The following is a 72,089-nucleotide window of genomic DNA, read 5'->3' as shown; positions in this document are numbered from 1 at the left end:
TTTGATATTATTGTGAGGGGAGGGGCTCCGTTTACGCAAGGCCTCATTCTCCCGTTTTAAAACATGTGGTGCAAACTTAAAATATTGAAAATGTTCTAAGCAGAGCTTGAACTAGAAGCCCAGTGAGGAAAACGTACTAAGGCCTTGTCTACACAGGCAAGTTTCTCTGCAGTAAAGCAGCTTTCTGCGCTGTAACTCCCGAGGTGTACACACTGCCAAGCCACTCAGTGCGCAGACACTGTGCAGTTGCAGCACTGTAAAAAAAACCACCCCAACGAGAGGGGCTACAGCGCAGCGGTGCCAGTGTAGACACCCTGGTCGATTACAGCGCTGCGACTGACCTCCAGGAGGTTCCCCAAAATGCCTGTTCTCGCCTCTCTGGTCATCTATTTGAACTCTACTGCCCTGCCCTCAGGTGAACAACCATGAGCCTTGAGAATTTTGGAAGTCCCTTTCCTGTTTGCTTGGTGATGTGTGCAGTGGTCTCAGCGCATCTTCCCAGGTGACCATGCCTGCTCCACGCGATCCCCAGTAGGGAGCAATGCCGAGCTGCTGGACCTCATCAGCATTTGGGGAGAGGAGGCTGTGTAGTCCCAGCTGCGCTCTAGCCATAGGAATTATACCTAAGGACAGATTTCACGATGCATGTCAGAAAGGGGCCATCACCGGGACACACTGCAGTGCAGGGTCAAAGTGAAGGAGCTGCAGAACGCCTACCACAAGGCGCTGCACCCACGAGCTGCCGGTTCTACAAAGAGCTGGACGCAATACTCGGTGGTGACCCCACCTCCACTGCGAAGGCCACTGTGGATACTTCGGTGGCTCGCATGCCAGTCAAGAGTGGACCAAGCCAGGAGGAGGAGATCTTGGATGAGGATATGGAGAGGGAGGGGGAACCAGAGGCAAAGGACGACTCAAAGGTCAGCCAGATCTTCTCTACCCCGGAGGAGGCTAGCCAGTCACAGCTGTCGGAGCTTGGCGAAGCACAAACAGGAGAGGAGGACCCTGGTGAGAAGCTTTAATTTTGGGAATTGCTGAAGTGAGTTGTTGGGGGCAGGAGGGTTGCAGAAAGCAGGCTTGTGTCTGTATGATGTGTGTACCACCACATGCCTAGTCCGAGCAGCACAACAGGGTGTTGATTGACTCCCTCACTTACCGGGAATCTGCCTCAGAAATCTCCACGAAACTCTCATGGAGATACTGGGCAATCCTCTGCTACAGGTTCTTTGGCAGAGCTGCTTTGTTTCTTGCCCCATTAAGGGTAACTTTCCCACGCCACTGTGCTGTCACAGGGGAGTGGGGGAACCATTGCTACACACAGGCAAGCTGCATAGGGCCAGGGCAGAAGCCGCAGTCTTCAAGAACACCCTCCTTGATTCCCTGCTCACCCTCAGCAGTGAGATAGCTTCCATAATGAACACAGCTTGTGGAAAATGTGGGGACAGTAATGATTATAAGGCCCCACCCTACAGTGCTGGCTCTCCCCAAGAGCCACATGTCCAGTGTACAATATGGTCCTGGAACACTGTCCCTGTGGTTACTCACTATTTTGGGGCTCATGTGTGCTTGGTGGGGTCATCCAGTTAGTGACAGGTATGTGAATAGTAGCTGTTTTTTAAATCACTGAATCAGTGGTCTGTGTGTTGCAAACAATACTGCTTCTGTAAAATGTTGCATTTTGGCTTCACAGATATGACCTTGGGAGCCCAGCCTCTCTCTTTCTTATCACCAGCTGAATGGCTGTGCAGAATTAGAAAGCAGCCACAAAGAACTAAAGAGGACTTTTTGAGTGATGTCCTGATGCATTCCGCGGCCAAAAAACAGGAATTGAAGGAGTGGCGGGACAGCGAGAAGAGGAACTGAAAGGAGAACACGGTGTGCCAGAATGAAGTGGAGCGGCTCTTAAAGGTTATGGAGCGCCAAGCAGACACGCTCCAGGCACTACTAGCGCTGCAAACCACGCAGCTCCGTGCCCGCCCTCCTCTGTAGCTGCTGTCACAAAGCTCTTTCCCATGCGGCCCCCAGACACCACCAACACACTCTTATCAACCTCCTGGCTCCAGTCTGTACCCACTGCATTCCACTCCTCCCCCGTCACAGTCCAGCACTGCGGACTCCCAGTACCCACCACACTCAACACCCGTCCCTCTGCAGTTTAGCCCTGCTGAAGTACAGTACCCACTGCGTTGTACTCCAAAGGAGAAGGTTGGATATGATACCTGGACATACACAAATCTTTAGTCGTCCTGGGATCCCACCTCCTCTTGGGACCTTCCCTTCTTCCATCCCCCTCAGTGCTAATGTGTTTTTTTTGTTTGTCTCTCTCCTCCAGTTGTTTTTTAATAAAAGAATTGTTTTGGTTTGAAAGCAATCTTTATTCCATTAACTGAAACCAAAAACAGAGCCCTGCAAAGCAACAGGCAATTTTCTTAAATCTTCATAGTGCATCATCTGCACCAATCACAATCACCTCCTAGCATTACAAGCACTGCACTCCTGAGCATAGCAACAAATATTCGTGGTTTTCAGCTTCAAATTGCTGCCTCAAGGCATCCCTGATCCTTATGGCCCCACGCTGCGCCCCTCTAATAGCCCTGGTCTCTGGCTGTTCAAATTCAACCTCCAAGCACTGAGCCTCAGTCCAGCCCTGAGTGAAGCTTTCACCCTTTTCTTCACAAATATTATGGAGCGTACAGCACATGGCTATAAGCATAGGAATATTGTCATCAGCCAGGTCCAGCCTTCCATATAGGCAGTGCCAGCGGGCCTTTAAACGGCCAAAAGCACACTCCACGGTCATTTTGCACTTGCTCAGCCTGTTGCTGAACCGCTCCCTGCTGCTGTCAAGGTGCCCTGTGTATGGCCTCATAAGCCATGGCATTAAGGGGTAGGTAGGGTATGCCAAGATCACAATCAGCATTTCGACTTCCCCCACGGTGATCTTTTAATCCGGGAAGAAAGTCCCTGCTTGCAGCTTCCTGAACAGGCCAGTGTAATGAAAGATGTGTGCGTCATGCATCTTTCCAGACCAGCCTGTGTTAATGTCCATGAAATGCCCACGGTGATCCACAAGCACCTGGAGAACCATTGAGAAATACCTCTGCCGATTAATGTACTCTGTGGCTAGGTGGTCTGGTGCCAAAAGTGGAATATGCCTGCCCTCTATCACCCTTCCAAGTTAGGGAAGCCCATTTGTGCAAAGCCAACCACAATGTCATGCACGTCGCCCAGAGTCACAGTCTTTCGGAGCAGAATGCGATTAATTGCCCTGCACACTCCCGTCAACACGAGCCCAACAGTCGACTTTCCCACTCCAAACTGACTAGCGACCGATCAGTAGCAATCTGGAGTAGCCATCTTCCTCAAAGCAATTGCCACGCACTTTTCCACCGACAGGGCAGCTCTCATTCTTGTGTCCTTGTGCCGCAGGGCTGGGGCGAGCTCATCACACAGTGTAATGAATGTGGCTTTCCTCATCTGAAAGTTCTGCAGCCCCTGCTCGTCATCCCTGACGTGCATGACGATGTGATCCCACCACTCAGTGTTTATCTCCCAAGCCCAAAAGCGGTGTTCCACTGTGGTCAGCACCTCCGTGAAAGCCACAAGCAATCTCATGTCATAGCTACTACGCTTGGCGAGATCAATGTCAAACTGCTCTTGCCTTTGTAGTTTAAGGAATAATTCCACTGCCACTCATGACATGTTAGTGAGAGCAAGCAGCATATTGGTCAACAGTGCAGGATCCATTCCTGCAGTCCGAAGAGGCAGAGCACGCAGTACACAAACCAGTACCTCATGGCATCCCTGTCTCTCCTCCTGATTCTCAATAGTCTAGAGATGTGAGTATGGAATAGAAGGGCAGCATAAAGAGAAAAACAAGGAGAAAGAGTGACAGACATGCACATATGTACTCCAGGGGATGTGAATGCAAGGAAGGGATGGACCAACTTACAAACCAGCATCTTTTTGGTGCTTGCCATCTTGTGTTTTGTTAAAAATATCTCTATCTAGCACTTCTGACTACTCAGAAAACCCACCGTCACTGACCTGGGACAAGTCATTTCACCTCTCTGTGCCTCCATTTACTCTCCCATTCTTGGTCTGTCTCGTCTCAGACTGTCTGTTCTTTGGGGCAGGAACTCTCTCTTACTACGTTTGTACAGTGCCTAGCACAGGGGTGGGCAAATTATGGCCCGGGGACCACATCCAGCCCTTCAGACGTTTTAATTGGCCCTCAAGGTCCTGACGGGGACTGGGGCTTGCCCTGCTCCACGTGTGCCGTGGCTCTGCACAGCTCCCGGAGGCAGAAGCATGTCCCCACTCTGGCTCCTATGCACAGGGGAAGCCAGGGGGCTCCGCACATTGGCCCCGCCACAAGCGCTGCCCCTGCAGGTCCCATTGGCCTGGAACCGCGGCCAATGGGAGCTGCAGGGGTGATGCCTGTGGATGTGGGAGCATGCAGAGCCGCCTGGCCGTGCCTCCATGTAGGTGCTGGAGGGAGAACATGCCGCTGCTTCTAGGAACTGCTTGAGGTAAATGCTGCCTGGAGCCTGCACCTCTGACCCCCTCCCACGCCCCAATACCCAGTCCTGACTCCCCTCCCACCCTTCGAACCCCTCAATCCCAGCCCAGAACACCCTCCTGCACCCCCAACCCCACCCCAGAGCCCGCACCCCCACCTGGAGCCCCCCCCTTCACCCTGAACTCCTTGTTTCTGGCCCCACCCCAGAACCTGATCCCCCCAGCTGGAGACCCCAACCCCCAATTTCGTGAGCATTCATAGCTCACCATACAATTTCCATATCCAGATGTGGCCCTCGGGCCAAAAAGTTTGCCCACCCCTGGCCTAGCACAATGGGGTTCCAATATCAAATACGGTTCTCTATGCACAGCCTCTCTCTTGAGCACTCACCAGACTGCTGAGAGAAATCCAGCTGCTGGATCTGTTGCAACTCCCGAGTCTGAACAGAGTCCATGCATTACCCCTGGCTTGAGGGTCTCTAGGCTCCCTCTCTGTCTAGTATCCCCTCACAAGAGCTGAGACATCACAATGCAACTGCCCAGCCCCTGAAACCAGTAGTGATTCTCCATTCTCCCGCATAGCTTAAACACACCATCCCCCAGAACTCCAGTGTTCTGGGTCCACAGGTTAACTCTTCAAGGACACAAGGTATATATAACATATAAAATACCCCAGACGGACTTTGCACTGGATTCTGAAACACCATTGCTCTTTCTTTAATAGTACGAGAAGTGTAGAGCTAAACAAAAATAATAAACCCCACAGGCATTTTCCTGCCTCATTTTCCCCACCACTCTGGAGTTTTCTTTGAGGTGCATTCCAAGTGCTCTGGAGGTGGCCAGAACCCTTCTGCTGCAGCTTGATTTCTGAACCTTGAAACCTCTCTTTCCTTCTCCGTCAGCTTGCTTTGACAATGGTTGGTCCTTTAACTCCATGGAGTTACACCATGCCTCACATGTTCTTCCCCACTCTTCAAAGCCTCCTCTACGATTGGTCTTCCCAACTCACCCAGCCGTTGTGGTTTTCAAAGGTGAGCATCAATGCCCTTTTCTTTGTCCTGGTGCTGGCACTTTTGCACACTGCAACATCAGCCACTGCAGACAAGTGGGAGAAAACTGGTTCTCCTTGCTTCAGCTAATCCATTGTCCCAAGCTGCTTCCACCTGAAAAGGCAGTGGTTGAGTTCTAAAGAGCCTGTTGTCCCTGGCCAGGACATCTGAAGAAGGGGGGGGGTTTTACCCACGAAACCTTATGCCCAAATAAATCCGTTAGTCTTTACCGGACTCCTCATTGTTTTTGTAGATACAGACTAACACGCCTACCCCTCCGACACTTAAAAACCTATGTCAGGCATATGCAACCATTTAAAAATTTGTCCCTTGTAAGCTCTTTAGACATGAAACTGTCAGTTATTATATGTTTGTACAGCACCTAGCAAAATGGGGCTTCAACCTTGATGGCCTCTAGGCACCACCACAACAAATGTTATAACAATTTGAAATTTTTACTGTATATTTGCTAATAATCTGATGTTTAAAATATGTACTGTACAGCACCAGTGTTCGTTTAGTATACATAACCTTCTTGTTCAGTAAGTAAAAAAAAATTACACTATGAAGCTATCAATCCCACACAACACTTTAAAAAAAATTATTTACAAAAACATTTTTCAGTTAAATATTTGAGCATCAAACTACTGGCATAGCAAGTGGGGGAATCCCAGGATTGCTGGTGTAGCAATTTGCAGGGGGAAATCAAGAGTTAATATTTTTTTTCCTCCACTTCTCTCCCAGCCTCTCTTCATCCCCTCGTTTTATCATTCGGCATGAGCCCAATCCTTGGCTTTTTAAAATCAGCAGATCTCCACTGAAGTAAATGGAGCTGCACCAATTTATGCAGCTGAGGAACTGGCTTTACACTTTATTCTGAAATGAATGAAACACCTAAGGTTTAATTGGAGGACTCTGTGGAGGAAAGTAAGTTTTAAAACTTATTTTCTGATCTGTTCTTTGCAGTTGCTAGTGCCAGAGATCAAGCTAATTAAACAGTGAGCCAAGAAACTCAGATCAAAGTGGGGACATATAAAAATCAACCTTTCAAAACCTTTAGTGCTTAAGAGTGTTCTGTGTAAATCCTACAGTTGTTTCAGTTGTCCCTTAGTTATGCTCCTTGTACTAGAAATAATATAAAAGGGTCAGTAAACTGAAAGAAAACGAAGATGAAGGTGAAATAAAAAAAGAGGAATAAAACCAAGCTTTGCTGAGTTTAGAGTCTGTGCCTTCTAGAATCCAAATGTCATCCGAGACTGGAGCCACACCAGGCATTTTTAGAGGTTGAACATTATATGATTAACATTTTTCACCAACACTATTAATTGTTGCCATGCACTATTGGACTTACTGATTCCAACAAGAAGCAGCAGCGACATGGGAGAGGCTGTCCTTCTAATATTCCTGATGGGAATGTTGATATTAAAATTCTGTGGGAACAATTCCCCAATTTTTACAGGCTCAAGAACTTTAGATACTTTGAATAAACCTCGGATAAACTCCCAGATGTTGATTTTTTTATATCAACCCAGCCCAAACTTTGAGCCTTTTGAGGTTTGCTCATTACTTATTTCAGACTTATTTTTTATTTCAGTGAATTGGGTAAGTAAAAAGTGAGTAAAAGGACTCTCAGTTCTTCAAAGAGATAATGTAGTTGGGTGCTCCATGAGCAATTTCCCCCATACCACAAGAGTATTATGCATATGTCTTGTAACTGTGCCTTCTTGGGCCACAACTGAGAATGCCAAATTCAGTACAAACCGCTGAGAAATAGGGCAGATAAACCCCAAGATTGGTGACTAATCCCCCATAGGATATACCAAACCAGCAACAAAAGTAAACTTCTGTTTCACCACCCTGGCTAACAAGAAGTCATAAAAGCACTTTCCTTAGGCTTTCCAGTCCTTGTATTACCACTGAAAACACTAGACTTAGAGATGGCGTGATTCTTTAAAACCAATCTCTTCAAATAAAAGGTTCTTCTGATCCCAAAGGACCAGCCACCCACCCAGGTCAATATATAACTTAGATCTTACCCAAAAATCACGCTGATGCCAATTCTTTAGTATTTAACATCTAAAGGTTTATTCATAGAAAGAAAGGTGAGAGTTAAAATTGTTTAAAGGAATCAAATACACACAGTACTTGCAAAGTTCTTGGTTCAGACTTGTAGAAGTGATGGAATAAACTGCTGGCTTGATAAATCTCTGGTTGCTTCCAAATCACTGGAAGGACCTCAGTCCCTTGGTTAGAATGCTCCCATTAATATAGTTCATAGTCCAGAAGTTTGGGCAGGACAGAGGCAAAATAGAGGGGTTTCCAGGGCCTTTTATATCTTCTGCCATGTAGAGGGAAACCTATTGTTTCAAACAAAACCCTCAGCACAGCTAGCAGAAAATTACAGATGACAAGGTGGGAGTTTGGAGTCACATGGGCAAGTCACCTCTACATGCCCGATTTCACTTAGTCATTGCAGGAAGCCATTACCTATACTCCAGACAGTACGTTTGCAGGACAGTCCATTCAGTGTAGATGGGCGTCTCCCAGGGTCCCTTGTCAATTAAATGTTTCTTGATGAGCCACTTAATTTGAATAGTCCCTCCAAGGTGTGCAGGCTAAATACCTTGTGGGCGTTACCCCAGGAGCAAACATTTGAAATCCAGGTATAGAGCCAATACGCATAACTTCAAATGCAAAAATGATACATGCATACAGGTAGCATAATCATAACCAGCAAATCATAACTTTTTCATAGACATCTTACATGCCACATTTTTTACAAGATTTGTTGCAAATATATAACAGTGGTTGCAACAATGATCTATATGGTCATATTTTAATTAGATACCGTCACAGTAATTAACAAACTTCATTGACTTGTCCTTTATGTAACACCACCCTGACTGAGTTATTTGCGAGGCCTAATTCTGGGACCGCTGGATACAGATGCATGAGCCTCTACTGAATGAGCTAAGAGACCATGAATGTTAGCTTGAAGGCAGGAGCAGATTCAGCAGACTCTTTATGTGGTCCAGATACTAGAGGGAAACAAAGCCCAGACTAAAGTAATGTAGGTTACATCTATTGCACACAGACTTAGAGGCCTAAGGATTTTTCATGCCCAGTTCTCAGATTGCAAATCTCAATTTTAATAGAAATGCAATAATATAGGCTCAATCCAAGCTTCTCACTCAGGCAAAACTTCCACCAAGCAGAATATGAACAATTATTTGTAAGTATTCTGCTGTCAGCTGTACCTCTGAAAACAAAATTCCATTGATGCAGTTGTTAATTCATCCCAATCGTTCCACCATCTTTGACTCCTTTGCCCTTCTTTCCCATCAACTCAAACCTGGCTCACCCCCAACATCCACTTCCTCTATTGATGTTCCCACGCTTTTGCAAAATTCCCTCCTCTCCCTCAAAATGGCCTAGTCTGTCACTGAACCAGCACAGTACTGATATGTCCACATTAAACAATCATTTCTATAATGTTATCGATCACTCTTAGTGAGCCTCAGAACATTCTGAGTGCACTTTTAAAGGGTTTTTATTTTAAGTGCTGAAGAAACTTGACAGATTGACAGCAATAGAGACTGAAGTTCTATAGTAATCCAAAGGAGACAAACAATATAGGCAATGACTGCGTAAACCTCCAAATACTCCTCTGGCAGCACACCTCAATGCAACTACTCCAGGGGACGAGCAATTAGTGAAGTCCCCATGGAGCCTTTAGGCTCTCTGTTGAGGCTGCTAGCAACAGTGCTATTTGGTGCTCATACAGTGTTGGGATTCAGTTGAGAGCACTTTGCTATGTGGGTGGAGAGAGGAAGGAGAGGCCATTTTATTTGGAATGATTCCCACACTGTACAAATTGTGTCTGTGGTTTTAATGACATTTACACCTGACCTCTGGGAAAGTGACCTCCATCACCTTCCCAGTTCAAGGCCCCATGTTCCCTTCTGCACACACACAACAGTTCTGCCTCTGGACAGTGCTGCCCTCTTCACCCCTACTCCTCATTCTGCACAGTAGATGGGAAGGAGAGTGACGATTCCCCCTAGGAGAGGAGGGAACCTTTGGTTTGGGGGTTAGGAAAAAAAGGGACTCACAGCATAACTCAATGATGAGAAAATGTTTGTTTCCATCAGACAGGGCACTCCATGCCAGAGTCTCACATCACATATAATTAGCATAGTCACTGGTACTCATTAATTACATCAGATACTCTGTCTCCCACACCTCCCTCTCTTAGCAGAGTCATTTTTTTACATTGCATAATGTTGCCAGCGACAGTCACCCGGACATTTAATGGCTCACACGGAGTCAGAAGCTTGAGGCCTGAAGGGTCAATATAGTTTCCTCACTCTCGGCCTCCCTTTCACTTGGTAAGGGACTTGCATAACACACAAATAAAGGGTGGTCATTAATCTAGAACAGAAGCTCTCTGTAGAGCTCTGACAAAGGCAATATTTTCTCTCTTTTCTAGGTTACAGACAACATTTTTAGGAGAAGTAGCATCCATTACTAGTAATTGAAGTGTGGCTAGAGAGTGGAGTCTCACGGATGTGGCCCCCACATTCCAACAGATAAAAGGATAGTCTAGTGGCTAAGCTACAGGCTTGCGAGTCAGTAGATGTGAGTTTTCTGCCTGCCTCTGCCACAGATTTCCTGTATGAGAGCAAGTCACAACCTCTCTCTCTCTGTTCCCTCATCGGTAAAAGCAGGTAAGTACTAACCTCACAAGGGCTTTAGGGAGGCTCAGTGCAAAAATATTTTTGTCAAGCAAAGTGAGACCTTCAGATGGACACACAGAGTTGGCTGCGTCTTTTTAACAGAACTGTCTGAAGAAGGAAAGGGCTAGATGGGCTGTGGAGGAAGAAGGGAGTTTGTTGTAAACGCATCTGCTCCAACATCTGCTCAGATATTATCCTTAGTGCAAAGGGTTGTGGAGCATGCGGGCCTGTGGCCCAGAGCATGAGAAACCCTAGGTGCCAACAAAGAGTGCAGACAGATATTCATTTGCTCGTGCTGCTGATCCACATGGGGAGGAGAGACAGGGAGGAGTGACTGGAGCACTAAAACAAGGGGGTGCTCCTTTTGGTAATGCTATGAATGGGGCTGAGGTTGACAGGTCAAACAGGGGAAACTACAATGCACGCAACCCTATAGGTATGTATGTATTGCAATAAAAGACCCAGGCATGGCCACGATCAGCCTGGGTCAGCTAACTTGGACTTGCAGGGCTCGGGCTGTGAGGCAGTGTAGGCATTTGGACGTGGGCTGGAGCCCGGGCTGTGAGACCCTGCAACGTGGGAGGGGCTCAGAGTCCAGGTCCTCAAATCTACACTGCTATTTTTTAGCCCCGCAATCTGAGCCCCACAAGCCCAAGTCAGATGACCTGGGCTCTGAGACTCAGTGCCATGGGATTTTTTTATTGCAATGTAGACATGCCCTATGGGATTGCTGAGGCAGCAGAGGACTAAACCCTACACTGTTTCTCATTCACATGGTCACTGTAAGGCTCGATGTGCTCTGCAAGTGAAAAGAAGGGGTGGGGGGAATCACATCCACATTTAAAAAACAAAAAACAAAAACTTATCCACACATCCACCTGGATAGTTATGGCTGAGATTTTCAAGTTAATTTAGACAGCCAAATCCTACTGAAATCAATGGGAGCTATGCAGCTAATTCCTTTAGCCTTCTTTAAAACTCTCAGCTGATGTGTTTCACGTCACACAAGCAAACAAGTTAAAAATTTATTCAGTAGTTGAAGAATAGCAAGAATTTTGTTGCAGAAAGACTAATTAGTCCTACTTCCTGATGATTGGTGCTCCATTCTCAATCTCACTCTTTTGTTTCCTGTCTTTGGCAGGGGTTTTTCTGATTGTTTTTCTGTTTTTGTTTTTAATCTGGTTCCTTGTTGTTTGGTGTTTCAAAAGGAGAGATTATTTTTTAAGCAATATTTAGCAAACTTCTTGTGGTTATCAGCTAAAACATTCCCAAGCTTCCCAGCTTTGCTCTGCAGCCGGCCTTACATAATACATCTCTGAAACAGCTGCAACCATAGTTCTGAGATTGATTTTTGAGCAGGGGAATAGCACGTTCAGACACTTGGATTTTGGTATACTTCAGTCAGTACAGTTTTAATTTCTTTCCATGGCTGGAGAGCAACCATTTAAAAATAAAACACCACCAACAAAGGGGAGTTTTGCCTTTTTAAAAATACACAAATATTATAAAAGGGTTTTCCACTGTGATACTAGTACTTCAGATATTGAAATGGCCACCTGGCACGAACAGATAAAAATGCACTGGCAACTTTTAAAAGGTCAGGTATTTTTGATGCTAGCAGATATTTTGAAACCATAGGAGTGAATCTAATTTGTTAGCAGCAAACATATGGGTGGAATGGAATCTACACATTTACACACCACCACCAATGACATGTATTATAGCACTCACACAGTTCAAAATAAATTAATTAAGGCAAAAATCAAACTGAAAGGACAATTTCCAGAAGAGGAAGGAAAAAAAATGGAGAGAAAATGAATTATTTCAAACTAAAAGCAATTATATTGCGAAGATGGAAGCAGACGTTTTGTAGCACAACTGTCAAGATGGTACAAAAAGATTAAAGGGGTTTTTTGTCATTTAAAACTTGTTTCTGGGACTCAGAAAAAATATCTGCTGTTCAGTTTGTGATTTTTAATAAGATTTCTCAATAGACACTTTTCAGTTAGAAAGAGAGAAGCTAAAAAAATTAGAGGTGATAGTGCAAGTAAGTTCACTCACAACTTTGATCTAGTATCATTCACATTCATTGTTATGGCAGAGTCAGGCAGACTGTTTTTGCTAGAGGTTGTGCTCTCTACAATATCTATTGTCGACAGAAAATAAATGCATTTTGTGAAGCTTTCGCAGGTTGCAAGCTGCTGCTAGGATTAAAGTCTCAAAGAGCCAAAGTAATTTGTTCGAAACAAAACTGAAAAGTTTTGATCAAGAAGAAAGATGGTTCTATCCAGTCAAAACTACTGTGTGCACCTCGAGAAAACCTCAAATGGAACTGCATTTTTTAATGCATTTTGGGATACCATACTATCCAACTGTTTACATTCACACTCTTGACTATTAAGCACTTAGGTTGTTGTTTTGCAAACACTTTACTACCACTGGGCATAATGCTTATTGCCAGGAAGACTCAGGCTCTGATTTTCAGTTAGTGTATACATGTACTCAATACAAAGAGAAGCAAAAAAGTGACTTAAAGAAACCTTTGTGCTACCCATATTCTGGGGCCATTCAGTTTGCTCTTAACTTACATACTACTTCCCTCAGTCCCTTACGGGAAAAAGAGAAAAAACAGAGTGCAGCATGCTCCAGGCATGGCCCCCTGCTACAGTAGCAGCTGGTAGCAAGGCCAGCGTAGGGCTGTTCCAGCACCTCTGTGCCGTCAGAGGAGCCTCCTTACTCTGGAGGCATTGCCCCCATGGCCTTTTTGACCCTTTATGTTGCCAGTGTGCAGCAAAATGGATATTCAGTCCCCCAGACCACAGTGGGACTGCTCATGGTACATTCTCCCCAGTGCTTAATTTGTAATGAAAGAGGCACAAGGGGTCAAGCAATTAGGTGCCAGGGCTCAAGCAAGTTTTTTACTTTCATAACTGATGGTGGCGAGCCCAGAGAGATGCCAGGGCTATGAACTGCCAAGCCTACAGGTGCCGGGGCTCAGCCCTGGCACAAATTAAGCACTGACCACACTGGGACTGCTCACGGTAGTAAGCACTGTACAAGGTAGGGTAAACACAACAGTAAATGGCTGGGGTAATGAATCATCTGGGGGTTGAGTTCAAACCCTCGTGTGGGCCAGTGAATTTTAGATGGAAAAGAATTCAAGAACCAGACAGAAGTGCCCAAAGAGGCAGGACCACCAAAATCAAGTGGATATGTGGAAATATCTGACTAATTATTGTAAGCAAGTAAAAAGACTGACAAAAGGTTCCTCTAATACAGGGGAAGTATTTTGTTTTTTGTAAGTATAGCCTCTGATTTGACCTATTGCAGAGGTTTCAAATTTCTCAAAGTCCAACCTATTTCATAAAAACAACAGCAAATGAAATACTGAATATGCATGAGGCATTGTTGGTATTTTAAGGGTTTGTTTTCTTTTCCAGGAGACAGCTCAGCTGAAAGCACTGAAGTGAATTGCTAATTATGTCTCACACCATTTTGTCCATTCAGTTAGCTTGATTAAGTTTGAGTCCTCATGCAGGTGCCACACTTGCAGCATATTTTAATACCCAAACATGGATTAGAGCAATTTTATTTTCAAAAATGTTTTCAATTCCCAAAGCTCTATCAGCAGCCATGTTGATTTTCTGTCTTTTATTACAGGTACTTATCTTTAGAGTCACTTCTAAATTTGAGATCATGGGGGTGACTGGGATGTTTTTATAGCAAAGTGTAGATTCTAATATGCTCCCATACAACAATAGACACACACGACTATAAAGAAATATAACAAAGAACCTTGGAAAAATTAAAAGCTAGTTGGGAGAGCTGAATGGCTCTGGGCACCAGTTAGGACCTCTGCAGACACTGCTGAGTCTATGAACTATGAACCAAGATCCCACCAGCAGTGACTAAATGTTACTATATGCCAGGGATCGGCAACCTTTGGCACACGGCACGGCAGGTAAGCCCCTTGGTGGGCCGGGCTGGTTTGTTTACCTGCCACGTCCACATGTTCGGCCAATCGCAGCTCCCACTGGCTGCGGTTTGCCGCTCCAGGCCAATGGGGGCTGCGGGAAGCGGCAGTCAGCATATCCCTCAGCCCGCACCACTTCCCGCAGCCCCCATTGGCCTCAAGTGGCAAACCACGGTCAGTGGGAGCTGCGATCAGCCAAACCAGCAGACGCGGCAGGTAAACAAACTGGCCCGGCCCACCATGGGGCTTACCTTGGCAGGCCGCAGGCCAAAGGTTGCTGATCCCTGCTATATGCTGAGTGCTTAGTAACCTCTCTTTTTCTTGATCTGTGATTAGGTGCAACCATCAAGGAGATATTAAGGGCTGTATCCCCACTCCTTGCACCCAGGTTTTCATTGTCCCCTGTTGTCCATCTCAGTGTGGCTTCAGAATTAACGCAGCAGCCCTCTGCCCACAACACACAGACAATTTTTCTATTGTTGCACCACTGCTTCTATGGTGGTTACTGAATCTTATGTCTGCAGCAACTACTGCACTGAAATTAGGGACATAAGTGAGTAATTTTGTTTTCCTCCAAAACTCATTTGCCCACTTAGGCATCTGATTTTAGCTGCTTTCGCCTCTTGATTTTATCACTTCCAGAACAGCTGAGCTCAGTGGTACACGGGGTTCCTTTTCCTTACTGGTAGGGAAGCACTTAAATGCTACATGTACATTCTCTCCTTCTGCTTGTTGAGTGTCTAGGAGCATAATAGCCCTCTTGTTCATTCCTTCAATATACTCCAGTGGGAATAGTCTCTACTAGAATCCAACCTCAACAAGCTCAAAGTTCCCCTTCTTCACAGGTGAAGGAGTTGGCTCCTTAGACATAAATGCACCTGGGCTCTTGCTATGTTCACTAGCCTTTTGGAGTTTCTTCTCCACCTGTGATGTGCCATGAGAAGTATCCAAGTGCTCTGGCACAACTCCAGGCACTTTCGTCAGGCCAAAGCCTTTTTGAAAGAAGTAGGTAGGCTTCCCCGCCCCGACCTAGACCTTCCTGGGATGTAGTGGGAAACCTCTGGATTTGCACTGAAGTAAGTGATTTGAGACTCTGGCCCAGAAATTGTTACAGTTTATGCTGGGGGGAAAGGGGAGGAAATGGAGAATAAAACCCACTTGAATCACCTACTTCAACACTTCAGGAGGGACATATGGCCAGGAGCCAGAGGTTATTGCTGTTGGGGTCTTTCTAGCAATGGAACACTGCATTGCTGCTACCTCTACTGCAGCCTTGAGGATTGGGTGAATCTGAGAAAGAGGAGAATAGGCTGCTGAATAGGCTACTTAGCTCAGGCTTCTGTCCCTAGAGCCTCTTGTGTATTGCCGTGAGAAAAGTGGAAAGGGGGAGGGTCACCTGAGCAGCCATCTGTGCAGTCCAATGAATCACTGCTGACCAAATTAGGAAGACCTGTCTTCAGCCAGGATCTCTGAAGATCTCCCATCAGAAAGACTTTCCCCTCAGCACACAGAGGGAGAGAAACACAACACTGGCTATGAAGTGGTTCCTTCCTCCTCTGCTACATCGGGTTCACCATTTTGAGAGTTAACAGGCCTATTTCTCCCAGGAGAGGAAAGAGAAGCACCTCCCATTCTCAGGGAGAGAGAGAAGATGAACACACAGATGGGCAGGGAGGAGCTGAACAAATTAAAAGGAGGAAAAGGGAAAATAGCTGTGGAATATTGTGCTTAAGACAAAGGCACCAGGAGTATGGACTAACACAGGCAAAACACTATAGCAGAAAGTGAAGGGCAGGCTCCTTAATTCTGGTCCACAGTCAATTGTCATCTCAGTACACTGGTCCAGAGGACTCTACTTATCAATTACCAATCAGTGAACATGACTCAGAGCAGTGTTTTACCATCATAAACTTCTTGGGCCAAATTCAGGTCAATGGAGTTGCACTCTCAGTATCCAGGCTGAATTTGGCCTCCTGTATCTCTCCTCCACATATGATTTCATTCTTTAATTTACATAAATAATCAAATGTTACCTTTCAGGTCTGAGTTGTACCCTGAGCTGAATCAAGCTGTTATTCCAATGCCCTTTCCTGGTTCTTCCTTCTTCACATGCCAATGTGCCACTCTGTCAGCATCATCAGTCGAGTAATCCCCCCTGTAAAGCATAAAACAAGGTGAATTGATTCAGCTCCTGAAATTCATTTTATGTTAAGGTTTTCTGATGCTGGAGAAGAAGCTCTTGCTGTGAGCTGAAGTTATCAGCGACACTTCATAATTCACATTTTGCTCCTTTTGCCTTTTGAAGTGTCATGTTACATTTTAATAAGTTCATGATGTGTTTGTACCCATTTTCCATTATTTGATTTTAAATGTCTTCCCTTATGTTAATCATTCCCTTTGCTTCCTTTTTGTCTGAATATTTTACTGCATCGTTACATTTAGAGACATTCATAGCAAATCACTTATCAGAGGAATTTAGGGGGAAATTTCAAAATATCTAAGTAATTTAGGAGCACAAATTCCATTAACTTTCAATGGGACTTGTGCTCCTCAGTAACTTAGCACTTTCAAAAATCCTACCTTTAGCCCCTTTATCATTTAGAAAATATTGCACACACAGACTTTGAGCAGTGTGGCAAGGCACCCCTTCTGCCTCACTGGACTTAGCACTTCCTCCTCTGGCAGGAAAATCAGCCTGGGGAAAATCAGCCCCCCCAGTCTGGAGTGTCTGTCTTCCCTCTTCGGGGTTTGTTTCTCAGAGCCTTCCCAGTAGGCCTCGGGGCTCGCCTGAGGAGTGCTACTCTGCCAAACAAAGGGAAACAAGTCTATAACGCAGGGATTGGCAACCTCTGGCCCGCGGCCCACCAGGGAAAGCCCCCTGGTGGGCCGGACCAGTTCGTTTACCTGCCGTGTCTGCAGGTTCGGCCGATCAGGGCTCCTACTGGCCGCGGTTTGCCGCTCCAGGCCAATGGGAGCCGCGGGAAGCAGTGGCCAGCACATCCCTCAGGGGCTTACCCTGGCAGGCCGCATGCCACAGGTTGCCAATCCCTGCTATAACACACCAAAACAAAAGGGAATATCTTTCCCTGGCTCCCCTCACTGGGGCAGATGTTGTCCTGTTGCTCACCCCGGGGTGTCAGTCCTTCCCCTAAACAGGCACTGGGTTTGGGGTGTCTCCCCTATAGGGAGGACTGCAGTCTCTCACACTGGAGAAGCCTATCTCCCTGCTGCCATCAACCTTGCAACAGTGAGAGATTTAACAGGTTTCAAGCTGCCCTTAATTGGACTCAGGTGTCCCTAATTGACCTGAAGTAACCCCTTCCCAGCTTGTAGGAAAAAGGGCCTTTAGCATTCTAGGGCTAACATACCTGTTTTCCCAGACCCTCCTGCAGCCTGAGTTTGTCACAACCGTCCAGCCTGACTTTGTCACAACAGTTACTGATAAGGATGTAAGAAAATTATGGGTCTCAATTTTATTGTGGAAACCACCACTTTTTATACACACCACAACTTTTTATAGTAGCCACACATTTGAGTAGCATTGCAACCATGCACCAGGTCATAACGCCACTTACTCAAATCTGGCCCAACCACCCCTACATCACGCCAAAGGAGCTGCAGGCCAAATTTGAGTCAGCAGTGTTGTGATCCTGTCAGAAAATGGTGTTGCAACCTAGTGCACAAGGTCGCATTACAATTTGGCCCAGCTGCCGCTCTGTTAAGCTTGCCTTCAAGAGCCAAGTGGGTCTCTTTTGTTACTGCTGCCCTTCTTTGGAAGGCAGGCTGCATGCCTTGCACTAAAACTGCAACTTTAACATAACTTTTGAACCTCCCACACACACACACACAAAAATCACCACTTTCTTACAGCCATACTAACAACAAAAAATGCTCATACATTCAAACGCTTGGTGGGAACACATTTCTGGCTTTGGATTCTTTGAGTTACTTCAACTGTGCCTTTGACTATTTGCTCTTCGTTATGCATGGTATATGACTGGTCCCCAATGTCACATGAAATTGCAACCACTCTTTGAGTGGATGACTGAAATGTCTAACAGTGGAGAGCACTTCTGGCGAAAATGGAGAATGCCTGTACTCAACTGGTCTGTACGATACTCATGAAGAGACCAAAATGGGGAGGTTCATCCCCTTGTTGTCTCACACTTAGGACTTGCCTATACAGAGAGTTATACCAGTTTCACTAAAGGTGTGGATTTAAACCCATGCAGACACGCTTAGTTCAGTTTTAAAGCTTTTGATTAAATTTATTAACCAGTTTCATCTACACCTAAACTAGGGTGGCTAGGTGTCCGGTCGAAAAGGGGACCTGACAGTGTCCAGTCAGCTCTACTGACCGGACACCTAAAGTCCAGTTACTGCAGGCGTGGGAGGCACCAAGCCAACACCCGCAACAGCCCCTAATACCTGCATTGGGCAGCTGCAGCTTCCAGCCCCAGCAAAGCAGGCGAGTCTCTCCCAACCCATGCAGGGAGGGGAGGAAAGGGGAAAAGTGAGTGACAGAGGGAGGGGGAAAGAGGAGCGAATGGAGGTCAGGGCCTCAGGGAGAAGGGGTAGGAGCAGGGTCTTGGGGGGAAGGGGTAGGACGGGGCGGAGAAGGGGAGGTCCCAGGACTCCTGCTGGAGTGTCCAGCTGTTAAATATTACAAAGTGGGCAACCCTAATCTAAACACTCTTAAACCCAAGTGTGTCTACACAGGAGCTACATAAACCCTTTTAAAACTGGTGTCAGCTTGTGTATAAATAAGGCATTAAATTGTCAGATTTTTTAGGCAGGGACCATCTTTTTGTTCCATTTGTGTACAGAGCCTGGCACACACGGTCCCTCATCCTTGATTGGGTCCATTAAGCCCTACCGCAATACAAATAATTAATATTGAGAATGTTCTGAGGAATAGAAAGGGTTACTTTTACTTAGTCTATCCGCTAAAATGTTAGAAGCTGAAGGACTAACAAGAAGAAAGATTTCCAAATGTTTTCCGATCATCCTTAGCTCAAGGGTATTCTTGTGGGTAAAACTGCTTAAGGTTTTCTTGGACAGAACTTTTTTCTGATTAAATCTCTTCTCTGTTCACTCTGTTCCAGCAATGGCATCATTATGATTCTGATAAGCTGATGTTACACCATATCTCACTTTACAATCCCATTTGCACTTGCAGTGATCATGGAAGAATTTTTTCTCCCCTTCACTGATACATGAGATTGAGCTGTTATGCAAAGACATCAAAGCCCAAAGAATTAAAATCCCATAGCGAGTTGCAGAAACTTCTGAGGCATGAGGAGAAATATTTGTAGAAACTTCACAGATCACAGCAGTAAAAGGATGCCGTTAATAATTACTGCTAATTAAAAATAACACCCACTCCACCCCAAGTCTTCAAGAAGAAAGTAAGGGTAAGTCTTCAATACCCGCTGGATCGGCAGGCAGCGATCGATCCAGCGGGGATCGATTTATTGTGTCTAGTCTAGGCGCAATAAATCGACCCCCGAGCGCTCTCCCGTCGACTCCTGTACTCCAGAGCCGCGAGAGGCGCAGGCAGAGTCGAAAAGGGAGCAGCAGCAGTCAACTCACCACGTGAAGACACCACAGTAAGTCGATCTAAGTATGTCGACTTCAGCTACGTTGTTCACGAAGCTGAAGTTGCATAACTTAGTTCGATTACCCCCGCCCCCGGCCTGTGTAGACCAGGGCTAAGTGACCTATTTACTACTGGGATCCCAAAGTCACAGAATCCAGAAAAAATATCCTAATGCATCTCCTCTGTTTCTATCTCCTTGTCAAGTCAGGGTTGTTCCCACCATGACATTTTCAAGTGTTTGACCCAGAATAATTTTAGAAGTCCTAACCAAAGGGTTTTTCATATCCTCCCTTGGGAGACTATCCCACAACCTAGCAACTTCCTAAGAGACAGGAATTTCCTCTTGATAATCAGTCTATTATTATTATTTGTATTTTTGCGGTGTCTGGGAGTCCCAGTCTTGGACCATGACCCCACTGCTAGGCACAGTACAAACACAGAACACACAGATGGTTCTTGCCCCAATTTAAGTAAGTTTCTGCTGCTAGTGTCATCCCATTATTCCTAATTATACCCCCATGTGGCACCTAAACAATTCCTCTTCCATGATGGTACTTACATCCTTTGGGCTAAGACTGAGCCTTTAGGAACAACCCTGAGCAAGGGGCCCTATCCCAGGAGTAGGCAATGGAAGGCACTGTTCCTCAGAGACCCCTCTCTGAGACGGAAGGGTGATAGTAATTTGCTGCTGGCCTATATCAGTAGGAAATTAGGTCACCCTCAAGCCAGTGCAGCTCTTCTGGCTGGCATACTGTGGGGGTGGAGAACCCCAAACCTCTCTGTCCATCTGCTATAGGAGGAGAGGCAGAGAACTAGTGGGCAAGCCAATTACTTAGGCTGTAACCTCTTTATGTTGGGAACTTTTTGTTACGTGTACACAGTGGGGTACTGATCCTGGATTGGGGCTTCTAGGCATTAGCATGATACAAACTTACAACTACAGCCAAACAATCACATCCAGACCAGACCTGATGTCCCGGTACACCACTCAAGTGTGTATGCAGGATTCTTACTCTGCTGCTAAGGCATGTATCATAATCTAGCCCTTCAGATAGCTGCAGCTAGTTCCGTTCTCTTACCCTTACTAATGTTGAGTGGTCCCTTTTGAATGAATGGAACCATTTAAAGAGTAAGATACTACTCAACATCAGTTAACGTTGAAAGAAACTGGCCCTTGATCATTATTTAGCCAAAGCTCATATTTCAATATCTCACGCTTTCCAGGCTCCTGGTCATTGTTATTGCCCCCTTACTAAAAAGTTTTCTATCTATTTTGATGCTCTGCACCATTCCAGAATATGCTGCATGATCAAACTTCTTATGAGTCTCCATTTTATGAATGACCCCAGGAGCAAAGTGATCAAAAGGTAGCCCTAGGATGATCCAGATATTGTGGAACCTTTAAGGGTTTAGACAACAGAATATAATTGCCCAAGTTCAAATTTGGCCGCTTCACCTGCATTAACTTTCTTCCTCTTATGAAACTATGCAATAGAGACCTCCATACTCATAATATCAGCTTTTCACCTCACTGAAAGAACATTCAAAATCCCTAACATTGTGCTGAGGTATTGGCTTAATTCAGATGGAAGAGAAAACTCATCGAGCCATAAACACCATGTTCCTTGGATACTGTTCACACAAGTGCTAAGAAGCAGTGGGATCTACTGGACAGGAATCAGTAGGCCTGGATTCTATTCCTGGATCTACCAATGACCTCCTGTGTGATTGTGGGCAAGTCACCACACCCATTTTCACTCCACCCTTTGTCTGTCTCATCTAGTTAGCTGATGAGCATTTTGGGATAAGCACCAAGTCTTATGTATGATTTCACAGTGCCTAGCACAATGGGGTTCCAATTTTGGTCAGACTAGGTACTACCATATATGATGATAATACTAATTCAGCCTGATCCTGTTTGCCTTGTAACAGCTGATGGGGTCATAACACAAAATGGCCTGGCTGCAGGGTATAATGCTCTGCCTCCTTTTTGTTACCCATGGAACAACCACCACTCTTTGGTAGCACTACCAAAGAGGCTTGCTGCACTACATATTATTCCCACTTGTCTTGCAACACTTGTACATGAAGAGCTGTAGTACATCCAAGATATGATGTTTCTATTATGTTATTTGCTAGCACTGAAATGTCCTTTTTGGAGATACACTCACCCTGAGGCAGCATTATCAGAAATGTCATTTAATAGATAAGAGGTGGGAAAACTTGGGACTAGATCCACAAAGGGATTTAGGTGTCTAAATCCAAAATTTAGATCCTCAAACCCCCCACTCAGCTGCCGCCTAACCCCGCAGGCATCTAAATTCCCTAGGTGCCTAAATTTCCACCAATAAAGTCTCTTAGGCTCCTAAAAATCTGCCACTAGGAATGTGCACAACTGCCTCAGTCCTGCACCTACCTCACGCCTAAGCTCCAGCAAGATCCTCAAATGAGGCATCCCCTCATCTAGCTTGCCTGCGGGACCCAATCCTGTAGGTGTGCTCAGATGCTGCCTAGAAGATTGGACCCCACACAAAATGCCAACCTTTGGGCATTATATTTCAATTACTAGAAATTACACTGAATTAGCAGAACAGAGATATCTTTTTGCCACTTCTACAAAACTAGGGAGGACGGGGTTACCACTTAGTGGTTATTTGCTCAGTGTGAAAGGCTTTGTCACCTTAATCCAGTTCCTAATGGACAGGAGTCTCCATCACAATTGTCGATCTCAGAAGAGTAACCAAAGATTGAATGAAAATGGAGACAAACTACTCCCTCCCACCTCTTCCAAAAGTTGTTTGAAGCACATTGGTAGGTCTGTGTGGTCGTGAGTCTGGATTGCTGCTGACTGTTCTGTGGCTAATTAGCATATCCTTTTCCACTGCTGTCAGTCCAGAACCCCTACACTAGCATTAAATCCATAAAGGGGGGGAGGAGAAAGACTCCCCTTGGTTAAAAAGCACTTTATTAGCTGCATATCTGTGGTCACAAATTACTGTTTACCTGTCAACTGGGCTCCGAACACCAATAAGATATTCTTTGAAGTTAACCTCTCGGATTTAAAGAGAATTTTAAAGAGCTGTTGAAGAACTGTTTGATCTAAAATCTGACTCTTTTGAAGTTGAGTTAATGGAAGATTATTTTTATTCACAATGATCAAGCAGTTAATGAGATAAAGTGATAGGGAGACAGGCTTAATAGCATATGTGGTTGCATTGTATGTTAATCCTTACAAAACAGAAAACCCAGAGGTAGTCAAGGCCACAAGAGTCAAAAGCTCAATGAGAAAAATTAACTCTTCATCAGACAAAGCTCCTTGATTAATTTTTGGCCAGACCCCAAACATTTCAGCACCATTTTCCAAACTCCCTCTCTGATGAGTGGTGAACAGATGACCAGTGGACAGATGACCTTTTATTCACACAAGCACAAAGTACAGTTAATAAGGAGCTCAGCCATGCTGTTTTTGCCATTATCTCAGCACGCTCTCTGACACTTGCCTGATGCACCAAAAGCTAACATCCTCCTGGAAAGGTGAGCGTGGCTATACAAAATGAAGGCCTGGTTAAAAGGATAAGGACTCCATGCATAAAAAAGCTGGAATGCAGAGGGGGTAAATTCAAAAGTTTCAAGCTGCTTTTTAGGAGACAGCACAAATGGGTGTTGGGCACAGGGTCCTGAAGGTTTGTACCCCACTGACAGAGAAGTATCCTGGGATACTGTGTGTGTCAGGTTGCCCAATGAAATCTTCAGCTAGTATATACCAGAAATGTAAGTTAGAGCTGCCTGTAGGTTGCTCTAAGTCACATGGCAGAGAGGACCAGACAGGCACTCAGACAATAGAATAAGGGCGTCACAATTGGCACAGGGAACGATATTCATTCTCCCCCCCTCTCTCTCTCTCTCTCTCTCTCTCTATATATATATATATATATAGGTATAACTAGGTGACAGAAGGATTGTCCCCATATCCAGTGACAGCATAGTTAAAAGTTGAAGCAAAAATGGGATTTGTCTGTATCCTTATAACCGGGTAAAAACCCTAAAAAGACAAAGGATATAGCTTAGTTATTATTGGGTCACAGTTCGGTCCAATCTGCACAATTTTTAATCAGGCTGTAACTGGATCTTCTAGCTTGTTATTTATATAATTCAGACAGGCCTGTCAGAGAGATAAAAAGCAAGGGCTACATATATAGAAAGAAGATTTTACCACAACACACACAAATTTGTTTGTATATTGCCAAGGAAGGATACCAATAACGCCATGTATTTATGCTCTGAGATTTGCTTTCCTTCAGTTCCTTTTTTCTGTTCTTTTATATAAAAAAATTGAGAACACGAACATAAAAATCAAACTTTTGGCAAAGCTCCCTATTTGCTTGTATCCTTCTCTTACACCAGATAGTTGTTCCCTTGAAATCAACACCTGAAAAGGATGAATCAGTCCAAACACTGCTTGAGCAAATAAAATTTTAACATGTACAGAAATAACCCTATAAAGGAACTTGCAATCTAGCTTAATAGCTTAGTACACTCCACTTTTGCCTCCAAAAGTCACAATAAAATGGCAGAGGATTTCAGTCCTGCATCCTCTTAAGCTGCAATATATCAGTGACAGAAATGGCAAACAGAAACCATGGCAAAATTCAGGACACTACTATTTATTTTCCTGAGCACATTTTGTTCTAGGGTAGAAATGCCAAGGATACTTGTAATGGAATTGTTACATAAACTGAGAAAACTAAATAAAACGTAAATACTCAAAAAAAAAAAAACCCACACATATCCAACACATTTGCCAAATACTGTGTTATACATACTGTAGATACATCATCTGTCAAAGGTACAAATCAAGTCTTATAGTATTTCAATTGTTTCAAATCTGCCCACTGATTATTCTACATATACTAAATACAAGTTTAGTTATTACAAAATATCTTCTTTCAATCAGATATTGCTTATAATTAAGGCTACAATTTAGTCACAGGTATTTTTAGTATAAGTCATGGACAGGCCACAGGCAATAAACAAAAATTCATGGTCTGTGACCTGTCCATGACTTATACTAAAAATACCTGTGACTAAATCTTGGGGCGGCTGCTGTTGCGGGGGGCCGCAGGTGACGTGGGTCATGCCCCACAGCTGTAGGGGCCACTGCTGTGGGGGGGCCAGCGGCACTAGCTGCTGTGGCCTCTGGAGCAGCAGCTGCTCTGGCCACCCCAGGGACTGCTGGTTGGGCAGTCCTTGGGGCCAGTGGCTTCAGTCACTGCTTGGGCGGTGCCGAGGACCATATGCCTGGAGCTGCCTGAGCAGCAGCCCATGCAGCTGGCCCTGGGCCACTCCAGCAGCACTGAGCCAACTGCTTGGGCAGCCCTGGGGTCAGTCACACTGGCTAGAGGACACGGAAAGTCATGGAATCCGTGACTTCTGCAACCTCCATGACAGACACGGAGCCCTATTTGTAATATAAAAGGTATCCAGTTTTACAATACTGGAAATATTTGTGTATGTTGCACAATAAGTTTGATCACACACACTATATGAGAAACATATGAACATTATAGGAATTGGCACATGAGATCAGATGAGTGGTACATCTAATCCAGTATCCGATCTCTGATGGTGGCTAGTACCACACGTTTCATAGGAAGATGCAAAAAAAAACGACAGTGGGGTAGTTATAGAATAACCTGCCCATAGGGAAAGATACTGTAGGTGTCCACAAATGAATGTGAAAATCATGGCTCCAATAAATGGCACTACTCATGTGAGTAAAGTTGCTTATGTGTAAGTGTTTGCAGGACTGGGGCCTGGGTGCACACATTATTGTTGAACATGCACTTTAGAAGGTCTGGGCAATATTCTGCTGTTCTAAATATTAGGTCCAGCATGTGGAATGTTAAACAGAGTCCCTATTTCCACAATTAGAAAAGATATGTTACTTTGTATTTCAAATCAGTGAAGGCTGAATTAGTTTTACAGGTGATCCTATAAACAGCAATTTACATGCAGAGATCATGAAGCCAAATGGAAAATGCCTCTTTCCCAGGATTTGAAATCAGCTGATTAATTTCAACTTGACCGTGTGCCCTCAGGACAACAGAAGTTTAATTCATCTCACTCATGATACTTATAACTAGTTTTACATAGTCACTAAATAACTAGTGAAGAGAGATTATTCTGTAGACGAAATCCCTCTGAATGAACACAAATTGAGTGAAGTGGATCAAAAGTGCCTGTTTCTGATACCAGAGAAAGTAAGTAAGTATCCTTCAGTGCTAGAGAAGTGGAATATATTCCTATTACAAGAACTTTAGACAGGGTGAGATAACAGCTGTGTTTAATACTCTGAATCATTTTCGTTCCTATGAACAAGATTTAATAATAGAGAAGGAACTCCAGTGCACTAAAAAATACGGAAAAGCATTAGCAGCTGATAACTAAATAGTGACAGCAGAACATGATAAAGTGACATCCTGATGGGGCATCTCCTGGCTCATTAGTACACAGAAGGCTCAAAGTATTTAAAAAAATATTTTATATAGATACATGTGAAGACTTTATATTTTGTTATTTATTAGGCCTTATGCAAGACTCCTTGGAGTCGATGGGAATCTTTCCATTGACTTCAAGGGGCTATGGATCTGGGGCTTAAATCCAAACTGTAAACTCCCTTACATCCATCCATCCATATAACCCTACTCTGGAGATCTAAGTTTACTCAGGTTTCAGAGTAACAGCCGTGTTAGTCTGTATTCACAAAAAGAAAAGGAGTACTTGTGGCACCTTAGAGACTAACCAATTTATTTGAGCATGAGCTTTCGAGAGCTACAGCTCACTTCATCGGATGCATACTGTGGAAACTGCAGAAGACATTATATACACAGAGACCATGAAACAATACCTCCTCCCATCCCACTCTCCTGCTGGTAATAGCTTATCTAAAGTGATCATCAAGTTGGGCCATTTCCAGCACAAATCCAGGTTTTCACACCCTCCGCCCCCCGCACACAAACTCACTCTCCTGCTGGTAATAGCCCATCCAAAGTGACCACTCTCCTTACAAAGTGCATGAAAATCAAGGTGGGCCATTTCCAGCACAAATCCAGGTTCTCTCACCCCCCCACCCCCATACACACACAAACTCACTCTCCTGCTGGTAATAGCTCATCCAAACTGACCACTCTCCCCACAATGTGCACGACAATCAAGGTGGGCCATTTCCAGCATAAATCCAAGTTTAATCAGAACGTCTGGGGGGGGGGGGGGGGGGGAGTTGGAAAAAACAAGGGGAAATAGGCTACCTTGCATAATGACTTAGCCACTCCCAGTCTCTATTTAAGCCTAAATTAATAGTATCCAATTTGCAAATGAATTCCAATTCAGCAGTTTCTCGCTGGAGTCTGGATTTGAAGTTTTTTTGTTGCAAGATAGCGACCTTCATGTCTGTGATTGTGTGACCAGAGAGATTGAAGTGTTCTCCGACTGGTTTATGAATGTTATAATTCTTGACATCTGATGTGTGTCCATTTATTCTTTTACGTGGAGACTGTCCAGTTTGACCAATGTACATGGCAGAGGGGCATTGCTGGCACATGATGGCATATATCACATTGGTGGATGTGCAGGTGAACGAGCCTCTGATAGTGTGGCTGATGTTATTAGGCCCTGTGATGGTGTCCCCTGAATAGATATGTGGGCACAGTTGGCAACGGGCTTTGTTGCAAGGATAGGTTCCTGGGTTAGTGGTTCTGTTGTGTGGTATGTGGTTGCTGGTGAGTATTTGCTTCAGGTTGGGGGGCTGTCTGTAGGCAAGGACTGGCCTGTCTCCCAAGATTTGTGAGAGTGTTGGGTCATCCTTCAGGATAGGCTGTAGATCCTTAATAATGCGTTGGAGGGGTTTTAGTTGGGGGCTGAAGGTGACGGCTAGTGGCGTTCTGTTATTTTCTTTGTTAGGCCTGTCCTGTAGTAGGTGACTTCTGGGAACTCTTTTGGCTCTATTTACAACGCACACTTTGCTTCTCTACAAAAGAAAAAGGACACTAAACTTTCTAAACTACTACATGCTACAAGGGGCCACAGCAATGGTTCCCTCAACCCACCCAGCAATATTGTTAACCTATCCAACTATACTGTCAGCCCAGCAGAAACAGCTGTCCTATCTCGGGGCCTCTCCTTCTGCCCCTCCACCCCCACGAACATGATACAGTTCTGTGGTGACCTAGAATCCTATTTTCGACGTCTCCGACTCAAGGAATATTTCCAAAATGCCTCTGAACAACATACTAATCCACAGAGGCCTCCCTACCAACATTACAAAAAGAAGGATTCTAGGTGGACTCCTCCTGAAGGTCGAAACAGCAGACTGGACTTCTACATAGAGTGCTTCCGCCGACGTGCACGGGCTGAAATTGTGGAAAAGCAGCATCACTTGCCCCATAACCTCAGCCGTGCGGAACACAATGCCATCCACAGCCTCAGAAACAACTCTGACATCATAATCAAAAAGGCTGACAAAGGAGGTGCTCTTGTCATCATGAATAGGTCGGAATATGAACAAGAGGCTGCTCGGCAGCTCTCCAACACCACTTTCTACAAGCCATTACCTTATGATCTCACTGAGAGTTACCAAAAGAAACTACAGCATTTGCTCAAGAAACTCCCTGAAAAAGCACAAGATCAAATCTGCACAGACACACTCCTGGAACCCCGACCTGGGATATTCTATCTACTACCCAAGATCCATAAACCTGGAAATCCTGGGTGCCCCATCATCTCAGGCATTGGCACCCTGACAGCAGGATTGTCTGGCTATGTAGACTCCCTCCTCAGGCCCTACGCTACCAGCACTCCCAGCTACCTTCGAGACACCACTGACTTCCTGAGGAAGCCACAATCCATCGGTGATCTTCCTGATAACACCATCCTGGCCACTATGGATGTAGAAGCCCTCTACACCAACATTCCACACAAAGATGGACTACAAGCCGTCAAGAACACTATCCCCGATAATGTCACGGCTAACCTGGTGGCTGAAATTTGTGACTTTGTCCTTACCCATAACTATTTTACATTTGGGGACAATGTATACCTTCAGATCAGCGGCACTGCTATGGGTACCCGCATGGCCCCGCAGTATGCCAACATTTTTATGGCTCATTTAGAACAACGCTTCCTCAGCTCTCGTCCCCTAACGCCCCTACTCTACTTGCGCTATATTGATGACTTCATCATCATCTGGACCCATGGAAAAGAAGCCCTTGAGGAATTCCACCATGATTTCAACAATTTCCATCCCACCATCAACCTCAGCCTGGTCCAGTCCACACAAGAGATCCACTTCCTGGACACTACAGTGCTAATAAACAATGGTCACATAAACACCACCCTATACCGGAAACCTACTGACCGCTATTCCTACCTACATGCCTCCAGCTTTCACCCTGACCACACCACACGATCCAGCGTCTACAGCCAAGCTCTGCGATACAACCGCATTTGCTCCAACCCCTCAGACAGAGACAAACACCTACAAGATCTCTATCAAGCATTCTTACAACTACAATATCCACCTGCGGAAGTGAAGAAACAGATTGATAGAGCCAAAAGAGTTCCCAGAAGTCACCTACTACAGGACAGGCCTAACAAAGAAAATAACAGAACGCCACTAGCCATCACCTTCAGCCCCCAACTAAAACCCCTCCAACACATTATTAAGGATCTACAACCTATCCTGAAGGATGACCCAACACTCTCACAAATCTTGGGAGACAGGCCAGTCCTTGCCTACAGACAGCCCCCCAACCTGAAGCAAATACTCACCAGCAACCACATACCACACAACAGAACCACTAACCCAGGAACCTATCCTTGCAACAAAGCCCGTTGCCAACTGTGCCCACATATCTATTCAGGGGACACCATCACAGGGCCTAATAACATCAGCCACACTATCAGAGGCTCGTTCACCTGCACATCCACCAATGTGATATATGCCATCATGTGCCAGCAATGCCCCTCTGCCATGTACATTGGTCAAACTGGACAGTCTCCACGTAAAAGAATAAATGGACACACATCAGATGTCAAGAATTATAACATTCATAAACCAGTCGGAGAACACTTCAATCTCTCTGGTCACACAATCACAGACATGAAGGTCGCTATCTTGCAACAAAAAAACTTCAAATCCAGACTCCAGCGAGAAACTGCTGAATTGGAATTCATTTGCAAATTGGATACTATTAATTTAGGCTTAAATAGAGACTGGGAGTGGCTAAGTCATTATGCAAGGTAGCCTATTTCCCCTTGTTTTTTCCTACTCCCCCCCACCCCCCTAGACGTTCTGATTAAACTTGGATTTATGCTGGAAATGGCCCACCTTGATTGTCATGCACATTGTGGGGAGAGTGGTCAGTTTGGATGATCTATTGTCAGCAGGAGAGTGAGTTTGTGTGTGTATGGGGGTGGGGGGGTGAGAAAACCTGGATTTGTGCTGGAAATGGCCCACCTTGATTATCATGCACATTGTAGGGACAGTGGTCACTTTGGATGAGCTATTACCAGCAGGAGAGTGAGTTTGTGTGTGTATGGGGGTGGGGGGGTGAGAAAACCTGGATTTGTGCTGGAAATGGCCCACCTTGATTATCATACACATTGTGAAGAGAGTGGTCACTTTGGATGGGCTATTACCAGCAGGAGCGTGAGTTTGTGTGCGGGGGGCGGAGGGTGAGAAAACCTGGATTTTTGCTGGAAATGGCCCAACTTGATGATCACTTTAGATAAGCTATTACCAGCAGAAGAGTGGGGTGGGAGGATGTATTGTTTCATGGTCTCTGTGTATATAATGTCTTCTGCAGTTTCCACAGTATGCATCCGATGAAGTGAGCTGTAGCTCACGAAAGCTCATGCTCAAATAAATTGGTTAGTCTCTAAGGTGCCACAAGTACTCCTTTTCTTTTTAAGTTTACTCAGTGAACACAGAACTGAGAGAAAACCTATTGGGCTGTCCATGTCATCCAGCTGCCAGTGCAGGACTTCAATTTGTGTTAATAAAAAGGTGACACTAAATAATTAGGACTGATATTTTCTTTTAATAAAAGCTCAATAAAAACTACCCCCAATATTCTAATATATGTTTTCTCTGCATTAGAGGGTGAATGTGTTTTCTGCATTGTATATTTCCTAAAGACATCATCAGTACGGGCCTGATCCAGAATCTAGTGAATTTTGCGGGACATTTTCCATTTACTTCAGTGGGCAGTGGATCTGGACCTATATGTAAGCAGGCAGTAGACTCAGAATCTGCCTATGTGGATGTTAACTATAGACGTATGGAGTTGCTCTTTTGCTCATACTATATAAGGGAGCAGTGAAAGGATGTGTCTGCTTGAGTAGTATCTGCCATCCCATAGGAAAGGTCTGTCACTCCAGCTGTAAAACATAGCAAGAAGAGCAGCTCTTCAAAAGTGTTATGAATTATCAATATTTACACAGTAATTGAGGGATTGATAAAATACATCTCTATTAAGCACCAGATTGTATCGCCATTATTGTTGTGAACTAACAAGGTCAGCGGCACACCAGAGAATATTTAGGGGCAGTGCTCCCATGTAACTGCTTTGCCACCTCCCACCACACCCCCGCCACTTCAGATGCTAACTCCTAGAAATGCCACTGGCACACTGCAAACATCACAGTCAATTCCAGGGGGTCACAACTTGAATTTTCTTTTTGGAAGAGCTGAATTACATGAGCACGAAAGCAAGTCAATTCAGCACTAACTAGATCCAGGCACTGCACTGGCAGCTGCTTTAGGCCCATTAGCTCATATTTTTGTACAGTGTAAAATTGTGATTAGAGCAGTGTACCTCACTAGTTCACTTCTGGTGAAATTCACCACTATGAAGATCAGCTTGAGGCCTACACATTGCTAAGCCACATTCAAGACTATTCTGAGGGAGCAACTAACATAGTGTTGGCTTTGCACTTACAGCAGATCAAAAAAAATTTGAATTTCAATTAAAAAAAAAGATCTGGAAAAAAATGTCACAAAATATTTCCCCTTTTTTGACCAGCTTTACTTGTGCTGGCCCTCTACACAGGGCTGAATTTCATCTGTAACAGCAGATAGGTAGATATTCTATTACACCTTACCTGCCTCACAGAAGCTAAGTCTGAGAAATACGACTGGACATAAGGAAATTTAAAGTCAGTTTTATGGCCTCGACACAAGACTATGCTCCTTCATAAAACAATGAGTCCGTATGATCTTATTGGAAGATCACTATTTTATTTTATTGAAGCATTCACAAAATTCATCCCCAGTGTCCCAATGTCAGAAGAGTGTGCAGAACATCTAGCTATTAGACCATGTGAAATACCTGAGCAGCGCAGAAGGATGCACATGCATATGTCCCGATATAAATTTGGCAATGGATCTTTGTGAATGTGATGACACCCAAAACCTGTTAGCTGATTACAATTGGATGAATTCAGTCAGCCCACCCTTGTTAGGAGTTCAGTTCATACATCCAAATTTCTGCAAAATTGCAACATGCTTTTTAGAAGACAAGAACTACTTTTTGGAAGTGCAAAACTCTGTGATTTTGCTTTGCCAAGATTCATGCAAACTCCCTCTCTGACTCAAGTATATGGATGGATTGTTGCCACCTTCTCCCACTTCCCCAAGCCTCTTGATGTTTTGAGTTCAAATCAACTCCCCACAAACCCAAACTAAAATTCTGTAAAACTTGCCAAGATTCACCTGGTTTTAAACTGAGTATGCTGCCCGACTTCAGTGCAAAACCATGCGGCTGAGATAAATTCACACCAATAATTTGTCAGTGATAGAGCTGAGCAAACTATGGCAGAAAAACTATCCATGAATATTCATTTGAATTCAAAAGTGAATTTCAATTTGGCTGTGTTCAAAACTCATTTGTGTTCATTTTCTGTGGACAATCAGGTGCTGGAGTTTTATTCATGAAAATGAATCTGAAGCTCAAATAGTTACTAAAAGGGAATTTTGAGTAGCATATTCAATTGCAGTTTGTGCCTGCCTTGGTGAGCTACATAAGTCACCTAATCAGGGAAGAAAACACAAAGAACAGTAACTTATGTACCTCTCAATGCAACACAATCTGTGGATATATACACAAGAAAGTGTTTACAAATGATCTTCAAAGCAAGCACTTATTCATTGAAGAGTATGGCCTAGTGGCTAGAGTATTGGACTGGGACTGAAGAAACCTGGTTCTGTTCCCAACTCTGTCACTAACTTTCTGGGTGACCTTTGACACTTCACATCATCTTTCTAGGCCTCGGTTTCCCCATCTGCAACTTGGGGAAAATATTTGGTAAAATTCCTTAGCAAAGTACTTTGAGATCTAGGGAAGAAAAGTGCTATCTAAGAACTAGGTATTATTAATGAATCTGGGAATTTCATAATTGTTTGCAGACAATTCACAAGCAGCAGTAGAGGGAGGAAAGATAAATAAATTATTGGCTGTGAACAATTTACATAGCCCTAGATGACAACCTGGTTTTAGTTTCAAGGCAAATGTCACATGGTTTTACATTCGTTATGCACAGCATGTATGGTGTTTGTTTCGGACAGTTTATCTCTTCTGTTCTTTCTATTCAATGAACCTCTTGCAAAGTGGACAACTTTCCACAGATATACAGTACCTTAGATTCAAGGAGGCAAATGGCAACTTTGTATAATTGGAATCCATCAAGAGCTGCATCGTGCCATCTTCTTCTTCAGAGTACATGAAAACCCAAGAAATGAGATTTAAGTCAGAAAAAGATAGAGCCTGAATAGTGAGGCTCTCTCACATCTCGGACTTTCAAATTCTTACATTTGCCCTTTACTTAAAAAAGTCAATGATTTCACCAAGAAAGTTTGATTAGTTTCTTTTACTTTCTGTAATGAAGTGCCATCCTTTTTACACTTGAAAGGATCTTTGTAATAATGCAACATTGATCTTTTGAATACAGATGAGCTAACCTAGATAATAGGATTTGGTACCCGAAAGATGGGACTTCTGAACATATCTAAGACTCCACTGCCATCAAGTGGATTTTCAAAACAGAGCATTGATTCACTGAGCAAATTTTAGATTTACCAGTGTCCCTCTAATGATACTTTTTTCTCTTCCATTGTATTTTTAGTTGCTCTTTTCAGCCCAAGGAAAAATCCTATGACAATTGAAAATTTAACACCTGCATGCCAACATAGGGATGCACAACCACTCATAGATGTTCTATACAGAGAGAAAAGCAGCTATCAGCAGATCCCAGTGACATGTATTTCAGAGCCTTTTTTCTTTTCTGTAGTTCATGCTATGCCATCATGTCTAAATTTACAATCATGTAACAATAATTTCTGAAGGTGGCTAGAGAACGGGAACAGTTTGATGAGCATTTTGAATGTATCTGCCCAAATATCAAGAAAACTGACTGAATTTAAAACAATCTGTTATATTTAAAATGTGTTTTCATAAAAGGAGTGATGCCACCAACAGTGCCCCATGAAAACTGTCAGATTATATATTTGTTTAACTAATGTATGCTAGTCCCAATTTTCAATCAATTGCGTACGTTCAAATCTAACAAGTGAAGCGGACTGGGCACTGTACTGGGATTCAAGAGACCGAAGTTTTCTTCCCAGCTGTACCACTGACCTGCTGTGTAACCTTGAGCTAGTCACTTCATATATCTGAGACTGTTTCCCCTCCTGCCCTTTGTCTATTTAGACTGTTCCTTACTATTTGGTTGTAGAGGACCTAGGACGACAGGGCCCTGATCTTGGCTGAGGCATCTAGATAATAAATATGTGTACTGGCCCTAAATGCCCATTTGGGCAACCAAATAATTATTATTTAACACCTACGTGTCAAATTAAGCACCCAACTGCAAGATTTGGTCATCTAACAGCGACTTTTAACTGTGAAAACTGGGCTCCATGTATCATCATTATTGAAAAAAATCTCTGATTTGCAAGAGTCTGTTACTTCTGTTTGTAAAGGGCTTTCATATGATAGCACAGTTCTTCAAGAATTTAAGTAGGCTTTTTAGGATGTTCAAAAAAATTAGGGGCTTCATTCACCCCTACTTCACTCCAGTTTTACATCTGTGTAACTTCACTAATTTCAACAGAATTACACAGGTGTGAATTACACTGAATTACAATTGAAGTAATGCATGGGTGAAGCAGGCCTTAGATATATAATCCAAGAACAACCCTAGAATGTGGGTTGATGGGGGTGAGGAGTGGAGCTAGATGTAACTTAAAGGTGGAAAGAACTTGAATGAGTTGAATGAGAGAATTAGTTTCTTTAAGTTGAATGAGAGAATTAACCAATAGATGCTGTGCTCATCTGAGTTTGTATTAGTTGCTCCTTGAGGCGTCAGCCAAACACTTGCCAATGAGTTGTGCGTCTAGGACCCAGCAGCAGTCTCAGAAATTGCACATAATCTTGCAAAGTATAAGAGAAGTGTCTCAGCGCTCCAGAAAATGATGCAGGAAAAGTTGTGCGTATAGATAATGTGTAGTCTCAGAACATACCTAAAAATTTATTCTTAAAAAAACAAAAAGGCACGGGAGATTATTTTAAGTGTACAAGATCACTGGGTTTTGGAAAAGCTTAGCTGCATCTCAGCAAGTCCACCGTTTGCTGCTCTCTAGATATTTCACATACTTTCTAATAGATACTCATTTCAATGGACCCTGGCACTTTGAAATTTAAATCCTTACACCTCAGCTACATCAAGAACAGGGCTATGGTGCTGTGTTAAAAAGCAGTCCAAGCATGGCTCCTATTTATCCATGATCTGTAATACATGTTACTCAGCAGGTAAGCACAGCACCAAACTGTGTCAGGAAAACTTTCAAAAAATAAGGGCCAACCTTGGCTCTGTAGGGTTGTTTTGATGGGTGGAGGGGAAGTTAAACAGCTTCTAAATGGTTATTGATAGGGTTGCCAACCCTTCCGGTTCCGCCAGGAGTCTCCCGGAATCTCCTGGTTCTCTAGCTCTATCTTTTGGTGGCTAATGAAGCCAAATCTGGAGATTTTAGGTGCTAAAAGTCCAGTGGCTCAGCAGGGCTAAGGCAGGCTCCCTACCTACCCTGGCTCCGCGCCGCTCCCAGAAGCAACCGGCACGTCCCTGCGGACCCTGGGGTGGAGCAGAAGGTCTCCACACGCTGCCCCTGCCCTGAGCGCCAACTCCGCAGCTTCCATTGGCCAGGAACTGTGGGCAATGGGAGCTGCAAACGCCATGCCTGCAGCCAGGAGCAATGCACAGAGACGCCCTGGTCCCCACCCCCAGCCTAGAAGCCGCTGCCACAGGGATGTGCTGGTTGCTTTTAGGAGCCACCTGAGGTAGGCCACACCCAAACTCCCTCCCAGAGCCTGCACTCCCTCTTGCACCCCAACATGCTGCCCCAGGCTGGTGAAAGTGAGTGGGGGGGGGGAGAGCGAGTGCTGGAGTGAGCGGGGGGCAGGGCCTCGGAAAAGGGGCGAGGCAAGGGTGTTTCGATTTGTGCAATTATACAGTTAGCAACCCTAATTGTCAGCCTGCAGAACTACTTGGGAGCTCAGTTTAAACCCTGCTTAACAGTTTTCACATGCAACTCTATTCCACGTGTATATGGAGCCTTAGAATAAGATAAGGTAAAGTAAGAGTCAGTTCAACCAACCTTTCTGAAGTCTTTTTTACTATATAACCCAATAATAGACTTATTGGGGATGCATTTTACACTGGCAAGATTCGTATTGCACTTGATAACTATAGTTGGGCGTTATCCTGTGTGCATAAATCAGAGTTTGTTAGCACTAGTGCACATGTGCCATCATTTCAGTTTCAGCTTGCCAGGCTCTGAGATTGTTTAAACACAACAATTCTATATTCAGAACATCAAGTGCTTCTGTTAGACCAAGACAGCAGCAGGATATCTCCTGACTTTTCCTTTGCAAGGGCCTTCGGGCAACGCCTATAGATCGGTAACTTGAGAAAAAAGCCAAAGTGAGCCATGGCTTTACTTGTAAACAGGGTCTTTGAAAGAGCAAAGGTGTGAGTTTGCCTCCACTAAAGCAAACTTACTTTGCTGTTTGCTTTAGGCATTTTTGTGATAAATCTGACGAGAAGGAATGGATTTCCTGTCGGTCCCTGCAAACTCTCCTTTTACTGAACCAAGCAAAACTGCTGGGATTTGATTCCAGATGCAAGCAGATATGTCAGGGTCAAAGACACAGGGTCAAAAGGGCATTTTATGATTAGGTACATTTCTTCTTAACCTTCATGCAATCTGAAGTAGCAAGTTAAAATGTAACACTAACATTTTGCTAATATGTAAAAGAGGCAGAATGGTAGAACTCCTGGGCTCTCTTCCTAGCTTGTATATTGATTCATTCTGTGACCTGTTAAATTGCCACTTCCCAAATGAGGTAGATGCTTACATCCAATTTACAGCTGAGTAAATTGAGACAGATTAGTAATGTGTCTTAATAGTTCAAATATATGATAAACCCTATCTCTGATGTAGTACTTTCCAGCCACTGATCTCAAAACACTTTAAAAAGAAAGCTAAATATCACTCTTCCCCTTTTAATGATGGCAAAACAGAGACATGAAGTAACTTGCCCAAGGTCACTGAATATGGCAGTGCCAAGAATAGAACCCAGGTCTTCTGACTCCCAGTCCAGTGTCCACCTACTGGGCCACGCTAGCTCCCAACGCCAGAGTATAGTTTTTGTAAAAGGCATATGGATTATTATAAGTCTCCTGGATTTCTGCTTCACAGCTAAATAATGCATATCCAGATTCAATGCTGCAAGAACCTGAGATATGAATGACAGGACTTATTAAATGGTATCAAGCTTATATATATTATCTTGGTGACATTTCCCACTAACCACTACCTATTCCATAAGCATCGTATCAAAGGGGAGATGAACGTTCTACTCAGATTGTTAGCATGTGTCTATCAAGCCAGGAAATGAAGATAAATTGGCTACTCTGCCACTTCCAACAATATAAATACACAAAGAAATAATATACAATATACATTTTTAACTATCTGTCTGGTTCTACCTGCAAACATGGCATTCTCTTGCGCTTCCATAAACAAAAAATACACTCAATGAAATCTAACAAATGTGCCATCTGTTCTGGAGTGGCTGAGAAAACAGAACAGCTTGTCATGAGGCAACACTGGCCCCTGGTGGCACAAATAAAGAGTAACACCCTAGAATTGATAGGAAGCAGCAAAATTTTGATTTTGAAAACTGAGGCATTTCCATAAATATTATTATAATTTATTTGGATGTTCATGGTGCCTATGATCCCCATCACAGACCATAGCCCCACCATACCTGACACTGTATAAACACCAAACAAATGCCTTATTTACTATAAGAAAACTTAACTTTAAGCAAATGTCATGTGAGTTGCTGTAAAAGTGAAATTGGGACAGACACAGCTTGTCGGTTTGTTCATTCTTTATGCCTTCCTTCTATTTAATACAACCGACAAGGGTGAATTGGAGCATGGCACGTGTATCGTATGGGTATTGTAATGCTTGAGCCCAGATTCATCCCAGTGCAGAGACAGAGAGAGATGGGAGGTTGATGTGTCTCCAGACTCAGAGACTGCAGGAGTCCAGTGCAGACTAGAGCGGCTGTTGAGGCTGGTCTAACTTGTGTGCCTGTAACACTAGCACCTTTACAGCAAACCACAGGGTTCAGGTTCTCCCTAGCTACATTCCCCTCCTACCCACACTCCTCCAAGCTACTCCCAGCCCACTCCCAAATGCCTTTGCACCTGCGGTGCCAGCTCAGCCCCCATGGCAAAGAGACGCTAGGGGAATAGTGACTCTAGCCCATGGATCCCTGGAGTGGTGGCTGACCGGGTACAGAAAAGGTCATAGTGTTTGAGACTGACTAAAAGATTCACATTCTTATCATGAAGCGGGCATTACAGGCACTTAGAAACACATAAGTAGAGCATTGCAGGAATTCCCGTGGCCTGGGAGTCATGGAAGTGAACCCAGGACAAAAGTGAGCGTATGTCTAGATTTTAAACTTTACTCCTCCAAAGTCAAATGGTCATTAAATCTGAGGTGCCACTGGAAATCAGGAATAGTCATGGATAAGAAAAGGATTAATAAGAGCCCTCGTGGCTTTTAGTTGTAAGTATAGGGTTTTTAAACTACCTTCTATTTCAATGTTTGGAGCCCTCTTTCCCCATGCTAAAGCAATTTACCATGGAGGAGGAGAAGTCATAGGGGTGGGGGAAGGGGAGAGAAAACCCTTGGAAAGGTTAACCCAGGAAGGGACTGCAACTGTATGTGACCCCAGCTGCATAAAGAAGTAAAGGGGAAAAACCTGTTGCTGAGTTCCTGGTTCCTGCAGCACTGCACTACGCCATGCACAGTGCAAAGGAATGAAAAGCCGGTTCCTGCAGGCTCAGTTAACACTCCAGTATCCTCCTGGGTGAAGAGGCACTGAACACCTGGCAGAACCTCCCCACTGCTCACTGCTGCCATTTTGAATCCTGTGACTGAGTCTGGGAGGGTGAGGAGTGCAGCTCATTTATAAATACACACAGCCCCACCTGGTGGCAGAAGTGCTGCACTGCTGCCTTCCATTAGAACAGAACAGAAGGTGCAAATCCAAGGTTTTTTGCTCTTTTAGGGTTACCAACTTTCTAATCCCACAAAACTAAACACCCTTGCCCCACCCCATCCCTTCTCGATGCCCTGCCTATGCCCTGCCCTTACTCTGAGGCTCCGCCCCCACTCGTTCCACCCCTCTCCCTCTGTCGCTCACTCTTCCACACCCTCTCTCACTTTCACTGGGCTGGAACAGTCGGGGGGGGGGGGGTTTGAGGGTTCCAGCTGGGGGTGTGGGCTCTGGGGTCGGGCCAGGGATGAGGGGTTTGAGGTGCATGAGAGGGCTCTGGGCTGGGGCATAGTGTTGGGGTGCGGGGGGTATGAGGGTTCTGGCTGGAGGTGGGGCCAGAGATGAGGTCTTTGGGGTGCAGGAGGGAGCTCTGGGCTTGGCCAGGGTTTGGCTGCAGGGGGGGTGTGTGCAGTCCCAGTGGTGCTTACTGCAGCTCCGAGAAAGTGGCCGCCAGGTGTCTCTGGCCTCTAGGTACATGGGTGGCCAGGCGGCTCTGTGCGGTGCCTTCACGCCCGCAGGTGCCACCCCCGCAGTTCCCATTGGTTGCAGTTTCCGGCCAATGAGAGCTACAGAGCCAGTACTTGGGGCAGGGGCAGCTTGCGGAGTCTCCCAGTCCCTGGGGCCGCAGGGACCTGCTGGCCGCTTCCGGGAGAGGCACAGAGCTAGGGCCCCGGGCCCCACTGCACCACTGATGGGACTTTTAACATCCCGGTCAGCGGTGCCAACCAGAGCCCCCAGGTCCCTTTTCGACCGGGTGTTCTGGTCGAAAGCTGGATGCCTGACAACCCTACTATCTTTAGTTTTGTGCTTTGTTGTTTTGCTTTTTCTTTTGCTTGTGGAAGATGCTGGTGCCCCCTGTTGGCTAAGGGAGCATAGTGTTTATAATGGGGAAATAAAAGTCATTGGTATAAAGAAAAAACATGTTAAAGTTGCAGCATTCTGATTATCTTAACCCACTACACTTCAAGTACTATCTGCCGCATTGAAATGTCACAGGAATTTAAGGGGATATTGTCTAGCAGATTAGGCCACAAATGCAGGGACTAATCTATAGAAAAAAGAAAGGCAGATACATGTGGGGACAGAGCTCTAAAATCCAGTTCAAATAGAAATTTAGTTTATTAAATTGAAATTACATATAAGAAAAAGCAGGTGGTGTTTGTGTTATTTAAACATTCCCTTGCAATGCTGGAAGCCCAAATCAAACAGCACTGTTAGTGCGTGAGAACTAGAAAATGAGACTGTCTATATTCAAGAAGTTAATCAAACCAGTTTAATTTCCCTATCTCAGCTGGGAGATATTCAGGTAGGAAACAAACCATGTAGTGCAAAAGGAAATCAAGTTTGCAGTGGTATGTCAGTCTAGTGATCATTCTCTCCCTCCACGGTAGTTCCCACTGAAGCCAAATTAGTTTGCTTTATGATGGAGACAGCATTGCTTGCGCTTAGATCAGTAAACTCTTTAAGGTGGGGACCACGTTTTGTGTTTTGTGTTTGTACAGTTCCTAGCACAATGGCGTCATGGTCCACGACTGGGGTCCTACATGCTACCAATAAATAGCATAATAATAAAAATTAATAACAATGATAAGTAGGGTATGACCCAGAACCACTTATGCATATGCTTAACCTTATGCATTTGTGTAGGCCATTTACTTAAATGGGACTACTCATATGCGAGTGTGTATGTATGTGTGTGTGTGTGGTTTGGCTAGAGACTGGAGTAATCCCAGGACAATACTGAAGTTACTTATACCCTGTGAAAAGGAGAACATGACTTCATGGTGGTGTTAGTAAGGCATATGGAAACAGATGCTCAGCTGATGTAAATCAGCATAACTCCTTTGGCCCAAACGTGGTTTTGTTTGTTGGTGGGTTTGGTCCAGGTCCCTTTAAACATTTTCCACAATTCATATCAGGCTTGTTGGTAATGCTATTGTTATATTGTGTTCTCTTGTCTCTACTTCCATTAATCTCTTTGTAACCCATATTTATGGACTTTGAAAATTAGTCATATTTTGGGTGGCCTGTATTAAGAGATATTCCCCCCTTCCCCTGGTAATCCAGATAAATTATATCTACTCTCTCTGTCCTGTCTACTTCAAGAAACTAAGCACATTTATCTGGCCTAATCTTCCTTTCCACACTGACTCCCCCTTAAGCAATTACATATATTTAAATGTTGTGTGTGCATAATTGCTCTCCAGGTATTTTCCACAGCTGAGATCAGATTTATGAGTGTGCAGTGTTCTCAATCTTCCTTAGTCATTCTGCTATTAGATGCCCTCCAGTGCCTGGTGCTTTTCTTTGTCCCTTAGTAAATTGTCAGTAAAAATCAAAAATAAATTATTAAAAACTGAAAGCAGCCTGCCCCAACTACAGCAGAGGGCTCAGGCAGTAAAACCTTCCAAATTCATTGCCCCCACTGGACTCAGAGGGATCCACACAGGGCACCAGGCCTACCAGTTTCTCTCCGAGTCCATTTGGGAACCAGCAAGGAGGGTGGACTTTTGAGTACGGTAGTCCAGGGGTGGGCAAACTTTTTGGCCTGAGGGCCACATCAGGTTCCAAAACTGTATGGAGGGCCGGGTAGGGAAGGCTGTGCCTCCCCAAACAGCCTGATCCCCGCCCCCTATCCGCCCCCCCCCTTCCCACCCCAGCTGCCCCCCTCAGAACCTCCGATCCATCCGACCCACCTTGCTCCTTGTCCCCTGACAGCCCCCCAAACCTCCAGAGAATGGGGGCACCATGTAAAAACCCACCACTAATTGATTATCCTGTTTCTAATGAACAGATGAAGCCATTAACAAGGGGGGAGATTTTCAAAGGTACAAAGAGGTATTAGGCTTACAGTTCCCATTGACATCTGGGTGTTGGGTGCATAACTCTCCTTTGCAGCTTTGAAAATCTCCTTCAAGATTCATGCTTTTGAAACTTTCCTTCATGTCTTGGAAAGCCATCTCTCAGGTAATCCCACCCCTCATGAAGTACACAGACCCCTCTAAATAAATTCCACCTAGACGGTTAGTGGTTACAGGCACATAGGAAGTGTATGCCTCTACTGCTCAATGCCTGGCTCCCAATGCCTTTGAAATTCCATTCTAAAAGGAAGATATACAATTTATTGAATGTTGCCTTATGTCTTGGTATTATCAAAGATCTCCTTAAGGTAGAGTTTTCCTCTATCTTGTTGTGCTTATTTGCAAGAAAAGCAACACTGGGATAACATTAAGGAGATAAAATGAATATTACGCATCTTCATGTGATGGGCGCTTGGTTTTGTGCAGCCTCTTCTGTGCCTATGCTGTTTATTTCTTCTTCCACGGGGTAGGACTTTGTTTATTGGTGCCAAATATTTCCTCTAATCTCACCAGGTCACTTTAGAATCATTGAAATGTAGGCCTAGAAGGGACCTGAAAGAGGTCAACTAGTCCATCCTCCGTGCTGAGGCAGGGTTGCGTATATCTAGTCCATTTTGTTTTCTTCTCCTTTGAGTCTCTTGTACTCATGTGTCATTGTTGTTCAAATATTTGATTGTGGTTGAAAGACACAGACCAGCCATGCAGGGAAGTGGTTCCTTTTTGCTTTTTAGTTTAGTTGGTCAAAAAATAAAAACCAACCTGTAGCTCAGAAAGAGTTGGACTGGGTTACAATTAGCAGGAAGCATCACTGCCTGAAGCCACTGTTCCACCCCTGTGGCACAGGCAGCTCTGCACAATACCTGTTGACTACAATTTGAGAATTTAACTGCCTAAGGGAAGCTCCAGCTCTTGCTTCTACTGCCACCTTTGACTGTGCACATATTGCCTATTCTTTGCTAGTAGCAATTGTAGGACTGTTAATTTACTATTTATATGAATTATTGATAGGACTTTCATTCCTTAACTTTGATCAAAGGCAAGAGAGCTCTTTTTGCTCTTATGTAGATAGATCCCCCACTTCTTCTCTATCCAAGAAATTGAGCATGGACAAAATAAAAGACGCCTCCATATTGGGACCCCTTTTCAATTTTTTTTTTCTGTCCTTGCTCCACCAACCCTATCTCTGTCTTGCCTACCTCTGGCTTCACAGAGCATGTGCTACCCAGAACATTTCCTTTTCTATTCCCATTAGAACAGTGAAATTTGTCATTCATCTCAACTTTGTACCTTTTCAGCTTTTAATAGTTCTAATTGCCTGTCTGCCCCAGCATAATCATAAAACCTTTTAACATCTCACTCAATTTGGTTCCCAGACTTTGACTTTCTTCAGCCTGTCTCATGAATAATGGGCCAAACACATTCATTCATTCCGGCTTTTGGCAACATCAGCATCATCCATCTTCATCTTTCCCCAATGACTTCTCCCTGGCTGTTTGCTGCTTATAGATTTAAATTACCTCTCACTTCTTTCTTGATTTCCTTGGCTCTTTTCACTCTCCCCTCTCCACTGAGCATGTCCATATCTCTAAGAAAGATCCCATTTTCCCCTTTCCCCATCACCACCTCAGTAGACCAGTGTCATGGTCATTATCTGCCCAGCTAAAGAGAAAGTGTTGGGGTCTTGCCGCTGAGCTGACCAATGCAAGCCCAATACTAATGAGTCAACCTCCATTCCCTTGAGAGTGAGTTGCACCACTTTTGCGGCACTCGTACCTCCGCAGTACTAAGTGGCTACCACTGATAACAGAACCCAACTCTCCTTTTTAGCTTCTGCTTTTCCTTGGTTTCCAATAGGCTTTTTTCCTTTTCTGACTGAACTCCCTAATTCAGGACTTTTGAAAACTACTGGCCTGGGTTTCAGAGGTGCTGACCGTTCTCAACATCCAGTAAAGTCCCTGTTAGATTATATTCAGCACCTCTGAAAATGAGGCCATATATCAGTTGGCTCCAAAAACAACAACAGAGTACAAAACAATCACGTGGTTGAGTCAACAGCAGAAACTGAACTTGGGACCTCCAGCTTCAAAGTACAGGTCTCATTTGTTTGGCTGAAAGAGAAATCCCCTGTACTGATAGCAGTAGTAGAAGCTTATCTTTTTACAGGGATCAGCCACAAGAAGGAAAGAAAAACCTACTTAGCCAGCTTCTGCGTGTGACACTGATGCCAGCTCTTACCCAGGCTGCAGGTAGCAGCTAAGAACTGACCGACTCAAAGCTGGAGACCAGACCAGTATGTTAGTTTTGCTCAAAATAGATATTAGTCTTATAATGTATTTAGAGTTTAGACTATGTGAAATGCTTGTAAGTTGCTGCATGTATTAATCTCACTTGTACTGTCTGTATTCCATGCTGTAAGAAAATATGTAAGTTTTGCTTTATAACTTTGGAAACATTTGTTCTGAACTTATGAGTCCAGACATGGGAATCATCCCCCTTCACCCATACAGAAGGACTATCAAAATCAGATGGGCCATCAAGGAACATAGCAATACAAAGGGTTGGTTAATGGCCCTACTGCACCTGGGAAATGCTATGTGCAAAGAAGCTCGTCCTGTACACTTGGAAGCTGAATGAAGGAAATCAAACAAAGTCACAGGAAAGTTTTCCATCTCTGAGCTGTTTGAACTCTGAGAGGGCTAGAGACACCAAACTGAATCCAGAGATTCCCAGGGGTTACACTGAGAGACACTCTGAATTGACTCAGACTCAGGAGGGACCATCAAGATTATCTATAACTACAACCCTGTCCCTCATAGGCTTTGGGTGGTAACTCATTTGTTTGTAAATGTTTACTTGTTTTAACCTATAAATAATTCTCTTATTCCTTTTTCCCAGCTAATAAATCTTTAGATAGTTTATTATAAGACTAGCTACTGGCATTGTCTTTGGTGTAAGATCTAGGGTACCAAATGATCTGGGAGAGTGACTGGTCTCTTGGGCCTGGAAGCAACCTGAATATGGTGTGATTCTTGGTGTAAGTGACCATTTGTCATGAAGTCCAGTTTGTCTGGGTGGTGAGATAGACTGGAGAGTCTATGGGGACTGTCTGTGACTCCATGGTAAGACTGGTATAGTGATGCAGGAGTTCATAATGTTACTGGCTTCATAATATCGAACTATAGAACAGACCAGCAGTTTGGGGTGTCGGCCTTGTTTGGACAGTCTGCCCTGAGGTAGGCACTCACAGTTGTAAGTCACTTCAGACAGCGTGACACATCAGGTCCACAGCAATTCAAATTCTCTTTGATGAGCTAAATGAGGGGGTTGGGAGAGGCTTTCTAATGGTGATCTGTACAGGGGTTCAAACTGCTGCAGACCTCAGAGAATCAGGATGAGCTCCTCCAGACAGAGGAAATGTGTAGCACCAAGACCCAGGGTGTCTTTGTTCTCCTGTAGTGACTGACACACATGAAGGGATAAGTGTCTATTATTACCACCAACTGGTTAAATGAGTTACTTCTTATCTGAAATGGTAAAGGTCTGTGCTTTGGAGATTGGTAGATCACTTCCCCCTCACTGTATCCCCTGCTTCCTCACCCCAGTGGTTTTTTTAAAGCCTGTGTGAGCACCGGCCTTTCCCAGGCTGCTCTATAACAAAGCCCACACACTAAGTACAGTCAAGAACTCACCCCTTCCCACGACTGGTTTCATTAACAAAGAAATTAACCGTAATGTGAAGTGCAGCTCAAGCCTTCTCAACAGGCTGCTCTTAGAGCTCCTATTGCAGAATTGATCAGCCCACAGCCTAGATTCTCTTAACAGACTCACTTACCTTTGTTATATCAGGTGAGGTTGCTACCAGCTTCCCTTACACTACAGTACAAAGATACGGAAACTCCTCCTCCTCTTTTATACCAATGTAAACCGGGATAAACCGTACTTAGTCCCATAGAACTACCCTATTAAAACCCAATCTGAGAGGAGAATCAGGACTAATACTGATGGTTTTGCTCCACTCAAGAAACTCTCATGTTCTGATGAGACAAAAATGTATGCACGTTTAACTGTATGCACAGTGAGTAATCTCACTGAAATCAATGTAAGGTTAAGCACGTGCATAAATCTTTGCAGGATTGGGGCCTAACACATCATTGAAATATAAAACCTAAGTCCTGGAGCTACATGCTTTCTCTTTTCACGGTTCCTGAGTACAATTTCTGATGCTGACAAATCACCTGAAGCCTTATACAGCAGTAATTATTTTGGGATTTATTGTCATAAGACCACCAAATACTCCTCCAGAGCCCTTCCTTGGGTTATAAAGAAGCCAACTCAGGCAGATTTCTTTTCTCCAAGGTTTTCATTAAAAGCAAATTTAGGCAAATGTAAGTTGCAAAGTAAACACAATGCTGAAAAGCCACAAGTTCCTCAGCCCAAGGCTACAATTCAGTGTCCCTCAAGAGTGTTAAACCTATCATTTCCTCTATCTTTCAACTCCAAAATCTCATCAAAAACAGTAGACATAGTACCAGGCTGCATAGTGCCATCCTGTTATGGCTCTGATCTCAACTCCTGTTACATTCAAATTCCTAGTGGTTCAAATGCATGTGTATGTTGTAGTGGTTGATTGTCAACTGAACACGTTCATCCAAGACAGGGCCTAAATAAAAAATACACCCAGTAAAAAAAAAATCACAGCCTTTGCTGTAATGCCTACAATAACTCAAAAATTGTTAGGCAGCTGGTATGCTAATACCAGTGCTGATCATACTGACTAATATTGTCTCATGTTTCCTTCTACTCTCCTATATGTCTATCTGTATCCATCTATTGTCTCTTGTCTTATACTTAGATTGTAAGCTGTTTGGGCAGGGACAGCCATTTTATTCTGTTTGTACTTTACCTAACAACAGGAGCTGGTCCGTGACTGAGGGCTCCTAGGAGCTATGATAATACAAATAAATAATAATATAAACATCTGGACTTGAGACAATTATAGCAAATTGTAAAACAGAATAGTGGGTATTTTCTCCAACTGGATCTTTAGCTGACAATAGGCAAGTTAGCAAGAATCCTATTTGCTTCTTCTAGGCCAGGGATTGGCAACATTTAGCCTGCGGCCTGCCAGGTAAGCCCCCTGGCGGGCCGGGCTGGTTTGTTTACCTGCCGCGTCCACAGGTTCGGCTGATCGCAGTTCCCACTGGCCGCGGTTCACCGCTCCAGACCAATGGGGGCGGGGGGGCGGGAAGCAGCGTAGGCTGAGGGATGTGCTGGCTGCCGTTTCCCGCAGCCCCCATTGGCCTGGAATGGCAAACTGCGGCCAGTGGGAGCTGCGATCGGCCTAACCTGCGGACGCGGCAGGTAAACAAACTGGCCCGGCCCGCCAGGGGGCTTACTCTGGTGGGCCGCGTGCCAAAGGTTGCCAATTCCTGTTCTAGGCCTACTCTTCCATCAATAACTAGAGCAATTAATTTCTAGAATGGCATAAATGGTGCAGGGAGCTGGATTTTAATCTGGCCCTGATTTATTTTCAGTGATTAGTAAATAATACTTAAATTTGGTAGGATGCTAGTTTGGAACATCCACAGATCCATAACTCCTTAGCTGTTGAGGCCCAACAGGAGACAGACCTTTAAAATATGTACTGAGGACCTCACATTACCAGCACCTTCTGCAGCTTGCTTCTCTGTCCATCCTCAGGCTGTCCTCCCTTGTGTTCACCTGACCATGGACTCTTACAAAACACCTGATGGAAAAGGACAGCTTCATCCATGCCTTGTTGACTGAGGCATGTAAGACTCCAGCCACACTTTATCCTTCTCTGCATTTCTTGGAGAATGAGGGAGTTTTGCTCTCTTTGGGACAGACTATGAGAAATTACCTAAATCAGTGTAAGGGTAAAGATTTTAAAAGCATCTGAGTGACTTAGAAGCCTAAATCCCATTGACTTTGAGTAACACTTAGGCTCCTAAGTCCTTATGTCACTTGAAAATGGGATTTAAGCTCCTAAGAGTATGTCTGCACTGGAGCTGGAGATATAATGCCCAACTCAGGTAGACATGCCCATGCTAGAAAGCTATAAAAAGAAGTTCTTGAGTGGGGGGAGGGGCTAGCGACCTGAGTATGTACCTAAGGTCCCAGGCTGGATCGCACTTAGAGGGTCTAGTCCTTCCCTCTGCTCCTGGTGGCAGTTACTCTTCTACTTTTAGCATATTAGCTAAGTTAGAGCTAGCCTGGGTACCTCTACCAGCTGGAAATTACACTTCCAGCTCTAGTGCAGAATACCCTAAATTACTTAGATGCTTTAAAAAAAAAAAGATCCTAAGACTCCCATCCGCTTCTTAAAACAGAAGGAGAACTATACTAAATCAAGAAACAATCAGGAGGAGGTATTTAGATGAAACCCCTCCTACAATAAAGTAGATAAGGCACTCTCTTACTGAATATTGGAAGGAAAATACATCACATTGCTAAAAAGCATCATCCACTTGCCTTCGACTCGCTTGCTAAAACAGCATGAAGACACCATTTTCTTTCTGTGTGTCTGAGCCTGGCCCTGTTTCTCAAGACCCTATTCAGTGATTCTGTTTATCTCAAAAGGTTTTATGTCAGGCTGAGGTCACATAAGCATTTCCTCGAAGTACTAATCAGGCACATTCTTCACAGGAAATGAAATAGTATCTGGTTCCTGATTCCAAATCCAGCATTTCCAAAGTCACTTTGTTTTTCAAAAGTCAAAGTGATCGAATTCTCATTTGCATGTCCATTGTCTTTGGCTATGGATGTTACAGCACATGATTTCCCTCTGAGGTGCTGATACACAAAATGGTTCTCAGGCCTTGCCCACATGCAGAGAAGTTATACTGTTTTACCTATACTGCTACCACGCTACATTGTATTAAAAACACTGGTATAGTTAGAGTAGAACAACTCCCCACCCCACCAGTCTGCAGTGGTATTGGTATAAAAGTGCGTATGCTGGTATTGCTGTTCCCGTACAGCTACACTGGCACTCTTCTACTGATATAACTACATTCACAGTCAGGTTTGCACTGGTATAACTTTCAGTTAAAAAAAAATCATATACCATAAGCAAAATAGTTATACTAGGTATAAAAACTGTGTGTACACCAGACCAAAGAGGTAAGAAGGTATTTTCTCATTATAAATCATTTACTAATTTTCTTTTGCTATTAAATATAGACAGATACCGAACTCTCTGTCACACCCCAAATAATAAAAATATTGGAAACATAGAAGGAGGAGTGAAATAATGCTGGATTCATTGCTTTTCTGCATATAACATTTTTCACAATCTCAGATGCATGAATTTTGATCATTTATAACAGAGAGTTAATGTAAGCCATCCTTATGTAAATCTAGGCCAGAACTGAGTGACAGAGCTTGAAACTAAGTACACCTGACAGGCAGGCACAGACCTGCCATCGTATACTTATCTGACGTGTGTTCTGTTTTCACTCAGTAAGTACAAAAGATTTAAATACCTGTTCTTGGACCTAAACAGTAAAACACAAAAAGGCAGTGAATGTTTGGGGTGATCACAGCACAGCTGAGAGGTGTTATGCACAGCTGGCTGAGTGAATTCAACCCTCTGTGAAGTGTAATGATGCCTTTGGAAAGTATGGCCAGGAACGTCTCTTCGTTAATGCGAAGTATTTTTAATGACATTTTGTATGAATTTATGTAAAAAAAAAAAAAAACCTCTGCATACAGCATACATGACTAGGGTTGCCAGGTGTCTGGTTTTTGACTGGACTGCCTGGTCGAAAAGGGAACCTGGTGGCTCTGGTCAGCGTAGCTGACTGGGCCGCTAAAAGTCCAGTTGGCCGTAGTGACCGGCTCCGTGCAACTCCTGGAAGCGACTGGCATGTCCCTCCGGCTCCTAGGCACAGGGGTGGCCAAGGGGGCTCCGCACGCTGCCCCCGCCCCAAGTGCCGGCTACTCAGCTCCCATTGGCCAGGAACCACGGCCAATGGGAGCTGTGGGGGCAGCGCCTGTGGGCGCGGGCAGCATGCTGAGCCCCCTGGCCGCCCCTGCACCAAGGAGCAGGACGGACATGCCAGCTGCTTCTGGGAGCCACCTGAGGTCAGCGCCGCCCAGAAACCACACCCTGAACTGCCTCCCACACCCCAATCCTCTGTCTCAGCCCTGAGCCCCCTTCCACACCCAAACTCCCTCCCACAGCCCACACTCCCTCCCACACCCCAACCCACTGCCCTAGCCCGGAGCCCCCTCCCACACCCTGAATCCCTTGGTGCCCAGCCCCACCTCAGAGCCTGCACCTGCAGTCGGAGCCCTCACCCCCTCCCATACCCCAGCCCAGTGTAAATGAGCAAGTGAGCAAAAGTGGAGAAGAGCGAGCGATGGAGGGAGGGCAGATGAAGTGAGTGGGGGAAGGGCCTCAGAGAAGGGGCAGGGCAGGGGCGTAACCTCAGGGAAGGGGTGGGACAAGGGTGTTTGGTTTTCTGCAACCAGAAAGGTGGCAACTCTAACATGACAGCCATCGCTTACAAAACCCTAAGACAGGAGTTTCTCTTTGGGCACATCTCCCGAGAACCCAAGCATGACACAGGTAATCAAAAGCTGCATAGCAAAGCCTACTGTGGACTTTATGGAGGATTGTGCTCTTTGCCCTTACCAGAATCTAGGGAGATCTCTGTCTGAGGCTTTGTCTATGTAAACACACATCACTAAATCCTTCAAGTTACAGATGCAGATCTTTGTCTAAAAGGAGACCTTTGCAGCATTTTCTAAAAGCAGTCTGACATTGTTTTAGTCTAATCTTCTCTGCGAGTTCATTACATAGCTAAACCCCATCAGCTAAGAATGCTTTAGCGCTCGCGCTCACGTTTCATCCTGGGCTTTGTTATAGCCACATTGTCTCAGATGAACACAGCTGCTGTGGTGGTCATGGCTGGAGTTGTCCCTGCCACAGCTGGGGGACAGCTAACCATTCATTACTTTGAAAATCAGGACCAAAGCTTTGAATGGGCCAGAGAGCAGATCAAGAGCCAGTGGAGGAATCCATACCTGGGAATGGTGTGCTCAGTGTCCCCGCCTGTTGAGGAGGGGGCTGCCGCATTGTGCACAAGCTGGTAGCCCCCTTGTCCTCACATACAGTCAGCTTCACCAATCCGTCAAGGGGTGTTGACTGCATGGATCATTGTTCTTAGATCCTTTTCCGAGAGGACTGAACCAAACTGAAAGTGGAAGAGGGCATATCTGCCAGTCTGCCATTTCACAGACTTATAGTCTCTTCAGTGTGAAGCTAAGTGTCATCATCACCTTTTGAGAATCCCATTTTTTTTAGAACTCTCCCCCATAACACACGAGACTCCAGATAAGCCAAGAGCTGGCTTTGATCTGTAGCTGTATGGTGTCTAGCAACTTTCAAATACGTTTTTGGAAGGTGGTTCTTAATAAAGCACTGAAATGAATTTTGTACCTGGGGCCAGATTTTTCTGTTTCATTTCCCACCCCATCTTCCCATAAACCATGAATCCCATTGTTCTACAGTGGAGTAGAGAGATTAGAGCCATGAAATCAATTTAATTTCACTTTCAATATCCTGAGGAGTATTTATTAAATTGGAACAGGGCAGGGAACTGCATCCAAGTAAGTTTTATTTCTGGAGTTTGCCAGCAAAGCTCTCACTCGATATGGAAGTTGGGGGCTGACACTGCTAGGAGTCTTCTTCAAACTTTAAGTTTCAGATTTAGAAAACTAGCAACATTCTACCTCTCTTACAAATCTGTTGGCCATGAAGTTCAGCACTGCACAAAGGCCCATAGAGATGACATCACTGGCAGTGAAATGCTACAAAACTTCTATTGGAAAGCAAAATGCTTTTAATGCTTCAGTGCTTTCCAAAATGGTCAAGAAATTTCCTCAAATGACTCACATCTGAAAAATGTCATATTTTTATTGAACTCACAGGTGCCCAACTTTCTGGGAAATTGGTAGTAGATATTGCTTCATGGCTTGGAGTCTGCTAGTCTAATAAGGAGCCTGTACCTTTGCTTGATGGTCTTTGAGTTTATCAGCTCAAGGCAGTGAACTGTGTCATTATTGGAACTGATCCATATTTCTTAAGTTATATATGACAAACTTTAATTGCAAAATGGACTCAGGTGAGGAGGTAACAACTTTGTGAAGGTTTACATTGACCAGCAATGAATCACAAAGGGCATGTGGAAGGGGTTGGAGAGACAAATTAAAGCCTTGTTATGCTCTCAATATCACACCTTGATCCTCTTTGCTAGCAAAAGTAATGCATGAAGGTAACGGTCTTGAAGCCCAGGAGCAGAAAGTACTTCTGAAAGTTATAAGGATTCAGCAGCACATCAAAAAACTGCCTTTTTCATGAAAATTCTGGAGTGCCTGCTTGGCAAGGGGTAGAATTCTGTGAGTAGCTGAATACGCATGTGTTGTGAAAATGGGTTGAATACAACAATAAATTAGATTCCACCTCCTTACCAGAATACATGGGCAGAATTAAGAACTTGCATTTTAAAAGAAATTATTTGAGAATCAGATCTTTCTTGCTGACAGCCAAATGTCTATGAGCCTAAACATACCCTCCCATGGAAAGGGCACACGGGAGCCAGGAAACTGTGAGGAGGTACTCTCCTATTCCTGCATATCTTCACCTTGGGTTTAGAGGCCACAGAAGAGGTAAGGGGTAAGGCCCCACTGCAATGTGCTTCCTGGGAATCTGCAGCCTGAAAAATAGTTTTGACCTCTGCCTTTTTCGCCCTAGCTGACTGGATTCAAAAATGTCTGTCACTGAAAGGATAGTGCAGGCATGGAGTGTGAGTTAGTGCTGCTTCAAGCAGCATTACTGTAGATGCAGATATTCACTTGGATATCAATGGCTTCAGGAGGGGAAGAATGCTATAGAGAACGGCTCCCCTCCAAAACCTTGGGGAGAACAAGCCCACAGATGAGCTATTACAGGGTTCCAAAGCATGCGGTAGAAAATGCTAAAGAGGTAGAAGCTCCCCTCTGACATGATTTGCCTGAGCAACATCCCCTCCATTCACAGAAGTGAAGGGGACAACCCATTTTTCCACATTCCTTGCACTATTTCAGCTGTTTTTCTCCTCCACTTGTGGATACCACAGATTCCTGAACTTGATCTACACTTGGCATAGAAAGAAAAGAGGGACTGGTGTTCCTATATATTGTATAAATATGTAAAGAATGTTACTGATTTATTTAGTGTAGAAAATCAGACAGAAGTTATGGGTTTCCCCTTTAAAGCGTTAAAAACCTGCCAGGTCAAGGCCCCAGTCTTGGTTGCAGTCTCATGCCCTATTGTAATGCAAAATTAAAAAAGTAACTCTGGCATAAGCACTCCCCATCTAACTTGCTTTCAGTCATTTCTCACTTTCGTTTTAGGCTGCAATTTTCAATGGTTAGGCCTTGCCTGAATGCAGTTATTATTTTGCTAAATAGTTGAGCAAAGCCTGTTCTGTCTTAATAGTTGGGGGGTTTTTTCACTCATTTTTCCAATTATAAAAAAAATATTTTTTATGATCTTGCTAGAGTTTTTCAGTACCCAAGAACCCAGATTTAAAGCTCAAGTTCAGCTGGGGAAGTAGTTCTTTTGAAGAATGCCTTTGAATGTTCCTGAGAAAGTTGTTCTTTAAACCTTTGAAAGAAGTTCTACTGAAAATGCATGATGATTTGGGGAATCTGTCTCTGAGCAGTTTATAAATTCTGTTTGATATTGGGTCCTTTTACATGCATCTGTGTCAGACTGCTGATTACATTTTGAATGTGGGGCTTATTTGTCTTCAGTTGTCCCTCGGTGTTGGACTGGAAGTCCAAGAGGTAGTGCCACAGAACTAATAATAGAGAGTTGTTAAACGTCCATGGTCCTCACCCTAGACAAAAAGCTGGCTCTGACCCACGAGAACTGATTTATTAGGGGAAAGGTGGTCTCGGAACAAAGTCATCTGATAGGTCTATGCTCACCTGTTCAGGCTACAGGTCACAAGATAGGAGACTGGAAGGTTATAAAAGGGAAGGAGCTGCTCTGCTATGGTTTTCAGCCTTTTCCACTAGCTCAAGCTGAAGAAAGCTCCTGACGGAGACTGATGTGACAGTGTCCAGCAGGTAGAACTCAATCAGATCTGTGACAGAACAGTTGATTTTGTCAGGGATTTTCCAGTAGGCTCCTAGCACATGCAGCTAAGGGAGGCTATCACCCTGTTACAGCTCTTGTCACTTTACACTTCCACCCCAGCATTCTCCCTTGTTGGTCCCCCCCGTCTCCTGCTCCTACTCAGGGGCAGCAGGTTTGTATAATTTTTGGTGGTGCCCAGAATGGGTCTAAGTTGTGCCCCCCACCTCCTTAAGGGTCTGGGAGGAAGTTTGGGTGCGGGCTCTAGGCTGGGGCAGGGAGTGGGCTCTGGGAAGGCATTTGGGTGCAGGGTGTATGCTCTGGGAGGGAGCTGGGGTGTGGGGTCTGGGCTGGGGCAGGAGGAGTGGGTGTAAGGGATGAGCTCTGGGAGGGAGTTTGGGTGAGGGGTCTGGGCTGGGGCAGGAGTGTAGGAGGGGGCTCAGGGCTGGGGCTGAGGGTTGGGGTGCAGGGGGTGAGGGCTCTGGCTGGGGGCACAGGCTCTAGGGTGGGGCAGAGATGAGAAGCTTGGGGTGGAGACGGCTAGGGCCAGGGCGGACTCCCCCCATCCCTCTCCCCCACTGCTGCTGCCCCTTACCAGAGCCTCACTGGGGGTGGGGGATGGGGCTGCCCTTTGCCCAGCGTGGGGTAGAAGCAGTGACTGTGGGGATGGGGTGCAGGGTGTCACTACACTCACCCAAGCCCCAGCTGCTCAGGTCTAGGAAGCCCCCTCACCTCCCTGTGGTGGTGAGTGCTGGAGAGGAGGGGGCTGCCATCACATGTGGTTTCCTCCCCTGCTGCAGCCTGCTGCCCCTCACCAGGGACTGCAGGCTGGGGGCAGGATCTCAGGATCAGACACTCAAGGAAGCCCCAGCAGTTGCTCAGGTGAGTGAGGTCCAGAGGCTCTTCCGGAGTCTCCTCCCGGTGGGTGCTGGGGGAGGGGAGGGCTGCCAATCATGTGTGCACCTCCTCCCCTACTCCGGTGCAGCAGCTGCCAGCTGCCTCAGCCTGCTCTTGTGCTGTAGCCTAGCCTTAGGCAGCAGCGCAAGCAAAGGACAGCAGCATGGAGCAGCAGGGCAGCGCCCACTTTTAATCAGGCAGGGACACGGGGGTGGGGGGAAAATGCTCCGGAGCCTGGGGCAGCAGACGGGGGCAGGGGAGAGACCCGTCTCCAAACATTGGTGGACCTGGGCCTCCTGCCCTGAATATTGCTGGAGCCTGGGCACCACAGGCCCATGTAACTCGCCACATCTGCTCCTACTTTGGGTTTTCATGCTATTTTCATGATGCTCCCAACATCTAGAGGTGCAGCTTTCAGACTTTCATTCTCAAAGGGATTTTAAAAAATAAACTAGCTGCTTTCATGTGAAAGAAGGAAAGTTTAGGCCAACATACATGTTTCATATTTTACTTTACTGTGATAAGTGATTTTATTCTACATGCTACAAAATGTTATGAACTCATAACCACAGAAAAATGCCTCTATGAGGTTGAAGGACTCATCACCTCCCAAAGCCCTTGCTGGAGGTGTGATTTCTGTAGGTTCTTTTACTGTTTAAATATTTTCTATTTAAGGCTTTCACCTTAATAGTAAATATGCTTGCTTAGAAAAAGCTATGTGGTAACTTATCACTGTGGGCAATTATGCTGTTTATAACCTCTGAAGAGAAAACAAAGTGTAGAGGCAGGTGTGGGTCTCAGCCCAAGAGGTGATGACTGAGGAGCTGGGACTTAAAGTGGGTGCTCTTGCTGGACCACAAGGGTAAAGAGGGTGAGGCCAGGGATGAGCAGTTTGGGATGCAGGAGGGTGCTCCAGGGCTATGGGGGGGGGGGGGGGGGGGGGGGGATGAGAGAACTAACTCCCTCCACCTCTCTCAGCCCAGGTGCTGCTGTGGGAGGAGGGAGAGAGGCACCTCTCCCGCTGCAGCAGCTGTGGGGCTGGGGCTGCAGAATAGGCGCCCTGGCAGGTCCGAGCCAGGGAGGGGCACCCCAGCAGCTTGGGGCCAGGGAAAGGTGGTTCCCAGGCGGTTCCCTGCGCGGTGCTTAATAGGCTGTTGCATGGCTGCGCAGCTTGCAGGGAACTTAGCACTCCACCCATCCCTTGGGGACTGTGGCCCATCTGTTGAGAAAGATTTCTCTAGCTCATGACTGGGGAGTTAAATTTACTTGAAGTATATCAACATGATTTTACCATTATTTCCTCCAGGACATATGAACATTGTGAAGGGGGTTGCAACTCGGTAAGATTTAGAAAAAATTCTTGAGTCAATCACTGACGCTGATGCCAGCAACATATATTTATTGTCATTTTCAAGATATAACTTATTGTGTGCATATCAGGAATTCAGACGAAAACCAAGTTTATGATAAACTCTTATTATCTCATATATGGAATTAGAGGGACTAATTTTCAAGTTGGCCTGTAAAAGGTTTTTAAAACTGGTTATCTTCCAACTTTTTGATCCATAAAAGCCTGAAGGGTTTCCAGGTTTTTTCCTATTTATTGTTGCCTCAGATCTAGAATATCAAATCCAGTTTTCTGTGGTCTCCCAGGAAGATCTCAGAACAGGCATATTGTAAGCATCAAGCTCTTACTGGTAGTTTGAATCTTTAAACAAGGACATTAGTATACATCAATTCTCGGAAACGTTAATTGGGCACTGAATTCAAATAGGTGTTAAGAACAAAGTTTTGAATAGTCTAAACTGTTCGCGTTAGGGAGCTTACACTGTTGTAGTTATTAAGCAAACCCTTAATGTAGGCATTACACCAGTAAGATACTTACCACATCAGTGTATGTGCCTACCTCAGGAGTTTTCACAGGGGAACTAGGTTGTTGTAGTCAAATTCTTGACTTTCTTCGCCTGAATTGTTCACCTTTCACTTTTATTCTTTTTGTTGCCCTTGTTTCACTACTTCTCCTACCATGCAGTGTTCCAGCCTACATAGGATCTGACTTTCTAGTATAACAAACAAACAGGAAAATGAATATACACTTCAAGTCTTTACACAAAGCAAAGGCAGGCCCAAGCCCATTTCCCTCCCTACACTTGGCAGATCACCTTTAAAAAGAGACAAATGCATACAATGAGACAAGTGCATACAATGAACAAATATATGAAGCTGCAGGAATTCCAAGATATACAACATTGTGAAAATATATCTCAAGCATAAAAACTACACTCAGTAATTGCAAAAATAAAGTTTCACATTCTTTTAAACATTTTGATCCAAGCTCAAAGCAAATGAACATTAAACTTCAATGATTCTCCCTTAACTCACATTAGTACAATAACTTTAAAATTTAAAAGTGGAATCTTTTTTGGTGATAAAGAAACTGACCAGGTCCTTCAAAGAAGATACTGTACATATAGCAAAGACCCTAAGCATCAACAGTATATTCCAGCCAAAAGGAAGTCTCCAGCTGACTTGTTTCATACTTAGCATCAAATGTTACTGAAGACTAAGAACCATAATTCACTAGGATCAGATATTAGGTTAGACCAGTACAAATAGAAGGAAAAACAAAACACTTTAAACAAGGTTCATTTTTTGCCATTGAGCTTTTTAGGCTAACAATTTCACTAGTGCAAGACCATATTTTTACCTGATTCAATGAAAGCTCATAAGTGTCACAATTTTTAAGAACACTCATACAAAACTATTTCCTTTTTTAAAAAAGTGCCACATACCATACTTTAATTAAAAAGTTTACAAATTAATGGAAGACAGTCTGTCTCCATCTCTTGTCAACAAGGAAAGGCCAAAGCGATTCTCTGATCCCAACTCGAAATGGTGTTCGTTGTCCTATTCCCAGCATCTCTAGTTTAGAGCAGTCGAGCTGAGCATTCCTCGGACGAAGAGCACCCACTACTGGGCTATCAGTAATCTTAAAAAAAAAAAAAAAGAGAGAGAGAGAGAGAGAAAAACACTATATACAGTTAAAAACAGGGGCTTCTAAATAAGAATGAGTGCACACTACCATTTGTTGCTTTCAATATGTTTGTTCCCTTCAGGCAATTTTTCCATTGCTGGACAGAGCCTACATAAGGAGTTCCTGCCACCTGAAATGCCCTCTCTCTCCATCTCAGACTTCATCTCAAATTAAAGTAAGTTAAAATCCATTTTTTCCCTTACCTAAAATTTTTGAACAATGAAAGGCTAGGAAGACAAATTTTCATTTTGTAGAGCATTTAGGGACGGTGTGTATTAACCACCCAACAGAAAATCCCATTTTACTTGTGCTCCTTGTGTGAATCTTCTTTATGACAAGTGGAAGAATTCCCTTCAGCTAGACAGCTACAAAATGCATCAGACCTGTCTGAACTGGTAAAGAGTGAGCCATTTAATGTTTTTCCACGTCATCTCCTCTCTTCCATATCTTATCCCCACTCCCCTAACAACGGCCAGGAAATCAGCAGTTGTGGATAACGGATGAGGAGTGCATATTCGTGGGATGAAAAATGCTTTAGAGACCTGCTTCTGCCACCAACAGTAAAGGTTGTTAAATATATGATCTCAGACCAACCTAGTATTGTGTGTGTGTAAGGTGTCTTTCTCCCATGTCACATTTCAGTACTAACTTTACTAATTAAGAATCCATGAACGTGTGAGCTAATAAGTCTCACTTTACCTTTAAATATAAACCCTAGAAGTTAACAGCATCTAACTAACAACATATGTAGTAGATTTTTTTTTTAAGTCTGATCCTGAGGTGCTAAGCATTTTCAAATTTTCCTTTTTTCCTGAAATTTCTTCCTTTACATATTTACATAAACTCAAAAGTTATGTTTTTAAATCCACCATTCTAAATATCCATGGATCTCTCTCAACAACGAAGACCTATTCAGATAATGGAATTTGAAAAGAAATAATAGTAACTTAAACATTACGACAATACAAAGGAGATTATCTTCAAATTAAGATACAGTAAATTTTATAGTCTTCCTTTAATGAAAAATCTAAGAGGCAAGAATTAGTTACAACTTTATTGATTACTAAAAGAAATTGCTCAGTTTACAAAAAGTAGTCTGTGAAACTAAGGTATGCTAAATTAAATCTATGACTGCTAATTAAGTAGTTGGCTAGTTGATTATTATTCACTTTAAAAAAATCAAAAGACTCTGCTTTAGCCAGCTGTATCCTAGAAGTACTTTACACACTGGACTTGCACATTTCTATAAGAATATACTGTACTTATGGGTAAACTGATTTCTGATTGGAACGATACATCTGTCATAGGAAAACAGAATCCAGTTAACATAGCAGCTGTCATTTCCCTGCAGCAGAAGATATCTGACAATGTTGTTGGCAGTACATCATGCCAAATTGAGGATTTTGGGGATTCTTCCTTTTGCAATACTAACATGTAATTGTTCACACTATCAGGAGAAGCGGCTCACTTGTATTTTCAGTATAAGAAAGTGGCTCAAATGAAAACATTCAGAAATTTCTATACTTTTATATAGCCTCAACATTACTTACTGGTCTCAAGTGGCTGCTGGGAAGGTTGAAAGCATCTGCTATAGTACATGCCATTTCATACTTGGTCATCTGTTCATTACCAGACCAGTGGAATGTTCCTTTTATTGATGGATCCTAGAAAGAAACAAGCACAGATGAAGAGTCAGGCTGGCTCTTTTACAGAAACAGAATGTATAGGCTGCCATTCAAACAAGATGATACCATCCTGAAAAACAAGTTAATAATTAATTGAAATATTTCTGGAACAAATACATTTCCAGAGTAGAGACTGAGCAGATGTTTGGGAAGTGAAAAACGTAGCCCTTATAAAGCTATCAGTGGGCCTGGCACAGTCCTGATGCTACACATATCTGGCCTGACTTTTCAGAGACTGTGAATATGCTTGACTCAACTGTGCATGAACTAAATGCACTCTTAAAGATGACATGACAAAAAAGGTTCAACGTATAGAAAAATCCATTCTAAGCCAATCATTTATCAAAATTCAAATAATGCAAGTGTGAAAGACACCATGAACCCTCTTCTCCCTCACATCAAATGAGGGCTATGTAGAAGTTCTCAGACTGAACAAAGGCATAATTTTTTTTTTTTAATATATAAATAGATATAGGAGTTGACAAATCCAATCCTGTCCACATAATACGGCTGGCTGTGCAGTATGCCACATTTTGAGTCAATTTACTTGTCACCTCACAAATAGCGATTTCTGGGTAGTGACTGCCAAAGCTAATATTGCAAGACAATTTAGTGTTAGTGTTTCCACATGTTTGTAACTTTTCAGCAAGCTGCAATTTTGCACTTTAACATGAATTTTTCCACGCATAGTTCCTATCAATAGTTTTTGGGGGGAAACCATGCCTGCCAGTTTTGAGTTAAATTGGAAAAATACACTTATTTTAAAAAATACTAGTTGCAGTTTTTAGAAGAGTGATGGGACTGGGATAGTTAGAAACAGCTAAAGGTTGAAAGATGGCTCTTGGACATGTAAGCAGCTCTCTGGAGAGCTGTACTTCTGCCAGGTTTGGGGGGGGGGGGGGGGGGGGGGGGGACAACTTATTTTGGTTTTGCAGAACTATGATAATTTGAAAACCCTCCTAGACTGTACATGTTCAATGAAGTGCACACAATGGACAGATTAACTGAACGTGCCTGCGCAACTCAGAAGTGTGCACTCTGCATAAAGATTCTGGGCTGCTCCCTCTTAAATTTGGAGCTACTGCCTCCTGGATAGCCCTCTAAGCCCTTACTTCCCCAAAACTGTGTTTGTTTGAAATTGGGATCGTTAGAGAAAATTCAGTTAATGCTTCCTGGATTTTGAGCCCCAAAATGCACTCCAGGGTCCAGCATGTTTGAAACTTGTTACCAGGGAGTGCTTCCCTGGGCTTCTCTTTGGCCTTCTTACCTTCTCCGTTGGAGTCTGTCTACAGCAGCTAAATGTTATTACAAGGGTTATCTGTACAAATGAATACCTCCTCCATGGTCCTACTCTGACAGCTCAGCTGGAAGAGCTCTGTAGTGGCAGCTTAATGAGGATTTGTATAAAATGGTAGAGAGCTCATGCTCCATTTCAGAGAAATTGGAACATTTACAGTTTCTCTAAAACCCCTACCTCTCTATCAACATTCACCCCCTTCTGTCTCTCTGCAGCTGAATCAAATATTTTTTAAACTGCACTCAGCACCATTGCACGAGCATCTTAAAACAACTGTGTCCACCATAAAGTCTAATCAATCTTGATCTTAAAAAAACCCAAAGGGTAGAAAATTTAAGTGTACAATTTATTATAGAAATACTATGGTGATGAACCGATGACTTGCATTTTTAGTCCTGGAGACAGCAAGATTCATGGTCATTCTAATTTCTTGTGCACAAACAGCTAAGAAAGCTCTGGGTTCTGCTCTCGCACTCTCATCCTTGCAACTTATAATTCCAACATTTCCCAAGTAGCACAACACTCATTGAGGGTCATGGATAGAGAAGTGGTTATTGAAGTAGCAGAGGCTCAGCCCAGTGCTCTGAAAATAAGAACCAGAACCTTGGATTTGATTTGGTACTCAACTGTACCAAAGCATGGAGGGGAAAATTAAAAAACAAAAACAACCCGTATTTTGTTTAAAGGAGGCTCATTTTCTCAAAAATTCTCACCAACATTCTCTTCTCTGATAGCTGTCGGCAAACACTGGCTACATCCTTGACGTTGGTGGGAAATCTCTGTTGCCAATGGTCCATATTGGCTGATTTGTTACTGAACTGCACTTTATCAAACATAACAGTCACAGCACTCTCTTCCAGCTTTTCTACCTCCCCGTATAAGACAGGAATTCTGAGCACTGCAGCACCTAAAGAGGAAAAATATTTTTTTTAAAGTGTTAAAAGGAAACTATTAATAACTATGACCTAATGAATCCTTGGAGAATAACCCTAAGAGAATTTCAGAATTACAGAACGTGGATAAAAATTGTTTTAGACATTTGCTTAACTTTACATATATTCACACCCCTAAAAGAAAAACAGTATTAACTGTGCTTGTGTACAGTCTGCTGTCATCTCGTTTTTAATCAATATGAAGTTTTCAAATTTCATATAGAACTGAGAACATTTATATACGGTAAATTAGAGTTGCTAAAATTACACCAAAAGACATCTATTCCTCTTTGAGTAAAGCAGTCATTTATATAGCTAATACTTTTATTCAAAATGTTTATAATGCCAGTGATCTGTACTGTTAATGAACAGGGAGAGGCACCTACAGGTGAATTAACCAAGACTTGCAGAGAAAAGAGAATGAGCGAACAAAAGGCATCTCACAAGGGACCCATGGTGCGGGGAGGAGCGGAGGGGAGAAACAATATTACAGAGAAAGCGAGAAAATAGTAAACAGAGGGAATTAAATTAAATCAAGTGGCTACTTTAAAAATAAATATCAAAGAAAATATGTAAATGTAGGCAATTAGGAAGTGAAGAAGAACATATAAGTTGCTGAGACTGTATAAGAGATTTTTTCATTAATGCCGTGACTATATACAAGACTGCTGTCTGGATGATATACTCCCTAACGTAGCAAGGGAATTACCATTTGCTTTGACACTAACAGTTTTTGAAAGGTTATCAAAACTGAGACAGGGAAGAAAGAACAAAGAACCATTTTGGGTTGTTGTTGTTTTTTGGTTTTGTTTTTAAAGGAAGCAAAGTGATCTCTCACTGCTTCAAACAAACAAACAAAAAATCATAAGAAAAGCCACTAAAAACCTAATTGTAAATAGAACTATTCACAATACAAATATATAAAGATCTTCCAATACAAACTTGATTGTAATTCTATAATAAAAGAAAGTTGAAAGAGTGATCCATATACTATTTGGATTTTAGTAAAACAACCAATTCAGTGTATTATGGTATCTTACTCAAAATCAACTTAAATCTGCTTACACAGGAATACTGCCACAGACTAATTACTGACTGAAAGACCATAACCAAAGGGTTATGAAACACAGCAAAGTACTGAGCTGGGGAAGGTATCTAGTGTTGGTTCCAGTCTTACCTTCATTACCAATCCAGAAGAGGGAGCAAACAGCATCTTAATAAAATGAATAGATCATACTAAATTGGGAGGTTTTGTAAACACTGTTAGGACATAAATAATACAAAGGCAGCTATGGAGATTTGGAACATCAGTAAAGAAAATTAGATTCCACTTGTAAGAAAGAGAAAACAATCCCACAGAGACAGGAAGTTAGATTAGATGTTTTAATAGGTCTTTTCCAAATCCAGAGTCTATGATTTTATTAATTTAATATGACCTATTAGCTCATCTGTAACAAAGTGAGAAGAAAAAACCTTCAATGGAAGGCTTTAAATTGTGTTCTTACCTTCATTATTTTCAAGGACTGCCTTTTCTCCTTCTAGTTTAGTTTTACCATAAAGATTTAGGGGATTTGGTGCATCACTCTCTTTATAAGGAGGATTTGTTCCATCAAACACATAGTCTGTACTAATGTAGATCAGAAATGCTCCAACTCCAGCTAAGATAAAAGATGTGTGGTGGGGGAAGAAAGAAAACTTACTATGAGCCTTTAGTGATAGAAGGGAAAATTGCTATTCATTGTACCTAAAGACATTTGTACTCTAATTCAAATTCACTATAATTCATACTTTCAGTATGAAACTACAGTCATAGATGGGAAAAAAATGCATGTTCTAGATTCAATACTATCCCCTTGCCTTCTCACCCCTTCATTCCCTGACTCTGTCTCCTTGATAATCCTCCACACATACACATGTGCAGTCTTCACCTAAATAAGCTAGATAGAAAGCTTGTTGAGGCAATGATGGATCTTGGCTGTTTAAGTGTGAAGTGCTATGCATACTTATGCCACTGTATAAATTAATGCAGTATCCTTGCAAAAAAAAAAAAAAAAGAATCCATCTCATTGTCTCTTTACCTGCTTCTTTTGCTAAGTTCCCTGAAGCAGTCACATTGAGCTGAGAAACAACATCTGCTTGACTTTCTACAACATCTGGTCTTCTCTCAGCAGCACAATGCACTATCACATGAGGCTGAAAATTAAAGACTCAATTTTAATGAGGAACAAAATAAAAAAATTGCAATTGTGCCCTCAACATAGAAACCAGGTCTGTCTCATCTACAGAGAAACTAACTAGTATTTTGATTTAATTGTGGCACTGATCCACAACGATCATCATTTATTGTGAAGTCTCAAAGAGCTTTCTTTCCTTTGGAAATGCAATAGAATAAAGCTGCCTTAAGGTTTTATAATAAATACCTAAGGATCTCATTTAGTAATTTTGCAGTCATGATCCTCAATAATACCTATCTTACAGCAAGGAGTTTTGTTCTCATCTGAGTGTTAAGGATTATATGGGTTAGACTCAATACCCAATCATCCACAATGGTAATTAAACAATGCTAACCAAATTAGATTTAAATGCTATTAATGCAGAGTTCATAAATGATTTGCTTGGCAGGTGTAGACCAGGCACAAGAGCTTTCTAACTCTTTTCTAGACTAGGTCCCTATTTATTCTAGAATAAGCTTTTTAAAAATTTATTCCTTGGAAGCTGTGAAACAGCTTGGAAGTTTGTGAAACACAGCATTGGCTGTTACAAGGCGATTTCTGCCATGAGAGAAACAAGGTATACAATTATTCTGTATCTTTAGTGTAATGAAACCTTATTGTAACATTGCAGTGTCTCCATACAAATCATTACAGAAATGTAACAGCTTTTTATTTAACTACTAAATGGGTGTTTACACACTGACTTGCTGTTGATTGCGTAATAACCCTAGACACAACAAACACAGAGTAGTCACTGTACAAATTAGGGGAACAAGAAAACTGCCATCTTCTTCCAAACTACTGCCTTAGAAGGATTTTGGAGTGCCAGTGGGATCGTATGAGCTAAATGGTGTAAGACATCTTAAACTTATTTGTTTAATGAAGGATACACATAGTCTCCAATGCAATATGGCAAGTTGTCTGCTTCTTATTTCCTTCCAGTAATCTTACCTGAAAATCCTGGATAATGTCATGAACCCCAATAGAATCCAGAAGATTAACCCGCTCAAATTTGGGTCGAGCTCTACTGTATCCACAGCCAACTGCATGCCAATTGTTTTCATTAAATTCTTTGTACACTGCTCTGCCAAGAAGCCCAGTAGCTCCTGTAATCAGAACACGTCTATTGGGAATATTAGCATCTTCCTGGGTGGGGGGAAAAACAAAAACAAAAAAAACCCACACATTTTTATTTCTTTCCATTATACTTAATGTCTCAGTTTAATGTTTTGCTATTTGAATGCAACCATAATCATATTATTCCTGAAAAATGTCCAGGTTTGCTTTCTTCACTGTTTTCAAAAACGTAGTGATTAAGTGATACATTGAGCCCTATAAAGCTTTGTAAAATGTAAATACTTGAAAGCATAGGATAATATTACAGCAGCAAATATAGATACACATTTATGTTATATTTCAGAGATCTGAACTGCAAAGCTTCATTCAGAAACTTATTTATGTCAGTAGCGCTGAACAAAGAATTTAAAAATATCAAAAACAAAGGGTCAGATATTTAAGGGAGCTCATAATTCAAGAGCTCCCCTGCACAACAGGAACTGCTAAGTGATGAGTGCTTCTGAAGATCTGACTCTGAATGTTTTATTGAAAAAGCTGTGAACTAATCCTGCAATGAGCTCCTTCTGGGCAGCCTCTGTGCCCAGGAAGAGTCCCACTCACTACAAAAGGATTCTGCAGAGGTATTCCCATCAGGAGCTCACTGCAGAATTGAGATGTAAATTGAATATTTCAGGCAAATAATTAATAAAATACTCACACAATTCATGTTTAGTTGGACAAGATGCATCAGAAAAATGCTTTGATTATTTAACTGTTCCAATTGTCCATGTGGTATACTAAAGCATACTTCAGTGCTTAACAAGATTACCTACAGATAAACTTATATAAATTATATACAAAATGGAGAGTGCAAGAATCTTTAATAATAAAAAGTGACTAGCAACCTCAATATAGGGGTTGTGAGCTGCTTCCCCTATAATTATAAGCAAGAATATGTTATTCTTAAATTTAGTCAGGTAACTGGATGATGTTTTAGAGAATCATTCTGAATTTACAAGACAAAAATTGGATGCTCATTTAAATTTGCACTAGAAACTGAGAACACATCTGATGAAATCTAAGCAAAATGATAACCTTTAACAGTTTAAGTAGATGCAATTTGTACTCTGTTACTCTACCTTGCTGAGACAGCACAAATGAGTAAGCAAGTTTATGACCAGGAAACCATTTCAAAGACTGGGATAAACAATCATGGGTCTTTTCAGTCTGCTAGCAGATAGAAGACATCTGCCATAGGTTCAGAACAAATTTATTCTAAGTAACACGGCTGTTACTCTGAAACCTGTCATTCTAAGTATGAAATAGATCAGATTTTCCAACCTCTATACATAACCCACCCACAATAAGCACTGCATTGATTCTTCATTGAATGCCTCCCTGAAGCAATGTTTGCTCCGCAAGCAGATCCAGTGGGTGCCTTTGATGGTGTTCATGGTTGTGTGTGTCAGCAGGAGCACTGACAGAGTGAACAGAACCAATGGAAGTAACAAGTCTTGTCAATTTCAAGGTTCCTTAGGAAATCAGCTACAGAGGTACTGGAGCAGTCTTTTTGCAGACTCAGAATGACAACACTATCTGAACACATTCAGAAGATTTTCCTTTAAAACCAGAAGACACAGAAGCTTAAATGCTAACTCCTTGTTTTGCTCCACATTCCCCTTTCTGCAAGAAAAGATTCCTGTTTGCTCCTGCATTTCTCTAACTAAAGGGGCAGGGCTGAATATTATATATTTAAGTTATGTCCGGTAACTGCTGTGCCTAGGTAACTCAAGCTGCACAGGTCTGCTAACTCTTTTTTTGAGCTTGTTAAAATTACCAATCCCATTTTATATCAAATTACAAGAGGGTGGATACTTTGACTTTAATATTAAAACTGTGACATGACTGCTGAATGTCAGCCTGAATTTTACTGTAGTCCTGCATGATTGGAGGATGCATCCAAAAAGCTAGTTATGGCTATGAAGGTTTCTGATAAGATTTCTCTCTATATGATTTAAGTTAAAAATATAAAGCAACATAAAGAATAGTCTGTAATGTTTTGAGTGTCATTCCATTACACGTACGTTTTATCAAATTAACAGATTCAAGTTACTGTTCAAGGAAGCCTCACTGCTGCCAGGATTTCCAGGCACTCTTTATAATTAAGAAGCAATCACTTGCATTCAAACACTTCCAACTATGAATATAAAAGTAGAATAATGCACTGTACAGATATGTCTCACTCTTCTAGGTGTTCACTGAGGATAGAGGCAAAGGAAGTTTTGAAGCACGAACGAGGATGTTAACCTGAGTTATTTAACAGTAAAGTCGAAATAAGATCAAAAGAACTTTAATCAGAGGTCTCTTTTTCAGATAAAAAGAAGAATGAATACACAATGACACCAAAAGCTGAGAAACAGAATATTTTAAAAGACAACATTCCTCTGTAGACACTAGTTGAATGCAATTTAAGAGTATAAGTTTTCAAAAGAGGTGGAAAGTTTCAGCTTTCACCTTGAAAGCTGTTACAAAAATATTTGATGAAAGGAGTTAGTTAAGGAGTTAAGAGCTTGACAGCATGAGACAACAATGAAGTCCAACTATTAAAATCCTTTAAATTTCAAAGCTAATATAATTTAGTGATGACAATACACAGTAATTGGATCTGAACTGGCAACCAATGCAGTTCTGGGCTGTACCATGCACAGAAATATCCGAACTGGGAAGTCACTGTCAAGACTATCCCTAGAATACTCCAGTTTTGGACACCCTCAACAACAAAAATGAACGGGAACTGAGAAAAAAGTGATGAAAAGGCTGACAGACTTGAGTTGTAAAGACAGAAAAGTGAACATATCAAAATATTTGACTAGAGCAGGGGAGGGACAACTACCGCCCATCAGGGCTTTCAATCCAGCCCACAGGATTGCCAGCCCCGTGGCATAGCGGGGCTACGGCAGGCTCCATGCCTGCCCTGGCCCTGCACCACTCCCAGAAGCGGCCAGCACCACATCCCTGCGGCCCTGGGGGAGGAGCAAAGTCCTCTATGCGCTGCCCTTGCCTGCAGGCACCGCCCCCTGCAACTCCCATTGGCTGGGAACAGGGAAACGTGGCCAATGGGAGCTTCAGGGGGTGGTACCTGCCCCACACCACCCCTAGGAGTCACTGCCAGACATGCCAGCCACTTTCGGGATCAGTGTGGGGCCAGGGCAGGCAGGGAGCCTGCCTTAGCCCTGCTGTGTGCTGCTGCCGCCCCAGAGCTGCTCGAGGTAAGCAGCGCCAGCCCGGAGCCTGCATCCCAATGCCCCTTCCCTGAGGCCCTGCCCCACTGCCTTGAGTCCCCGCCGCACCCCTCCTGCACCCCAACCCCTTGCCGAGTCCCCTCCCATACTCTGTACCCCCTCCTGCACCCCAACACTCTGCCCTGAGCCCCCTCCTGCACCCCCCATCCCTCTTGCACCTCAACCACACCCCCTCCCACACCCCCTCCCACACCCCACACCCCTACCCTAGCCCTATATTCATGGTTCAGCATACGATTTCCCCACCCAGATGTGGCTTTCGGGCCAAAAAGTTTGCCCACCCCTGGACTAGAGGGAAATGTAATCTCTCTCACTTATTTACCAAAATTTTGAAAACACTTCTAACGGTATTTTTCAACACCACATTGCAAATATTAAAGACAAAGACACCTATAATCAGTAGTAAAAGTGTTGCTACAACATGAATATAAAACTAAATTATGAGAAAATTAATCATTAATTCGTGTTCCACCAATCAATAAAAAACTACAGGACCAAATAGGTATAGGTGGATTTTCCAAAGCAGCAAATTCAGGTAAGAGGCCTGCACTGGGAACATTCTTCTGCAAAGTAAAAGCATTCCTTAGGTTCTTCACTGCTGTCATGGAATAAAATGGTAGACAGGTCCCAGATTGTTCAAGTATATGAAGCTTGTAAATACTCTCAAGCTAAAAAAAAAGATATGACCACAACAGTTACCTAGCAGGTTACAAGGAGTCAGAATTTCTAATCCCAGGCCAATATGTCCAGCAAAATTCAGGGGACTCAAATGATATAATGGTGCCCTGAGACTACTTGAAAAAAAATTCTGACATAAAATCTGAGCCACTTGTACGAGTGGCAAGAGCTTTTTGTATGCCATGTCTACCTTTAGATGTTTGCAAAGTTAGTGGTGATGCGGTTATACAGAAAATATCTTGTGAACAATGCCTCCCTTTCTTCCTCAGTGGATAAGGATAGAGTCTTAGACCACCACAAAAAGAGTGCTATTGTTCCCCCTGGAGGTGAACATCTGGATGAGGCACGAGCCTGGTTTATTAAAATCAGATTAAAGAGCATGTACAACAGAAGTGGTAGTAATGGATCCCACTAAACATATTATCTTCAAATAAATGGAATTCATACATTTAGATAATGCAGAAATAGATTACTTCCCTCCTCCCCCCCCAAGGAACAGGAAGCTGAAGGAACCTTTTCATCAGGTTATCTAATGACAGTTTCAGAAATAACTACCTCTTACCGCCCAGAAATCTAATTAGGTCTGTTTTCCTTCTTTATGTCCAGTGATGTTTTTTAATGCGGTACTAATGAGCACTGCTGTCTGGCTGGGTTTGGTGTAGGGCTGCATCAGACTTGGCAGCAGGAACACTTATTTCAAGGCTAAGGGATTCATTCTGCAGTGGGCGGCTTGTTTGGGGAGCTAGGTGACCCTGGCTGGCCTGGAGAGCGGAGATGGGGCTGGGCAGGCCCGCTGATGAGCGCGCAGGCTACTTGGGAGCCGGGTCTCCACTCAGAGTCATGCCACACGAGTGTAGCTGTCCCGCTCCCCCGGACCCGCTGCGGGGGGGGCGGGGCAAGAGACAGCGCCACCCGACCCAGCCGGGGGCTCGCCCGATGCGGCGCCGACGCAAGGCGACGGCTCTCCGGGGTGCAGGCCTAGGGGGGCGAGCTAGAAGCAGGCCGCAGGTGCCGCCCGCAGGGGGGGGGTCTGGCGAGTTGGTCACGGTGGCTGGAGCCCCCGCCAGCGGCTGTTACGAGGCAGGCCGAGCCCAAGGGCCCCCGGCCGCTCTGCGCACCCTGCCCCAGCGCTCGGACCGCCAACGCGCCCCGCTCACCTCCACCAGCTCGCACTGCCCCGGCACGAAGCGGATCTTGAGCTCCTTCTCCCGGCCAACCATCCCCGCCGGCCTCGGCCTTCCGCTGCGCCACCGACCCCCTCGCGACCGACGACCGCTTCCGCGCTCACTACGCAGCGCAGCAGCTGATTGGCTCCTCAGCCGGGAGAGACGGGGTGTACGTGAGGCACGCGAAGACCCCTCCCGCCAGCTCATTGGCCCCGCTGTCAGCTAGCTCACGCGCGGGGCTCAGGAACACGCCCATTAGCCGGAGGGGGCCCTCACACGCGCACACAAGCTTCTTAAAGGCGCAGCAGCCCTATTACGCTTTGTTTTGATTAACAGGAGGGCAGCAGTAAATCGGCGGCCCAGCCTAGCCCGGCTGAGGAGCCAATCAGCTGCTCCCGCCTCGGCCGGATTTAGCTAAGGCTGAGTTGGCTGGTGCGAGCTACACCCTGGTCTAGGCAAGGCCCAGCGGCAGGGAGGGTGCTGGTGGGGCCTGGGTCAAGCCCTCCCGCTGCGGGCATCGGGGCCAACAGGGCTGGTCCCTGGCAGGCCCCAGCACTGTGCCAGAGCTCAGCTCCCTCTGCGACCTGAGGGCCCCATCCTCACTCGTTTACAGTGGGCTGGGGTAGCGGCGTGGGAGGCGGTGCGGGCTCCATCTGGGGCTGCGGGCTCTGGGGTGGGGCTGGGGATGCGGGATTTGGAGTGCAGGAGGGGGCTCTGGCAGAAGGGTTCAGGATGTGGAAGGGGGCTCTGGGCAGGGGTGCCTGTGGGGAAGGCTCCATCTGGGGATGAGGGATTGGGGGTGCAGGAAGGGGCTCCAGGCTGAGGGGTGGGGCAGAGGGGTGCAGGATATGGGAGGGGGCTCTGGGCTGGGGCAGGTGGTTAGGGTGCAAGGGGGTGAGGGTTCTGTCTGGGGGTGCAGGCTCTGGAGTGGAGATGAGGGATTTGGGGTGCAGGGGGCTTCAGATGGGGGTGGGACAGAGCGGTTCAGGGTGTGGGAGGGGGTTGGGGTGTAGGGGGAGGGCTTCATCTGGGGGTGCAAGCTCTGGGATGGAGCCAGGGATGAGGGGTTTGGGGTGCAGGAGGCAACTCTGGGTTTGGGGAGGGGGTGCCGGGTTACCTCCGGTGACTCCCAGTAAAGTGGGGCAGCTAAGGCAGACTGCATGCTGTGCCGAGGAAGCAGCCCGCAGCAGTAATGCTCCTAGGCGGAGGTACAGCAAAAAGCTCTGCCTACTGCTCTCGCCTGCAGGCACCGCC

The 72,089-nt window shown here is 44.1% G+C and overlaps 1 protein-coding gene and 1 long non-coding RNA gene across 2 annotated transcripts; both read right to left on the bottom strand.

Annotated features, from left to right (window-relative positions):
- Positions 1-13,880: 13,880 nt before the first annotated feature.
- LOC122461529 lies at positions 13,881-39,451 on the bottom strand. The gene is made up of 3 exons (XR_006283471.1): positions 39,270-39,451; positions 33,571-33,643; positions 13,881-16,434 (listed from the first exon to the last, which is right to left on the bottom strand). It is a non-coding gene; the product is annotated as an uncharacterized LOC122461529 (long non-coding RNA).
- Positions 39,452-56,845: 17,394 nt separating this feature from the next.
- MAT2B (methionine adenosyltransferase 2B) lies at positions 56,846-71,098 on the bottom strand. The gene is made up of 7 exons (XM_037906861.2): positions 70,827-71,098; positions 65,585-65,779; positions 64,499-64,613; positions 63,926-64,078; positions 62,202-62,395; positions 60,057-60,170; positions 56,846-58,461 (listed from the first exon to the last, which is right to left on the bottom strand). The coding sequence occupies exons 1-7, from the start codon at positions 71,040-71,042 to the stop codon at positions 58,291-58,293; spliced, it is 1,158 nt and encodes a 385-aa protein (XP_037762789.2). The 5' UTR covers positions 71,043-71,098; the 3' UTR covers positions 56,846-58,290.
- Positions 71,099-72,089: the final 991 nt, after the last annotated feature.

The sequence above is a fragment of the Chelonia mydas genome, chromosome 8 (assembly GCF_015237465.2).
Source record: "Chelonia mydas isolate rCheMyd1 chromosome 8, rCheMyd1.pri.v2, whole genome shotgun sequence".
NCBI classification, from domain to species: Eukaryota; Metazoa; Chordata; order Testudines; family Cheloniidae; genus Chelonia; species Chelonia mydas.
This window is presented reverse-complemented; position numbering and strand designations above follow the sequence as displayed.

Coding starts and splice junctions, on each gene's coding strand:
- MAT2B (XM_037906861.2), bottom strand. CDS start 71,042: ATGAGCTGGCGGGAGGGGTCTTCGCGTGCCTCACGTACACCCCGTCTC. Junction 64,079..64,498: donor GAACTTAGCAAAAGAAGCAG/GTAAAGAGACAA, acceptor CTTTTATCTTAG/CTGGAGTTGGAGCATTTCTG. Junction 58,462..60,056: donor CCAGCAGCCACTTGAGACCA/GTAAGTAATGTT, acceptor TTTTTTTTTAAG/ATTACTGATAGCCCAGTAGT.